General features: G+C 44.8%; 4 protein-coding genes and 1 pseudogene across 4 annotated transcripts; 3 read left to right on the top strand and 2 right to left on the bottom strand.

Moving 5' to 3' along the window:
• Positions 1-13163: 13163 nt before the first annotated feature.
• On the top strand, positions 13164-20439 carry LOC125519917 (protease Do-like 9). The gene is made up of 9 exons (XM_048684695.1): positions 13164-13839; positions 14641-14840; positions 14969-15149; positions 16716-16907; positions 17954-18186; positions 18923-19024; positions 19155-19205; positions 19749-19853; positions 19928-20439. Exons 1-9 carry the CDS (start codon positions 13215-13217, stop codon positions 20024-20026), a joined length of 1788 nt encoding a protein of 595 aa, XP_048540652.1. The 5' UTR covers positions 13164-13214; the 3' UTR covers positions 20027-20439.
• Positions 20440-23423: 2984 nt separating this feature from the next.
• LOC125522572 (rac-like GTP-binding protein 4) lies at positions 23424-28873 on the top strand. Its single transcript, XM_048687624.1, has 8 exons — positions 23424-23729; positions 24019-24106; positions 24261-24370; positions 24490-24553; positions 25486-25550; positions 25683-25748; positions 25844-25947; positions 28534-28873. The coding sequence occupies exons 1-8, from the start codon at positions 23625-23627 to the stop codon at positions 28571-28573; spliced, it is 642 nt and encodes a 213-aa protein (XP_048543581.1). The 5' UTR covers positions 23424-23624; the 3' UTR covers positions 28574-28873.
• On the bottom strand, positions 28816-31341 carry LOC125518575 (annotated as a pseudogene).
• A 4060-nt stretch (positions 31342-35401) lies between these two features.
• On the top strand, positions 35402-47727 carry LOC125518576 (probable glutathione S-transferase GSTF1). Its single transcript, XM_048683393.1, has 3 exons — positions 35402-35548; positions 46669-46762; positions 47058-47727. The coding sequence occupies exons 1-3, from the start codon at positions 35402-35404 to the stop codon at positions 47516-47518; spliced, it is 702 nt and encodes a 233-aa protein (XP_048539350.1). The 3' UTR covers positions 47519-47727.
• Positions 47728-47853: 126 nt separating this feature from the next.
• Positions 47854-49067, bottom strand: LOC125525263. The gene has a single exon (XM_048690262.1). The coding sequence runs from the start codon at positions 49054-49056 to the stop codon at positions 47896-47898; it is 1161 nt and encodes a 386-aa protein (XP_048546219.1). The 5' UTR covers positions 49057-49067; the 3' UTR covers positions 47854-47895.
• Positions 49068-71733: the final 22666 nt, after the last annotated feature.

Consider the following 71733-nt stretch of genomic DNA (forward strand, 5'->3'; position numbering starts at 1 on the left):
TCAAACAGGCAATTTCTTGGGTGCATCGGCAGTTGCATTTTGGGGCATCTTGGCCCTCTTCCATGTTAGAGACCTTGACATGTAGAGGGGCACTTGCTTTGGCGGCGGATTTTGAACTTGAGACATCTCTTTGTAACATGTGATTGTAAATCCGTGGTGAAGGAGATTTAGGAGCAATCAGGAGGCGGCAATGGAGCTACTATCCGGGGAGATAAATACTACTTCAATCCAAATTAATTAACGCAGCCTCCATACAACTAAGAATGGCAATGGGTAGGGTATGGGTAGGGTAGAGCAATACCATACCCATACCCGTTTAGTCAGTGGGTACAAAATTCTACCCATACCCGTCCCCATGGATATGAAACTATACTTATACCCATACCCGATGGGTACCCGTACCCATTGGGTACCCAACGGGTAGAACAAATAGTACACAAGTTGTTCACAACTTTACGCTCATTGATAGCACATTTGACAAAAAAATCAATTATCTCAGCTAAATAATAGGTAGATGAGTAAATGACCAATATCAAAATTTAGAAACCATAACATACTCTTAAGTGAATGGGAGTAGACGAGTCACATGAAAAATTAATGACTAATTGATGACAAACACTAGTAGAAAAAGGGTCAAATGTGCGACACATTAGTCCCGGTTTGTAACAGAACCGGCACTAATGTGTCCATTAGTGCCGGTTCCAACGGCTAGGCGGGAGGAGCTCTTTAGTACCGGTTCGTGGCAAACCTTTAGCACCAGTTCGTGCGACGAACCGGTACTAATGCGAGTGGTGGAAGGATGTTGCCAGAGTGGGGCCCCTCCAGCACCTTTAGTACCAGTTCGTGCCACGAACTGGTACTAAAGGTCGTCCTATATAAACCCTTCGTCCACCAGCACTCTGTTCTTCCCCCTTTCCCCTCTCCCTCTCCTCTGTTCTTCCCTTCTTCCTCTCGAGTTCATCACAAAATTTGCCCCAAATTTGTCAAGATTTGCAAGCCCCCATCCATTCAAATGATCACAAAGGTTAGCAACTTTGTCCTTTCATCTCTCATTGCTAGATTAGCTCTTGCATTGGTTTATATAGTGATTAATTGTGGGTTTTAGTAATTTGGGAGGAATTATATGTGGTAGTAGTTGATTTATATGCAAATTGAGGTCAAAATAACACTTAGTTTGCATATGTAGGTGTGGTTTACTTAGTGCCTTCTAAATCTCCGTCGTAACCACCGTCGATCGCCCGCACCGTCCCGTCGCCGGCACCACCTTGTGGTGAGCCTCTTGTTCATGAAATTTTATATAAAAAATTGATGTTTGTGTGATTTGGATATATAGTTACTCGTATAAGTATCTTACCCGTACGTTGTTTGTTATACATAGTGCCATGGTTTTGATATCCGTCCCCGTCGGCCCTCGCCCTTGTTATGATTCGGATGTGGTATATTCTCTTTTAAAACTATTTGTTGCATTTCTTGTTTATGACAAATTATGCCCATCAAGCTGACATAGATATTTGTATGTAGGAGGTAGTTGAACCGGAAATTCCAACCGACCCTATTGTCGAGAGGTTAAATTTAGTTGAAAGAGAAAATGAGGATTTGAAAGAAAAATTGAAAAGAATTGAGGGGGAGAAGATGGAATTGGAGTTGCATGTTGCCGATGTCGTCGATGATCACAAGATTAAGATGGAAAAAATGTGCTTGAAGATTAGAAAGATTAGAAAATATGTCATTCATAGTGAGGCTTGGTATCATTATGCTGTTGGATCAATTGTTACCTTAGTTGCGATCTTGATCGCATTTATTGTTGCATTTAAATTCTTTAGCTAGAGAGTTATTTATTTGTTGCATTTAAGTGTTGTATGAACTTTATGTATTGTATTAATTTGGTGTTTTCGGTGTTGTGTATTGAAGATGAGCCGGCAATGGATGTACGATGACCAATGCTCTCCCGAGTTCATTAATGGCGTGCATACTTTTCTGCTTGCGGCTGAGGCAAACAAGCGGGCGGATGGTTTTATGCCTTGTCCATGTGCTGGCTGTAAGAATGGTCACAATTACTCTACGTCAAGAACCATTCACGTCCACCTGTTTGAGTCCGGTTTCATGCCCCACTATAATGTTTGAACCAAGTATGGAGAAAGAGGGATTATGATGGAAGACAATGAAGAAGAAGAGGACGACGATAGCTATCCTGGCCATGGGTTCTCTGAATACGATGATACAACAATGAGGGGAGAAGCTGAGCCGGTAATGCGGGAAGAAGCTAAGCCGCCAATGCGGGAAGAAGCTGAAGAAGAGGCATCAGATGAGCCCATTGATGATCTAGGTCGGGCCATTGCCGATGCAAAGAGAAACTGCGCAAGTGATTTGGAGAAGAAGAAGTTACAACGCGTGTTAGAGGATCACACAAAATTGTTGTACCCGAATTACGTAGGTGACAAGAAAAAGCTGGGCACCACACTGGAATTGCTACAATGGAAGGCAAAGAATGGTGTATCTGACAAGGGATTTGGAAAGTTGCTAGTAATGATAAAGAATATGCTTCCAAAGGACAACGAATTGCCCAAGAGTACGTACGAAGCAAAGAAGGTTGTCTGCCCTCTAGGGTTAGAGGTGCAGAAGATACATGCATGCCCTAATGATTGCATCCTCTACCGCGGTGAGTACGAGGATTTGAACGCTTGCCCGATATGCGGTGCATTGCGCTATAAGATCAGCCGCGATGACCCTGGTGATATCGAGGGCGAGCGCCCCAGGAAGAAGATTCCTGCCAAGGTGATGTGATATGCTCCTATAATACCACGGTTGAAACGTTTGTTCCAAAACAAAGAGCATGCGAAGGCGATGCGATGGCACAGAGAAGACCGTAAGAAAGACGGAAAGTTGAGAGTACCCGCTGACGGGTCGCAGTGGAGAAAAATCGAAAGAAAGTACGGGAAGGAGTTTGTAGATGATGCAAGGAACGTATGGTTTGGTCTAAGCGCAGATGGCATTAATCCTTTTGGGGAGCAGAGCAGCAACCATAGCACCTGGCATGTGACTCTATGTTTGTATAACCTTCCTCCTTGGTTGTGCATGAAGCGGAAGTTCATTATGATGCCAGTGCTCATCCAAGGCCCTAAGCAACCCGGCAACGACATTGATGTGTACCTAAGGCCATTAGTTGAAGAACTCTTACAACTGTGGAATGGAACAGGTGTACATGCGTGGGATGAGCACATGGGGGAAGAATTTGACCTAAAGGCGTTGTTGTTCGTGACCATCAATGATTGGCCTGCTCTCAGTAACCTTTCAGGACAGACAAACAAGGGATACCGCGCATGCACGCACTGTTTGGACGATACCGACAGTATATATTTGGCTAATTGTAAGAAGAATGTGTACCTGGGACATCGTCGATTTCTTCCGAGAAGCATCCCGTAAGAAAGGAAGGCAAGCATTTCAAAGGTGAGGCGGATCACCGGACGAAGCCTCGCCACCGTACTGGTGCTGATGTACATGATATGGTCAACAATTTGAATGTGGTCTTTGGAAAGGGTCCTGGTGGACAACCTGTTCTGAATGACGCTGGCAGACGCGCACCCATGTGGAAGAAGAAATCTATATTTTGGGACCTGCCCTATTGGAAAGACCTAGAGGTCCGCTCCGCAATCGACGTGATGCACGTGATGAGGAATCTTTGTGTGACCCTGCTTGGCTTCTTGGGCGTGTATGGGAAGACAAAAGATACACCTGAGGCACGAGAGGACCAGCAATGTATGCACGAAAAAGACGGCATACATCAGGGTCATGCAAGCTATGCTCTTACCAAAGAAGAGAAGGAAATCTTCTTTGAATGCCTACTCAGTATTAAGGTACCGTCTGGCTTCTCGTCGAATATAAAGGGAATAATAAACATGGCAGAGAAAAGTTCCAGAACCTAAAGTCTCATGACTACCACGTGATTGTGACGCAACTGCTTCCTGTTGCATTGAGGGGGCTTCTACCGGAAAACGTTCGATTAGCCATTATGAAGCTATGTGCATTCCTCAATGCAATCTCTCAGAAGGTAATCGATCCAGAAATCATACCAAGGTTAGAGAATGATTTGGTGCAATGTCTTGTCAGTTTTGAGTTGGTGTTCCCACCATCCTTCTTCAACATCATGACGCACGTCCTAGTTCACCTATGCGAAGAGATTAACGTTTTGGGTCCTGTATTTCTACACAATATGTTCCCCTTTGAGAGGTTCATGTGAGTCTTAAAGAAATATGTTCATAACCGTGCTAGGCTAGAAGGAAGCATCTCCAAGGGCCATGAAAATGAGGAGGTCATTGAGTTTTGTATTGACTTTATTCCTGATCTTAAGCCGATTGGTGTTCCTGAATCGTGGCATAAGGGCAGACTGGATGGAAAAGTCACACTAGGAGGGGAACAAATAATATGTATGGACGGACATTCTATCACTGAAGCACACTACACAGTTCTACAGAATTCCGCCTTGGTGGCTCCGTATATGGATGAACACAAGAATTTGCTACGCTCCAAACACCCGGAGCGGTCTGATGACTGGATTACACGTGAACAAACCAGGAGTTTCGCCAGCTGGTTGCAGACACGTACCATGCATGACGCCTCTATTGAAGATGACATGTACTTGCTGTCCCAGTTACCATCTTCGAATATAATGACTTTCAAAGGGTACGGGATAAATGGTAATACATTTTACACGATCGCCCAAGATAAGAAGAGCACCAACCAAAACAGTGGTGCCTGCTTTGATGCAGAAACCAAGACGGGAAAGAAACATATTATGATTATATACAGGACATATGGGAACTTGACTATCGACGTGGTTTGAAGGTCCCTTTGTTTCGGTGCAAATGGGTCAATATGACACGAGGCGGGGTAACGGAAGACCCGCAGTACGAAATGACAATAGTGGATCTCAACAATCTTGCGTATGCAGACGAACCATTCGTCCTAGCCAATGATGTGGCACAGGTTTTCTATGTGAAGGACATGTCTACCAAGCCAAGAAAAAGAAAAGATAAGGAAGCGAATGCATCGTACGATGAGCCAAAGCGGCATATAGTTCTTTCTGAGAAGAGAAACATCATGGGAGTGGAAGACAAGACAGACATGTCAGGAGATTATGAAAAGTTTGATGAAATTGCTCCATTCACAGTGAATATTGACCCGAGCATCCCGTTAAATGATGAAGATTTTTCATGGTTACGGCGCAAAGGGACACACGCGAAGAAAAAGTTTCACACCCAAATATCTGGGATGTGATCGGCTTCACTATCATCACTTTCTTGTGTGTTTCACACCCAGGAGGGAATCTCTGTAATAGTTAGGGTAGTTATGTGTTTTGGCATTTGAAACGCGAAGAAATTTTATGTGCAAACAAATTTTTTCATGCCTTTATTGATTTTTTCAGCTAAAAAGACATTTCATTTTTTAAATAACCTAAGTATTACCAAATTGAATATAATGATAAAACACACTAATATTAAACATAATAAAAAAGAATCACTGAAAAATGTATTTTTAAAGTTAAGTTATTCACAAACTAGTGATTCACACAAATTTCAAATAATTCAAAATTTAAACTATTCAAATTTAAAAACTACCGGCACTAACTGAAAGTTTCTAAAAACTATCAAAAATATTCACAAAGAAACTCTCAATACAGCAAAAAAACAACTAAAAATAAATAAAACAAAATAAATAAAGCAGAAAAGAAAAAACTAAATGAAAAAAAGCCCACCTACCGGGCCATAACGGCCTTCATACGACTAGAAACCCAACCTGTTGTTGGGCCAGGATGCAGGCCCGCAAGCCCAATGGGCCCCACAGGGCAGAGTAGCAGAGGTAGGCCCAGAAGGCCTGTTTTAGAGAGGATCTCGAGACAGCAGCGGCGGCGGGGCTTATAAGCATGTGCGAGCGCCCTTCGGCTAGCGAGGTGGGACTAAACTTCTGCGCCCCTCACCTGGTAGCGCACCCCCTTTAGTACCGGGTCGTGGCATCAACCGGTACTAAAGGGGGGAGGGGTCTTTAGTACCGGTTGGAGCCACCAATCGGTACTAAAGGCTGTTTAGTACCGATTGGTGGCTCCAACCGGTACTAAAGGTGCCTTCTATATATACATCACTTCGAAAAATTTCATTCTCCCTCTGTTTCCCCATTGAAGCACCACCCGCCCCGATCGATCGACGTTGTCGCCGTCCCCGTCCCGCGCCGCCCCCGTCGCGCGCCGTTGCCGTCGCCGCCCCCGTCCCCGTCGCCGCCCCCGTCCCCGTCGCCGCCCTCGTCTCCGTCGCCGCCCCGGGCCCGTCCCCGTCACGCCGTCCCCGCGTCGCCGCCCCCGTCATGCCCCGGCCCATCGCCTCGCCGTCGTCGTCGCCCCGCTGTGAGCTCTCCCCCTCTAACCCCTCTCCCTCGCCCCCGGCGGCCACCATGGGCGCCGCCCCTCCCCGAGCCCATACACACACACAAGCATGATGAACACACACACACACATACACATTTCCTTAAGTTAATTAGTATATACGTATTTTGTATGTTTAATTAGTTTAGATTTTTTAGATTATTATTTTTTCACTAGTATATATGTATGAATGCATGTTAGATGGATATAATTAGTGTTTAATTAGTATGCGATTTTTTTATATAATGTTGTTTTTCTATTTTTAATGGATGTATAGAAGTTGTTTTTTCTGTTTTTAGTGTTAGATGCTTAATTAGTATGAAACAACATATAGAATTTTGCCATATGCAATGATAGCATAACTAGTGTTACATTTGCATACAATATTTGTTGTCGACGATGCCCGGCCCGCATCCTCGCCGTCGACCCGTTCGCGATGACGTCCTGCTTCAGAGGACCCATGTCCGGGACTGGGCTCCGCCGGGCTGGCACTAGGAGGTGCTACCTTCAGAGGCGCGACGCTTGGTGAGGAACCCGGCCCCGAGTCCCGCCGTCGACCCTCATCTTCTTTGGTGGCGTTCGCATGGGCCACTTTCGGTGCGGAGGGAGTCGGCCCCGCCGGAGGTGGTACGTCACCGTGTCAGGGAGGAGGACGAGCACGTCCATCGCTACATGGCTGCTATGGACGTCAGGTTCTCCAATACCTGACAGGTTCTTTGGGGAGATCACCCGAGCTATGATCCAGTGATGGTTCCTTCACTTTGGTTGTCCACCGCCTAGATTACTCTCTAGTATTCGATCTTTATTAGCTAGGTAGCTAGCTAGTGATGTATTCGATACATAATATTTGAGATGATTTATTCGAGATTATATATATTATTCGAGACGATGTATTCGAGATTATATCTATTATTCGAGACGACGTATTCGAGATTATATTCGATGATGCTTATTATGTACTATGATTGATTCAGTTTTTCCTTATTAACTGATTGCATCCATGCATTGTAATTTGAATATATTTCTTTTGGATTAGTTAAATAAAACCTATGGCGGACAATACCGGCAGAGAGGGAGAAGAGGCCCTGTTCAATATCATACGCAATCCTCGTGGGCCAGATGATGATCAGAATGAAGAAGATTATGACGGCTCCGAATATCTAAACAACACTGGGGAGGGTGATATGATATTCGATCGTGACGACCGAATTGATGAAGTCATGAACTATGAACATGATGAAGAAAATGTTGATCTTGAAACAACAAAGACCGGCGAGGTATATTTATATAAGCAGGCATCTAGTGATCATCACATGTTTAAATGACTTGAAGATATATATTAACAAATCGATCTTTCTTCTTTCAGCCATCCGGATCGGGCAAATCTTCAGGCAGCAGGACAGTACGAGGCCCGAACAAAAAGTTGAAGGAGGGATAAAGTACAATATCGAGGCCATCAAACCTAATGGCGAACCATTAGCGCCTAATAAGATTGCGGACAAGTTCATTCGTCAGTGCGGAGTTCTTGTGAAGGACCAACTCCCGATCTCCCTTCAAGAATGGAGAGAGCCAGCAAAGCCACGTCCAAGACTTACTTTTGTCGACGTCAGACAAAAACTTCTGCTTTGGGAAACGCTCATGGAACATTTCATCCTACCAGATCATTTCACAGATGCAGATGTGGAGAAAGTCAAGGACGCTGCTCTTAGGAAGATGGCGGTTGCATTCAACAACCACAAGAATCGTGTATGGGACAAGTACGTCAAGGAAGGAAGGAAGACTCCAGTATTCGAGGGAACACTAGAGAAGCAAAGTGCTCATTGGGACGATTTCGTGAAATTCAAGGATTCGGAATTATCTAAGGAACGGTCGAGAATAAACAAGGCCAATGCCGCAAAAAAGGATAAGTTCCATAAGCTGGGGCCAGGTGGCTATGCGGTGGGAATGCCTAAGTGGGATAAGTCTGAGAAAGAGATGGAGGATGCAGGTGTCACTCCAGAAACATTGAGCTGGCCCCCCAGGTGCAGGACTTGGTTCTATGCGCATGGGGGGGGGAGTTGGACCCGAAGACAGGCAAAGTTTCGAAGAAGGCATGTCTGGACGGAGCCGAAGATAACCTACTTGTTGCAATAGAAGAGGCTCGATCGGGGGTGTTCGAGCCCAACAGAGAGAACGACGAGCTTACGCGTGCCCTGGGAAATCCTGAACACCCGGGAAGAACACGAGGCAAGGGCGCTATTCCGTGGTATGAGGGGTTTTCGGACTAGAACGCCGACTACAGAACCCGTGCGAGAAAGAAGATTGCGGATGAGAAGAAGAGGAAGATGGAGGAGGAGCAGAGGAAGCTGGACTATGAACGCCTTCAAGGCCTAGAATCAGCGCACGCGGACTTGGCAGACAAATTCCAGCGGCAGCAGGAGCAGATCGACTCACTTAGCCAGCAAAGGGGGTCTCAGCAGCTGCAGCAGTTAGTGGATGATCCAGCATTGGATAGCACCGTCCCATCCATGCCGAGAAGCAGCGTGGGTTCCGCCCTGGGCGACGCATTACTGGATAGCTACCCAGTGGATGACATCATGGAGAACACTAACTGCGAGCTACACTTCAAAATGAAGAACATATCCATGAAGGTGGAGGACGCCGTTGCTTTTACAAATCCCCCCGAGGCAACCTTCCATTGCAACCCGATTCTAGCGGGCTATGCTCGTGTCTTGGTTGATGAGGTGGTGGACCAATATTCGGGGCTAGAGCTTGACATTCCTGGAGGTGACGAGGAGCACACACTTGGAGAGGCCAACCATCGTATCCTCCTATGGAGAAAGGATTGCATCATCTTTCGAATGCCACCGACACCGCATCATCCGACTCCTCGTCGAAGTCCGCCACTGAGTCAGCAGACTCCTGCTCCTCCAAGTCCACCAACGCGTCAGGCCACTCCTCCTCCAAGTCCGGCACAACTTTAGGCCACTCCTCCTCCTCCAAGTCCGGCAAAGTGTCAGGCCACTCCTCCTCCTCCTCCAACTCAGCCACGTCAGCCGTCTTCGCCGCCTCAGCAATCATGGAAGAGAGACGCCTCAGCTATGGTGCGTAGCGGTACAAGTCGAGGTAGTACTGGAGGTACAGGCGGAGGCAAGCGATTTCAATATGGTCCAAGCAGCCTCGCGCCTCTTCGGCAGAGGCCTTACGACAAGTCCAAGGAGGAAAACACAGCCATATCGAAGGCCGAGGTGGAAGCCCATTTTGCACCGAAACCGCCACCGCCGCCAAAGGAGAAAGTGTCTGAGGCAAAGATTGACCACTTCATTCGTATGGCTAGAGCACCAGCTCCCAAGCTTGTTGACACAGACTATGAGCGCCACCTCAGGAAGTTAAACCGAGCACGTCTACAGAAAGAGGCGAGCTCGAGCTCGAGCAAATCAGCTGGCAAAAGGAATGGTAAAACCGTTCCCCGGCTGGGAGAACAGGCGGCGCAATCAATCCCCCCGCTTGTTGTGCCAACAACACATGAGAGTAGGCGCGCCCAATATTATTGTGGGTAAACCGTTTACGTTTCCGAGCTGGGCGATGTGGTAATAACCGAGGAGCATATAAGGCAGGCTGAAATCCTCAAGATCACTGTTGGACAACTCCTCGACATCGAGCCCATGCCTCCGCTTAGAGAGGAGGAAATAAAATGGAAATATGTCCGGGGCCAACCTTTGGTCGAGCCAGACAAGGTGAAGAAGCTCCCAACGAGAATGTATGAATTGCATCAATGGTACATAGACATTACCAAGATTTCCAATCGAGAGTCCCTCACGGTGAATGTCAAGAAGGATCATTACTACCATGAGAAAGCTATGTCCGTTGAGTATTCAGAACTATTTCAGTTATACAATCAAGACGCACTCGACAAATCTATCGTCAGTTGCTATTGTCTGTAAGTGATTTCTTTCTGTAATTTAAGTCTCAAGCTAGCTGTAGTGATCATTTTGATCAATCATTACCTGTAATTATCCTCATCATATTCTTTTCTGTGGTATTATGCAGGATGAAGATATATGAAATGAAAAAAGGTGGACGCTATGGCATTGGGTTCATTGACCAAAATACCATTAATGAACACACATGGAAATTAGATCCATATTATGAAAAAAGGTGAGAGGAAAGCATGCTAGAGTTCTTCAAGCGCCTCAATACCAATGAAGATATACTACTTCCTTGCAACTTCGAGTGAGTCACACTGTCCTGTACTACAAATTCTGTTTTTGCCTACTAGCTAGCTATATGTTTTTGCTTACATATGCCCGCTTAATTAAGACATGCAAACGTGTGTGCATGCAGATTTCATTGGATCTTGTTAATCATTAAAGTTGATGAAGGAACAGTTGAAGTACTAGACTCACTACTTAAGAAAGCAAGTGACTACACCATCTTGTCTGGGATAGTCAAAAGGTAATTTTAATCATTATTAACTATATCTCGGCCTATTTAGTTCGTCATTTCCTGATATGAACTATTTAATAACCCCTTTATTCATTTTCTTTGTCGGCGGGCAGGGCTTGGGCAAAGTTCATCAGCGTCACTTCAGACCATTGGAAAAAAGCTGAAATGGTATCGACCCAAGGTAAGTAATTAAGTAGTACTAGCTAGCTAGCTGCCATCTCTTTAATTATTATGCTTGATTAATTATTATCTGATCAAATTCCGTTCTCGTAAAGGCCCTGAAGCAGGCGCCGAAGAATAATCTGTGTGTATACTACGTTTGCGAGAACATTCGCATGATGGCGTCCGAAAGGAGCAGATCTCAAAGACAGGAGTGGGTACGTTTGTCAGAACACTATTCACAATTTTTACACCATTATCGATATCTAGTCACACAACTAATACACATGCATATTGATCTCCTTCTTAACAGTTTAAAGAGGTGCGGGAGCAACTCCTACCAGAGGACCGCATAGAAGCACTTCAAGAGGAAATAGCGAGATTTTTGCTCGACCAGGTCATAGATCCCAAAGGAGAATAGTATTACCCGCTACCGCCCCATGAACCACTTCCAATTGTCATCGTGCTCCGAAGGCACCAGTTAGGCTAATGCCACTGGCTCCGAAGGCACCAATTAGGAGAAATTGTATATAGCTACCTAATTGTATACACATATACATGTGTGTATATATGTGTGAATTAATGGTGGTTGTGAGACATTCGATGATATATATATATATATATGATTGGTTCTACTAGAAATTCTATTTATATATATGCATAACGTGTACAATATGTAGCATCGTAAAATACCAACAAACGAAAAAGAATTAAATGGAAAACACAAAATTAAATGAAAAAGAAATCAAAACCCACCCCCAACCTTTTAATACCGGTTGGTGTCACCAACCGGTACTAAAGGGCTCCCTGTCCCCGGAGCTGACTCGTGCCACGTGGTTGCCCTTTAGCACCGGTTCATGCTGAACCGATACTAAAGGGGGGGGACTTTTAGTGCCCACACTTTAGTGCCGGTTACTGAACCGGCACTAAAGGGCCTTACGAACCGGTGCTATTGCCCGGTTCTGCACTAGTGAAAATAACATTAATTCACAAATGGGCAGGATATGGGTATACCCGCGGGTACAAGAGTATACCCGTACCCTACCACTTAACGGGTAGGGTATGAGTACTACTCATGGGTATAAAAGTGTGCCCATACCCTGCCCATGCGGATACGGTACCCACGGGTACCCATACCATGGGTAAAATTGCCATCCTTACATACAACAATGTACAGATGTTGTGATTTTTTTATAAGAAACTTTTGATCTATTCATCATGTCATTGCAGTGTAAAGAAAATAACAATAACAAAAATTTCGTCCATGTCAGTAGACCACCTAACAACGACTACAATCACTCGAGCGAGCCAAAGGCGCACTGCTACCATCACCTCTCCCTCACTAAAGTCGGGTCAAACTTGTTGTGATAGATAGTTAGAAAGTCATCGTGCTAAGGCCCCACAGAAGCAACACGATAAAACAACGACTGTCATCGATGAAGAGAAACATAGATCGTAAAGATCCAACCTGTAGACACATAAACGAAGACGAATAACGACCGGATCCAAACAGATCCACAACATCGATCGAATCCCGCAAGATTCGTCGTAGACACGTCTCCACATGCCATCCAACGAATCGGAACGGGGGTTAGGCGGGGAGAAACTTATTCCATCTTCAGAGAACCACCACCATCTCATCTTCCCAAGCAAGACACAAACTCTAAATGAACTCACAAAAACACCTAAAAACAAAGCAAGATCCATTCCCCCGGCAAGGGCCGGGGGCCACCACGACACCATGGCCCTAGGGGCTAAGGCCACTAGAGACAAGGTGGATCGGTGGCAACACCGGCGGTGGGGGTAGAGGAACCCTAGCTTTTTATGGGATGCGGCAGCTGTGAGATTGTACGGAGATTGTATCAATTAATTCGTTAGCAATTATCCAAAGCATAGAAGAATTTCTTTATTCAAAATTTCTTATCCGGTTCGTTTGGAGTCATATGATTAAAAATTAGCACTGGTATATGATTCTTTTCCTTATTATGACTCATTTGCACTATTTTTTGATGTACGAAAATTTCATCCACTCCAAGCTTTGGAAAGAAGAATTCTAGATTCTCAAAAAAAGAAAAGAATTATACACTTTGGGCTCGACCCCGAGACTCGAACCAGACCGAACCATGTAGTACCGACCGAGCCAAAGCCCGACCCGTTGCGCTCCCTTTTTGTACTACGTTTTGCCTCCCACCTCCATGAAACCCTAGGTCGTCAGACAATGGACAACCACGACGCTCCCAAGCGCAAGCGCGGCCGCAAGCCGAAGCCGCCGGCCGCCGCCGCCGCCCCCGACAACGGCACCCACGACTCCGCCCCCTCGCCCAAGCCCAAGCGCGGCCGCAAGCCCAAGCCGCCGCCCGCCGCCTCCCCTGACAACGACCACCCCTCGTCCCCCCTCGCCGCCGCCGCCGACACCCCGGAGCCAGGTTCCTCCTCCGGAACCCGCGGCCACCGCAAGTCCCGACGCGGCCGCCACGAGCTCCCGTCAGATGCCGACGCCGCCCTCCGCGCCCCCCCATCCCGCGCGCCCAAGGGGGCGGCCAACATGAAGGTGGAGGTCCCGGCGGTGGAGCCGTTGCGGTGGGAGCAGGTGGCGAAGGTGATGCCGTCCATGGACGCCGTGGTAAAGGTTTTCTGCGTGCACACGGAGCCGAACTTCTCAATGCCATGGCAGCGCAAGAGGCAGTACAGCTCCAGCAGCAGCGGCTTCATCATTGGGGGCCGCAGGGTGCTCACCAACGCCCATTCCGTCGAGCACTACACCCAAGTCAAGCTCAAGAAGCGCGGCTCAGACACCAAGTACCTCGCCACCGTCCTTGCCATCGGCAACGAATGCGACATTGGTATGCATGCCCATACCCGCCCCTTTTACCTGTTTTAGCCCGCGAAATGCTATGAACTTGACAAACCTATAAGAGTTCTCTGCTTGTGCTTGTGAATCATCTGTTATGATGGCATGTGGGTCTCTTGCACTGTCTAAGGAATGCCAATGTTTGTGGTATTAGGTCGTCTAATTTAGTACACCATTATGTGCTTTTGCAATTACAGAAATGCAGTATGCACCGCAGAGCTGGCAAAATTCGACTTTTGTGGAACAGGCAGATTATTTATGCTTTGTTCTCTGCAAATCGGAACATGCTTATGCCAGAAAAGGTGATCTTGTTTAATGTTGTGAACTCTGTATGTGTACTCTAAAAAGAAAGGTGGGAGAGAGCCACTGTTTTGGTGGATTTGGATCATAATATTGTTTTCAAACAGGGGTCAATCTAGACTAAACTGGCTGATGCTGTCATGTACTTGAGCAGTGCAATCCCATATGATTAGTTTTAGCAGCCAGGGATTTTGATTGTCATAAACATACTGGTGTTCTCAGAAACTGCTTGGATATGTGGATTATTGTGAGTATTTTCTTGAAAAATGGAGGGCATAATACAACAGAAGTAGTATGGAGACACATGGTGGGTAAGTAGGATGACTTTACAAACATTAAAGGGCAACAAGCTAGACTGGACTAAGCATTCATGCAGTCATTGTCAAATTTGCACCTTTTTCTAACAAACAAAGTTATCGATTAATGAACTCAAGGAGCAACTTTCTTACATGATCTGATAATCACAACCGACCTTTCCAATTTTCCATTTCAGCAATGTTAACCGTTGATGACGATGAATTCTGGAAAGGAGTTCTGCCGCTGGAGTTTGGATTGCTGCCAGCACTTCAGGATGCTGTCACTGTTGTTGGTTACCCTATTGGAGGAGATACAATTTCTGTGACAAGTGGTGTAGTATCTAGGATAGAAATACTCTCATATGTTCATGGTTCTACAGAACTTCTTGGACTACAGGTATATTTTTCCAGACAATGTGCATGCTTTAGTTGTCTTTCTTTTTCTGTATGTTGTTTTTGTAATCATGGAATTATAATTAGCCCTCTCTATGAACATCTGTAACCTTGGTTGTTACTTATGAACAGATAGATGCAGCTATAAATTCAGGAAACTCTGGCGGCCCTGCTTTTAATGATCAGGGAAAATGCGTTGGTATAGCTTTTCAATCTCTTAAACACGAAGATGCAGAAAACATAGGTTATGTTATACCCACCCCGGTTATTAAGCACTTCATTCAAGACTATGAGAAATCTGGAGAGTACACAGGTAATTCTTATTCTGTTGTTGCTTATATATGCTGTAAGTTCTGTAAACCATGTTTAAGGTGTATCTTGATGGTGCATGAATGAAAAGGGTTTATGCTGGAACATCTTATGCAGACATATATGTAAATATATTTTGATTTTTTTAATATTTGCAAAAGCAGTCTGTTTATTTTAATAACTTTGTCTTAGTCTCACTTTCTTCTGTGAGTTCTATCAGCTTCCATGTAATTATCATTGCAAAAGGACTGGTGTGATTGTTATCCTTATCAGTTATAAGTTCCTCATTCGACAGGCATGGTCTAGAATTTTCAGTGTTGACCATAAATTACAGAGGAACAAACTTTTATTCCAGGGAAACAGTGTCTTAACCGTATTATGGGATTCAAGTAAACTTTGAAGCCATATTTTGAACACTATGTAGTATGCACAATTGGTGTTTTTAACACTGTAGAATGTAACCTCTTGAGGTGTGAATGTGATGTAATTTATTCATTGTTGGTTAGCACTGTCAAATGTTTGCTAAAAACTGTTAGTTTCGCAAATAATTCACTAATACAGGGGGACATATGATTTTTTTTCCACTGGAAATGTCCCTCTTTTGTTTCGATACACTTCCTTTAGGCTCGTTTTTTAGTTTTGCGGTTGATGTCAGTCAAAGTGGCGAGATAGGTTTGTCCAACATTGAGATGCTAGTTTTTGACCCAAATGACTAAAGTAACCTAGCAGATGTGGCTGGGACTAGTGGAGACAGACCGAGTAGTGCCCTTTCCATTTTCATTTACATATTTTATTAGCCAAATACAGACGGGAATATGACATTGTTGGATGTTACATGATTAATTGATTATAAATAGAAATTGAACATTTATTTATCTAATGCATTCAGATGCGAGCATCCTATAAAATACTCTGCTTATAGGCAAGAATATAAAATTACCAACTAGATGAGGTAGAGCTTGTTTGGTTTGTTTTGTTCCCAATGAAGTGCCTGCTTGGCTAAACTGGTGTTACAAAACCTGGTGGTCAAATTGGCTTCACTGTTTTCAGCCACGTTTGGCTCCACAATGAACTTAAGAGCCAAAGTCGAAGGAGCTTACCGGAATCATAGGGAAGTCTGGTGAATGTTAGGTAAAACTTTGTCTGTCAGGGGCATGGAACTTAAGCAGCCCCTTAGTTCTTCCTTTGACATTGTTTGTGTTCACCTGGAAATTATTCTTATGCACTGCATGTCATCACAGGTGCTCCTGGTGCACATTGTACATGCATTGCCTGTATGAGTAGCTTAAAAGATATTTTAAATTCAATGCTGAACAGAGTGTTGTACCCTATACAGTCTAGTGTTTTTTTTTCTCTTATAACCTCGTCAATCTTTTGATGGATGAAGGGCTTGCTTTTGTTTTGATGGATGGAGGGCTTGCTTTTGTTTAAAAAAAACGTTCTGTGCTAATTAGGTCTCTTTTATTAATATCCAGGTTATAATTGGTAATCTGGTATGTGTTTTCAACATGTATAATCTTCTTTGTTTTGCATCCAACTGGCTTACCTTTTGCCTGCATTCTCCTGCCAGGTTTCCCTATACTTGGGATAGAATGGCAGAAAATGGAAAATCCTGATCTCCGTAAGGCAATGGGAATGAAATCTGACCAAAAGGGTGTTCGTATCAGAAGAATTGAACCAACTGCTCCTGAATCTGGATGCATGCAACCTTCTGATATTATTCTTAGCTTTGATGGTATTGACATCGCCAACGATGGCACAGGTTTGTTATAGCTTCTGTCATAGTTTATACATGTATCTACGTATTATCATGCATTGTTGATCACTTCATGTCACATATTCTATTTTATCTGCTTTAGACTTTAGTGGCTGTAACTTCCAGTTCTGGCTATAGGTTGTACTACTCATTTCAATGAAATACAAAGTGTTTGTTTTAAGTAGGGTCATCGAATGAAACTCTCTTATGACCATAAATAATGCCATTCCTTCTGTGCATATAACACTATATACGGTCTAAAACTTTGAGATGGGTCAATTTTGTGTTGAAAATGAATTCCACATCACTAGTATTAGCCATCTGATACCACTCATTACTACTTCCCCAGTTGATTTGCGTAAATATCACTAGTCTGATCACTGTTGTTTTATGCAAATACACCTGTCAGATAATATATAAGAAGTCCACCTTTTGGCCCCAAACTCGTCAAAAGTTCATTTTTAACACCCGGACTATAAGACTCCCAGATTTGCTACCTCAAACTCCGAAATCCTCCTGTTTTTCACCCTCAGGTGGTTTTGCAAGTGATATTGGCTGATGTGGATGCCATGTGTCCACCGCAGCACTGCCGTGCCATTCCCATGTCACGGTGTTTCTGTTATTGATCTTGTTGACCAATGTTTCTTCCATTCCTTGCATTTTTTGTGGAAGCTTTTTATCTGAATGGTGGAGTTTGTTTTAGACTGTTTTCTGTTGTAGTGTTTGTTTTATTTATGGTAGTGGCATGCATGTCACCGAAGATTACTTGTGAGACCAGCCAAGGGTGAAAAGCAGACGGTTTCAATAGTTTGAGGTTGCAATTCAAACAGTTTTAGATTTTATGGTAGAGAAGATATCTCTTGCCAAAGTTCAGGTTGGAAAGTAGTTTTTTCTGATGGATTTTTAAGCAGTAATAAGAATACCGGAGTAAGTATACTCGGACGTTTTCATTCGATTAAAATACACAATTGCATGTTTCCCAGATAAAGTCCTGCTTATTAGTCAAGGAAAATGCTTCCACTTGCTTACTTTTCTTTTTCTTGGTCACCCAGTTCCATTCAGGCATGGAGAGCGCATTGGCTTCAGTTACCTAGTTTCACAGAAGTATACTGGTGAGAAGGCACGTGTCAAAGTTCTCCGGAGTTCAAAAATTCATGAATTCAACATAAAGCTATCAATCCACAAAAAGCTCATTCCAGCTCATATAAAGGGCAGGCCACCGTCATACTACATTGTTGCAGGCTTTGTTTTTATGGTCGTATCTGTTCCATATCTTCGATCCGAGGTATGTCGTCTTTGCCCTCTCTCCTCTGCCCTAGGCATGAAATAGTAACCAAAATATTATATTCTTATTTGGTTGTCTCCGTAGATACACTTCAGGGGAAGTACTGCTTTACAGAAGATATCCTTAATTTTGGAATTTTGTTAAAAAAATCTTTGAAAGTTGCCATCTTGTTTTGTTTTGAGAACATAAAAATAATTATGTACATGTTTATTCTGTATGTGCACTAAGCTTTGACAACTGTTTGTGTCTTTTCCTAATGTAGCAAATTGCCATGTATGCTTGTCATGCTTGAACAATAAACATGATGTCATGGTTGCACCGACTACTCCCTCCGTCCGAAAATACTTGTTGGAGAAATGAATGTATCTAGATGTATTTTAGTTCATCCATTCTAGATACTCCCTCCGACAAGTATTTCTGGACGGAGGGAGTATTTTGTTTTTTCTCTGTATGCAATAAGTATTGTCACCAGAACGACATGTTGCTTGTCCCAAGTTGTTTTTAAGTGTTTGGCATGGTAGCCTGGAAGGACTATACTTTGATTTTGAATGCACACTGCTATATGTCTTGTTTTTAAGTGTTTGTCATGGTAACCTGGAAGCACTATACTTTGAATTTTGAATGCACACTGCTAATATGTCCATGTCACCCATAATTGTGCCTGAATCCTATTTCACTTAAAAAAATTATGGTAGCAATTTTGATTGTATAACTAACTAGAATGCTTGATGATCAGTATGGAAAAGATTACGAATTTGATGCCCCCGTCAAGTTGTTGGACAAGCATTTACATGCAATGGCGCAATCACCTGATGAGCAGCTTGTGGTGGTCTCACAGGTCTGTGAAGCCCTTTCTATTAACCACCGGCTATGAAAGTTTTCATGCTATGTGGCACAAGCCCATCCATCTTGCTTTGCGTTAAAGTTTGATAGAATTACCATTTGATACCAATTTTATGATCTTGTAGGTGCTTGTGGCAGATATCAATATTGGTTATGAAGAACTTGTCAATACTCAGGTAGTTATGGGTGATCTCCATGTGGATATTCCTAGTTTGAGTTTCAATTTTTCAAAGTTTTGTCTACATATGCAGTTCAAGAACTAAATTGGTGTGTCTGTACTCACATGAAGTATTATTGTCCTGCTGCACTAATTAATCCTTAGCATTCTTTCTATGCCAGTTTCTCTTGCATGCCAGTTAAACTCTTACTCTGAATATTTGTATAATTTTAACATGTAAGCATTAAGATTGGACATGAGAAAATGGTATGAACATGGTTGTTGTTGTCTCAAAAGCACCAACATATTTTTGGAAGTTCTGCTAGTATAACAAGAATTAGCAGCCAAGATAAGAGGAATGTTGTTCTTTCTGAAGTGGAATGATTGAACGCGTGTCTTTCAGAGGCAAAATTGTAGCATTGGTACTAAATTTAGTGAACCTTTAAGACATTCTTAGTTTACATACCATTCTCCAAGGCATGTAGTAAACTTAACACTCTTTTTTTAGCAGTGCATAATAATGTGCCCTTATTATCATCTGCCTTTTTTGTTATCAATATAGGTGCGTGCGTTCAATGGGAAACCAGTAAATAATTTGAAGCAGCTGGCGACCATGGTGGAAGATTGCAATGAGGAGTTCTTAAAATTTGACATGGATTACGACCAGGTAGTTAAATTGCCACCTATTTATAACGTTCTGTTGAATGTCAAGTTGGAAGTAACCGTCGGATGATTTGGCAGGTTGTCGTTCTCGAGACGAAAACAGCTAGGGCTGCTACTCAGGACATTCTAACAACACACTGCATACCTTCAGCGATGTCAGATGACCTGAAGGCCTGAGTAAAAGCACGGTGGTTGCCGATACAATCCCAGTTGGCACACAATCCCGGTTGGCTTATACAATGCCAAGTGCACGAGAAACCCCTCTGCAGCAATGAGTGCTGCTGAAGTTTTGGACGTGGAAGAGCATTATGGTTCAGCAAAAAAGGCGAATGGTGGCCAACATCGCTCGCATCCTCACTGGCTAAGGTTGAAAATGCACGCGGCACCGAGCAACCGAGAAACCTGTAGAATAGCAGCAATCGAAGTTTTGTTCTCATTTGATTTATTGAATGAATACCTGGAAACTCGTTGCATTTGCGTACCCGTATCCGTATCGTCATGTTTGCCGTGATGTATTCACTTTAAACCTCTGCAATCTTTTACTCAGCTAGCGATACTTTTTTATCGTACCAATTATTTGCTTTTCTGGAGTACTCATGTGTCTTTTTCTACCAAAGTTTTGTTTTGGTGGTTGTCGTGCCTGTTGCTTGTAAAGAGAGCCTGCCTTCGAGCACAAGTGACAGGTCTGGTGCAGTTTTGGACCCTCGTCGACGGCGATGCGTGTTTTTGACGAGCCTTTTTCCTTGGTCATCCCTTCCCGTGGAAGCAAATCCGCCGTACCTACTTGCCATGATTCTGGTAGGTGTCCTGTATGATTCCCATCCCTTTCGTTCCAGAGTTGCGTCGATCCAGTCTGTGCAAATGTTTGGCAGTGAACGAAATGCTTCATCACAACAGCTGGTATCCATACATACGGGACAGATATAGTGCAATTTTGTCCTGCAAAGAATCTGACCAAAAATAGCCCTTGGCCACTGTTTCCCTTTTCCATGACAATAGACAAATTTACTCCCTTTTTAGAACTCCGGCACAAAATAAATTGGATCCATTTTCTTTCATAAATGACCCACTTTGCATAACGTCTCGGGCTGAGGCGTCATATGCTAGATAAGGGCATCTTCAAGGGAGACCTGTAAACCTCTAACGTGGCGCCCTAGGTGCCCAGAGCGCCATGACCCCTAGCCCCGGGAGCCATGGCGCACCGGGTTAGGACATCATGCTATCTGTCATGGCGCTCTAGCTTTGGGTGTGATGCGAGTAGATCATTTTATTAACTACTTTTGAATTGGGTTATTTTCCACTATTTTTTTTTAAAAAAAGGTTAGGCTTGTCCATTTTCACCCCTTCCCTGCAGGAGTGCGTAGAAACTTTTGTTCCCAACACACGGGATATTAGGCTAACTTCACCGCGCGACCCATCCTGTCCGCACACGTCCGTTTGGGGTAAAATGAACGAACCAGACGGCCCAGCGCGTGAGTGCAAACGGACTTTTGTCCGTTTTCTGTTCACTTTTGACCCATCCCGGGCCCAAATTTACGCCGCTTTTGGGGTGAAACGGACAGCACGCGGACGCTCGGGCCGTCTGCGCGTGTCCTCCCCTGGCCGGCCGGTCAGTGGCACGGGGACGCCTTTTTCTATCCGTCCCCTCCCTCGCGCCGGCCGCACCCCCTCCACTCTTCCCCACTTTTTCCCTCGTCGCCGCTGCCATTGCAGCTGTGCCACTCGGACGCGCGGTCGCCCAGCCCCTTCCCCTCGGTGCCCCGAGCTACCCAACCACAGCCACCTGATTTGCGCGCCCGCCGACCGGATTTGCGGCGGATCCGGTCGGTCTTGAGCTCGCCCGGCTGTGGGAGGCCGCGCCGCGCCATGGACTGGCCAGGCACCGGGCCGGAAGGCCCTGGCAGGGCCGCAAGGCCACATGCAGGCAGTGGCTCGTCCTCTAGCCGCTCGGATCTACACCGTCGGTAGTCCGCCGGCAGATACCCGAATGGCGGTCGGCCGGGCTCAGTGCTAGCCCAAAAGCTCGTCGGTGTACCGTTGCCACTCATTAAGTGCGACCACTGCCCAAAGAAGGTCGTGCGCCGCGTGTCCACAACGCCGGAACATCCCGGATGGGTGTTCATCAAGTGCTTAAACGATGGGGTATGTGGTCTGTACTGTGTTCAAAAAAAAATGATGGGGTATGTGCTCTTTTGAGCTTCGGTTTGTGCTCTAGATTTGACTAGTTGTGCTAACTTCAAATTTTATTGTGTAGCATGGATGCAAGTTTTGATATTGGGAAGAAGAGTACATCGATATATTGATAGAACGCAATTTAGTAGATGTTCGTGCACTTTTAACTACATAGAGGCTGTAGATGAGACAAGTGCACTTGTTGCTAGATTAGAGGCTAGACACGAGACTAGATGCGAGGAAACAACCTCTACTTTTTTAGACTCGAAGAAGAAAGAAGCACGCAAGATCGAGCCTTCTCCGCAGATCAACAATGAATGCATCGAGAATGCACTAATCCAACTTACAGGAGCTGTTATGGAAGTTGGATATCTTCTAAAATGTATTCTTATGGTTCTTGTTTTTTTTGGTTTTACTTTTTTAGTCAAAATGTGATGATGTATTCCCATGTATCAAAAATGAATGATGAATTTTTTTAAGGCCTTGCAAAGAAAAAAGTACGCGGACATGATGCGGCCGGGATGCGTCCGCGCGTTGGGCCGTCTGCCACCGCATCTCAGAAACATTCCGGATACGACGCCATTGCCCTATTCAAACGGACATAATTCGGATAAAACGGACGTCGGGCCGCTCGGTGGAGTTGGCCTTAGGAGCTTCGACGGTGTGACTGAGAGGTGGTGGTGGCAGCACCGCGGCCTGCCACAGCACCATGCCCGTTTGATGGGCAGGGACATCACATGGCATGCCAAAGCAGGCGTACGTGCGCGCCGGCGGCATGTGACGCTGCTGCCAAACGCGCACCGCCACCGGCCACCGGCCACGACGGACGCACGTACCTGTCCTGCAGCCGTTGCCATGCATGCGGTTGCAGTCAAATTAGGCGCCGACCACGGCGGAGCTACGTGCAGCCTCACATGCAATGCGAGACATGGACACCATACTTGTGATTGAAAAACATCTATGGTTGGATTGCAAGATTTGCCCAAATATCAAAGATCTCCAGGCCGAGTTTATTTGACACGACATGAATGTCACGTCGCAGCTGTTTATTGAGTAAAAATTAAGTAGTATTTCTTCCGTAAACAAATATAAAAGCGTTTAGAGTAGTATTAAGAGGTACCGAGTGTGCTTCTCTATTAACCATGCCATGAATAGACGATCTTGAAAGAACTATTTCGTGAAAAAAAAAGACCCACACGAGGCAGCACAACTCATAATCAGTAACATAATCCAGCATCATAAAATGCTGCTACAACATCGGTAGACCCCATTCAGCAAGGCCACGAGAGGATCCGGGCCAGATCAAGTAGGCCACAGCATATGAAACAGAGCGCGGCACCAGCACGCAAACTTGCAAAAATAAAAAAGGAGACGAGAGAGAGAGAGAGAGAGGCGGTCTGAGAGGCTAGATAGAGAGAGTGGAGAAGGGTGTGACGGTGACCTCCCTCTTCAACCTCCCTTTGCCAAGAAGCCACCACGGCACGATACACAACCAAGAGCAAACCAACCACTCACTCACTTCTCAGCTCCCCCATTCCTCTGCTCTGCTAGACTCTGCTACCGCTTCAGTTGGTTCTCCTTCCATTTTGTCGAGTTAGCCGGCATGGCGTCCAGCGCCTCCCGGTTCATCAAGTGCGTGACGGTCGGCGACGGCGCCGTCGGCAAGACCTGCATGCTCATCTGCTACACCAGCAACAAGTTCCCCACCGTAATGCCCACACCCTCCCATCTCTCTCTCCGTCTTCCGGGTACAAATTTCGGGCTCTCTTGGGTTCCAGGAAACACCAGCTGCTGGGCTCAGGATTTCCCCCATTTGCATCCTGGTCCGGTTTGATGGATTCGCCCTTGCCCGTTCTTGAACCCGACCGAGGACCCTCGTCCAGTGTCTCTTGCCTACTTGTTTGTGTATACAATTTTGAAATCGCTGCTAAAATTTCACCTCCGGGAGTAAATATTTTGAACCTCTGTTTTGCTCGTGCTGGGCCTTTTTATTACAGGACTATGTGCCCACCGTGTTCGACAACTTCAGCGCGAACGTGGTGGTGGACGGCACCACCGTGAACCTGGGCCTCTGGGACACTGCAGGTTATTTACTTATCCATGCTGCCTGTTTTGTTTCGCTGCTCCACATTTGCAGTTTCCTTCCATGTCTTGTATATATAGTTATTACATCACTCTGTGAAAGCTGCCACAGGATTTTATTGGTGGTCTTATTGTGTGGAGCTCAATTTGTCCACAGGGCAGGAGGATTACAACAGACTGAGACCGCTGAGCTACCGGGGAGCCGACGTCTTCGTGCTCGCCTTCTCGCTCGTCAGCCGCGCCAGCTACGAGAACATCATGAAGAAGGTGCGTATCTATTATTCCACACTACTAGTAGTAGTTCTATACCATCTTGGATCGACGATGGTTTAGCTATTCATTCAGTTGGTTCGTTTTATCCCGTGCTTGTTTATTTTCTCTTTCAGTGGCTACCGGAGCTTCAGCACCATGCACCCAGCGTGCCGATAGTGCTGGTTGGTACAAAATATGGTGAGTTGTGTGACTGCTGTCAAGGGAAGCACTTTTTCCATTTGGCTGCATATTTGTCCGTGATGTTTGGTTTGTACGTTGCTGCCTTGTTGGTAGTGGCTAGGATCTTGTTTGTCTTTTCATTGTTGGAAATACTATGCTTGCCTTCCTTGTGATGTTTCCTGGACTATGGTCAGACTAGTTATTGCGGTATATGTTTAAATGCTACCAAAAGTAAAGGATAAATGGTACTAGTGCATGATTGGAGCAAATGAATATGTTACTCAGTTCGTTGCCAGGTTCAGCAATTAGTGGCCCAGATGATAGTTTCTTATGGATCACTTCTTGCTTGAGAAGAGGGATTGCTTTCTCCTTCCATCGCACTTTGCGAATGGGTTGGCGTAAGAAAATAGTATCTATTTTTTCAAATAAAAAAGAAGAAGAAAAAACTGTTGAAGTGATAGCTTCTAGGACTGTAATACGAAGCAAGGAAAACAATCTGGATTTCTGTTATCCATTTTTGCTCCTGCTGAGATTTTGAAAATCTTGGAATGCCGCCATTTGAATTCAAATCCAAAATTCGAGCAACTTCATAATATACCACCCAGATGAGTTGACTGTCAGGGCGTCAAGTCTCAAGTGGTTGCTCAAAGGATGAGTTTCCCCCCTACGCTGATTTCCTTTCCATATATGCCCGTCAAGCGGTAGCACTTAAAGATGCTTGTGCAGTGTTAATATTGTGACACATAGGCTGATTGATCAGGCAAGATAAACTCTTGTTAAACACCTGAACTTGTTTCCTGCAAATACTATGGAAATCACACAGAAACTATTTGTTGTTTTTAAAATACAGTACCTGCAATCATATATTGCAAGCCTTTTAATACATCTCATATAATTTTAGTTTTGACCATCATATAATTTTTGTCAATCATTATATTGCCTACATACAGATCTCCGCGAAGACAAACAATACTTACTTGACCACCCTGGCGTGGTGCCTGTTACTACAGCTCAGGTACTATCCCCGGTCCCCATACACCATGGTTACCTGAAGGCCGGAAAATGTTTACCGTTGGCCACTATGTGAAATGAGGATACTCCATCATCTCAATGTTTCTTTACTCTTCTTTCCACCCTTACCTCGTAGGGGGAGGAACTCCGCAAGCACATCGGCGCAACCTGTTACGTCGAATGCAGCTCAAAGACACAGCAGGTTAGTTTCTTGTGGTTGCTCTCTGAAGGCTTACATAAACCCCTGTTACATTTTGGATGCATCCTCTTTAAATTCTGGATTGGATTATTGTGCAGAATGTAAAAGCTGTGTTTGATGCTGCCATCAAGGTAGTGATCAAGCCTCCAACAAAGCAGAGGGAACGGAGGAAGAAGAAAGCACGACAAGGATGTGCATCATTGTGAGTAAATATAACTTTGCTGTTGTTGTTTGCTCGCTCCGCCTTTTTTATGACCGCGCTTATAAAGCTTTTGTTGCCTTTTTCTTAATACCGCTGAAAGATTTTTATTTTCAGTCAGCATGTATGATTGCTAATATTTTTAGAAAAACTAGATGATACCCCGCGCGTTGCTGCGAGATATTAGTATGCAAAATTGTTAAGATTCATGAGGTGCATTGTTGGAGTGTACATAAGATATGAAAAAGGAAATGGATTTTATCACTGTAGTAGGATCTTTGTGAGGTTGCGCAATCTACAATTGTAAAATGTATAAAGAGAAGGTTTTTTGCAAATGATTCTTTTTCATATATAGATGCTGACCCATAAGAAAATAATTTACTTGTCTGGCGATGATCCGAAGTTTATTGTACTACAAAATAATTCAATTTCATCCTCAAAAAATAATAATTCAATTTCATACATACAAATTATTTTGCTATGCATAATTTGTTGCAAAGAGACATCGCTCCAGATCTCAGAATATAAGTACCTCTAGAATAAACGACTGGTACAGTAAAATAAATTTACTGGCCAGAAAGACAACCTGTTCATCATACCGAAAAATACGCATGTCTGTATGCCGCTTCAATTTTTGCTTGCGGCAGTTTGACACCTATTTATGTTACTGTTAATGAGCTATTGGTTAGCTGATAGAAAAGAGAGATGAGCTTAATACATGATTGTACGACGAATATAACCATATATTGTAGGAATAAGACACTTGGTAGTGTGTCTGTTCAGATTTAGTGACGCGAGGAAAACTTTTGAAATTGCACACTTCTTGGATGTACGCATCACACTTAGAAATGGCAAAGGAAAAGAAAGTATATACTTGCAAGATGGATAGAGGACATATCAAGAAAAGAGAAACCAGAAATTGTTCATGTGGTTCTAATTAAATTGATAGATGAGAATCTATAAGATAAATATATAGATCAAAAAATAATTGAACTCCTTCAGTTCCAGCATTGCAAATAATGAACTGCTACATTAACTAAAAGACTTGCTTACTAACTACGGAAAAGTCTCAAAAGAATTATCAAATGGTTGTTCAGAAATAGATAGATATCATACCACAGCATTGAAGATTTCAGGGGACCTCATGAACCCAACTAACCTATTAAGATGCATACGCTTGTAGCAGTTTTCAGAAGCAGCCAGTGGGGTTGGATGCCATGACCTCATTGAACAGCGAAACCCTGTGAAGTACTTTTCCGGACATCAATTTTGCCAAATCTTGTAAACAGAAGGGTTCGGCAAGATAACCAAATGATGAAGCTCCAGATAAAAGAAGCATCAAATTAATCTAGTATCTAGTATATAACTTATATGGTAAATTCCTGGTACATGTTCAGTTGGTACCTCGTCAATCGTCCTGTTTACATGGTTCTTCCTTCACCTTCCAGCACTTGCTGACTGACATCTTTATCACAGCCAGGATGTCCCTCAAGGATCAGGCAACATATTTTTTAATGTTTCTGTTAAGTCCTCAACCAAAAAACACATCCGTTAATCTCCCCTTGCTCCAGGCTCCAGGAAGAAGTAAGGTGATCAATAAATCAGACGCGGGGCAGGAGCTAGAATCTCTTACATGGAATCATTCTGACCTATTCCTCCTAGGCGCCGAGTTGAACTCTGGGAGGCAAGACTGGCCAAGGACCCATAGTATATATAGCAAGTAAGAGTCGCCAAGCCACCCACAATGAATCGGGGAGCAGTTGCATCGATTATTTCTGCAATGGGAGGTGGAGGAGTAAGATTTGGTGGAGAACGTGCAGACTGCAGAGGGAGAGGTGTTTCATATAGGGGGGAGAGTAAATTCCGTGGAGAAGATGAGTAGCAGTCGTGGGGAAGATTCGGTCAGTTAAATATAGAACTGAAGGTGAGAAAATTAGGGCCGATTAATCCTGTCGTTTCATATGCATGTGTGGCTGCCGTTTCATTGTCGTGAGTGGAGAGCCTGTTGATCATGGCGGCAACAAACGGAAGAGAGAGCGACAGCGAGCGGACTTGCAGTAAGGAAAGATGGAAGTCTGATCGATCGACCCTAATGCAGTTACTGGCCAATTTATTGGACCGGGCAGCCCATTAAAAAAAATGCCTAGTTGTCAACGGCTGCAAACAAACGCATGACATGGCTGCATGTTAGACAAACGGACGTACGTGTGGCGACCTTGCTGAGTTGGAGTAGCTGTATGTTAAGATAAATTAGTTAGTGGGGATAAATTTCTTAGGTATATAGGATTCTGCAATTGCTAAATGCACTGCTCACTTTTTTAGGTTGTGCATGTTCACCCGCCATTTGGTAAAACTGATCCTTTATCGATACCTAACAGAAGTAGGACGAGTTCATAGAATAGACCACTCTTGAATGTCTAGTAAAGCCCTGTAGTGGACTCTGAACTCCCATGGTCTGGACCCATGCGCCCCATTTTAAAACTTATTTGTGAAATTAAGGAATAAGGAACACAATGCGAATCGGTTTCCTGAACATACCGTGCACAAAATCACTTGTAAAGACTGAAGCATTTTTCGTTACGGTTGCAGGGGTGTCCTGTCTAGAAGGAGACTGGCATGCTTCAAGTGATCAAAGGCCTTCCATGGTGATCAGGGAGTTATTTGCGGCAGCTTGTGTACTCCCTCTGTAAACTTGTTAAGACGTTTTTAGGTCACTAAAGTAGTGTCCTAAAACGCCTTATGAAAGTTTACAGAGGTGGTAGTTTTTTTATGTCATGTTTTGCACTTTGCAGTGTGTGTATATCTCATGTTTTGCAATCAGCCAATCAACTACTGGAGGTAGCTAGATTACTTTGGTGCATTGGTGCTTGTAACAAATTTAGGAATGTTTTGGTACAGCTTGAGCAATGCCGGGATCTTCCTTTCATCATTCCAAAAGAATCGCTTCCTTCTCGTGATACCGAATGTATCTTGTGATTCAGGAGTATAATTATGTTCTTTTTGCTGATACTACTACGTATCAACTTCGATCTGGGTTGGTGGCTCACAAAGTCACAATGCAACACACAGTGAACAAACAAATACAGGGTGGCCGTCTGGACGCATCATCATGGCCTTGGTCACGTCCATCACTCCCAAGAACCTCTGGCTCCCGCTCGCCTCCCTCGCCCTCCGCATCTCTTCTCTCTGCACTCGCCTCAGCTCCCACCCGGCTCCCTCCAAGGCGACCTCACCTTCCTCCGACGGCCGGCCGCGTCCTGTTGCGGTAGCCGCCGTCGAACCACGAGCCGTGCTCGAACTGGCTCGGCGTGTAGGTGCGCACGAGCGTGACGAGGCCGGGCTTGCACTCTCGGCACCGGGCGATGCCCTCGAGCGCCGCCCGGACGACGCGTCGGACTCCGTCGGTGACGCCGAAGTCCGTGAGGTTGGAGGCGGCGCCGCGGCAGCCGGCGCACCCGACGCGGCGGCCGTCTTCCAGGAAATAGTTGACGCGCAAGAACCAGTTACCGCCCGAGAGGACGGCGTAGTCCAGCTCCGGCGGGCGGCTCCGCCAGACGGCGTCGAGCCTGTCGAGGTGGATGTCGAAGGAGTCGGTGGGCTTCCCGTCGGTACCGACGGCCGGGTCGGCGTGCGCGAAGAACCGTGTCGTGAGCGCCATGAGCGCGAAGTCGTGCGCGGGGAAGTGCCATGCCCGGACATTGTCGGACGCGTCGGCGTGTACGTCCGTGGGAGCCTCGGCCTGCATGCATGACGATTAAGCCAACCAACTGAGACTCCACTGAACGTCGGTGAGATCTTGGAATGTTTATTGTCAATGAGTGCATGTGAATGCGTACCTGAGACAAGAGGCAGAGAAGAGACTCCATCTGGTTGCGCGCCAGCGACTCGCCGACCAAGGCGAGCCGCTTGCCGCGGACGACGCCGAGGAACCTCGCCGGTGCGAACCGCGGTAGCTCGCACCCGGCTGGTCGCCAACGCCAGTAGAAGTCGCGTGGATCCTTGCCGTATTTCTGGCAATTTTTGGAGTCGGGGATGGTTGGGAACGTCAGGTTACTGTAGATCGGGCCATGTGGTTCACTTATCCATCTGCCCGCCTACACGTCCCATTTCTTCCCGACTGTATTCCCACCACGCCTAAGAATGAACTAGAGGCTGACGCGCGCTTCGCCGCGCAGGATAAATTCTTGTGATCGGTTGTTTTGTTTGGATTTTAGCTGTGTTGGCTTGTATTTTAGTTATGTTCTAGCGGTATTTTCTTTCGTTCGCATATCTTGTGTTGTGTTGCTGTTAGAGACAAATTTGTGCTAAGAGAAGAGTGAAGTTGTTTGGTGTGTGTTTGTGGTGTATTTACATGTTTCGACCTTTGTGTCAGCTTTTGTTGGTTGTTTGAGCCTCTTGGGAGCTCCTATGCCATGCTAAAACCGTCAATTTGTTGCTATAACGCTCACATGGGCCACCCCATGAAGTTCTCGCTTGCTCAACTTGGCTCCCTTCTCCTCTCATCCGCTTAACTTCTTTTTCCGCTCGCCCAACTGCTAGCTCTGTAAAATTGGTTATCCTTTTTTATATTTGAAAGTGTTAATTTAATTAAAAGATGTTCAAGGATTTTAAAAATATTGTAAACCTAAAAACCATTGATTTTGGAAAACGTTCATCAATTTAAAATATATTCATGGATTTTAAAAAATATTCATAAATTGAAAATGTTTGCATATTTATTTAATAACTATTAATGAATCTGAACATAATGTGAATTAAAAATGTTGTTTAATGTTCACAAATTTGAATAAACACTCATGAATTAAAATGGGGGGAAAATAGTAGAAGGAATAAAACTAAATAGCACACAACTTTGCAGGCAGTGCACTCAGGGACCCCACAACCTCCAAAGCACCACAACGCTTCAAATCATGGGTGCTTAAGTAACTCTATAGATTTAAGGTGGTAAACTGATGACCAAAGCTTAATTACGCGTACATTTCTACTTTCTGGATTACCTACCTTGTCTTGGGTCGAACCGAGCGTTGTCCAATGGAGCCTCGACGTCGACGGCATGCCGACCAGGATCAGCAGAAGAGCCGGCAAAGCAATGAGGCAGATGGCAAGCGGCGCGGCTCTCTTCACCGTGACCCATGGCCTGTCCTTTTCCTGCTCAAGCTTGTTTGTGCAAAGACCAACAATGGTCTCTGGGCTCGTTGTTCCTTTAATGCTGCTGATTTGTGATTTCTTCTCAGCAGGGATGATGACCAGGAGATAATATATCTGGATAAATTTTAGGGAGGACGAGTGTAAACGGAGAAACACGGCAGTAAATGCATGCGTTCTATGTTTTCTCAGTGGAGTTGGAGAAGCGCCATGAGCCCATGACTTGCCCACCTTCCTTTTCCTTTGTACCATTAAGCGAAGCAACAATTAATTCCTCCTTATTCATTAGAAGTCTCCCGAACTGTAGTTTTTTTGCTTATTTTCAGGTAGAACACATGCTTAAACCGGGTCTTTAGTGAATGCCGCTTCTCTAAACAAACATGCTTGAAATGATGCTGCTTCCTCCAAAAAATTTATTAAGTGTATTTGCTTTTATGTGAATTTTTATTGTGTGTATTTCTTTTTTAGGTGAATTCTGAATTCTTAGGTGCATTTCCTTTTTTTTTTACCATAGTAGATATCAATTCTACCTCTTCAAAATTGGAAAGATCATTAATGTTTGCGATGAATATCTTGCTGAATTAGATGAATAAACAATCAACTAGGTATACAACTACAAACTTCTAAAGATGTTGTAGCACAACACAGAAGGGTCTTAAGACGTACAGGTAAAAGCAGATAGTTATGGGGTATCAGTTGCAACACCCACAAAATATAGTGTCAACCATGGAAATGACAAGTCAACACTAGTAGTGGACAAGAAGATGTGTGTAAGTAATTCAGCCTGCTCCATCATAACAAAGAGTTGTTAATTGCATTCTCATAAATAAATTTAAAGACCTGCTAAATGTTATAAAACACTGGACACCAATCCTGATGGTTGGGCATACGTATTGAGAAGCACATAAGCATTTTGCAAGGAGTTGAAAGGATAGCAGCATCAAAAAAATAATGTTGGAACAAATGGATCAAAAGCATTATCCATGAGGTATTCTAATGTACTTTCATAATCTGCAGTAGTATGGCGCCGTGGCGGGCTATGTATTTGTCAGGGGGCCATTGCCCCCTCCCCCCCCTCCCCGCGCGCGGGAGTTCAGAAAGACTTGTTGCTCCCATTCGAGTGACTCAAGACTAGCTACACACGAAGATGATTTTATTCTGCGTTGGTACAACTACTAAAATGTCATGTGAGATCTACATATCAGAGGAGGCATCATCATTATAAGTCAAGGCACGTTCAGTTTAGAGAAGAGTCCTAGTTCAACTTTGCCTCCGAGTCCTATGTGTAAGGCCAACTTCTATATGAGAAAGCTATCATCATTATACGTCAAGGCAGAAATTCTATTTTCATAATCTTGACCTCTCTGTTTCTCCCTGTCCTAATTCCGGTGCCCTGTCCCTTGCACCTCTCCTTCTATCACGGCACCGCCAACAGGATGCTGCAATGATGCTGATTTCGTATTGTGAATGTTGATGCACATGTTGGCGGACTGAGTAGCGCTAATGGCGGCAGACAACGTGCATCGCTTTGGTGCTCCGCCGTGACGGCACCAGACGACTGGTAATCGCATAGATGATTTCCTCTCTCAGACAAGAAAACTTAATTATGCAAATCATCCGTTTTTCTTGCTCTTGTCCCTTTGCCTGCTTCTTCTGTCCCTCAACTCGCATGAGGAGACGGGCATGAGAGAAGGGGGTGTGGAAGATGATTTCGATGATGAGCCATGCACAAGAGAAGAGAAGAGGAGGGGGGAGGGGTCGGCAACGACGGAGTCTGATCTTGATCCACAAGTAACGGTTGGGGCGGGGGCGGGCGGCGGGCGTAGTTAGATCCTGCTTGGGTCAGACTCCTCGGGAAGCAGCAACGACACAGAGCAATCCTCTCCTTTTAAAAAAATCTGTTTTTTTAATTTATTATTATTTTTTGACCCGGGCTAATCCCCTTTCCATTAAAAATATAACGGAAATACAGCCAGTTCCGAGTTCAAACAAGGGAAAGGGAAAAAGCGAGATCAAGCACTTCAGGGAAACCCGCTGTGAGCGCTCGCAATCGAAACGTCCACTACGAGGCGAAAACCCTGAAGCACCATCAACACGCCGTGAACCAAACTAAAGTTCAGATCACATTACAATCCCGCACCAAAGCATCATAGTTATGCAGAATATAAGAAACAAAGCTCCACAAAACGCTCTCCAAAGTCTTGGTGTCTCGACCCATGCACTCCAAAAGGTTTTCCAAAATGACTCAGCATCCCAGCAGCTGATCACTCCACGGCATCGCCCGCGTGTGCAGTCGCGCAGATTCTCATCATCTCTTTAGCATTCTCCTTCAGAATCATCGCACCACGCTCCAGCTCCACTCGCCTTTCGCCCTTCAGGAGACCTGCCCAATAAGATAAGTGCATACAAGCGTTGAAGACAATCTCGAAAGGAGACGACATTTTCTTGAATTCAAAGGTAGCCTGGTTTCTACGATTCCAAATGGCCCAACATATAGCCGCCAGCCCCATAGTGAAGCACCATTCCCCTTGAGGAAGAAAAGCATAGCACCAAGAATAAAATTGACATAGATTATTGGGACATAAATCAGTCCCAAACATCGCCCCAACCGTGCGCCAGGCAATCCTTGCCATTGGGCAAAGAAAGAACAGATGTAAATAGGTTTCTCTGCAATCACAGAAAGAACACCTGGGATTGCCGGCCCAGTTCCGATGCTTCATAACATCCCTAGTCAAAACGGCATCCTAGAAGAGTTGCCAAAGAAAAATCTGTATTTTGGTAGGTAATCTAGCCCTCCAAATCCATCTATAGTCACAACCAGTAAGATCTTTCTCCAGGTAAGAATACATGGATTTAGTGGTATATTTGCCGTTGGGCCCAACATCCCACACAATCTTATCTGGACCAGCCGAGGTGTCAATTCCATCAATAATTTTCTTAACCTCACTAAACTGACAGCTCAGGTCTGCATTCAGCCTGCATCTGAATATATCTTCACTAGCACGTTTGATAAATTGAGCAATAGTATCGTCTTGATAATTAGTGATACTGAACAGGGTCAGATAAGTGACACCCAAAGGCTGGTAAGTGCCAATGGGATCATGCCACAACCTGGCAACATTGCCATTATTGACAATCCCCTTCCTTCCAGCCATATACATCTTTTTTACTTCAAGCAGTGCTTTCCATACAGGGGAATCATGAAATTTCGCTTTCACAACAGCTAGTGAATTGTTCTTAAGGTATTTTGCCCTCACCACATCTTGCCACATCCCCTCCCCTGTATCTAACTTCCACCACCATTTTGCTAATAGTGAGATATTCTGTTTGTGAAGATCTTTCACACCCAGCCCACCCTTATTCTTAGATCGGCACACCCTGGTCCATTTAACCAGATAATAACGCTTTTTACCCCTCCCTCCACACCAAAAAAACTTACGATGATATTTATCGAGTCTCTCGATAAATGTCTTAGAAAGTAGGAACATTGACATATAATAATAAGCAATGCTCGAGAGGGATGAATTCAACAAAGTTAATCTCCCACCAGACGAGGCAGAATTACCAATCCATGAGTCACAACATTTAAGATATCGAATTGCTATATACTCCCAGTCAGAATTTCTCAAGGAAGAATAGCTAACCGTTACGCCCAGATATTTCATAGGAAAATGCCCTATTTGACACCCAAACAAATCAGCATACTTTTGGAGAGTCATATCATCCCCCCCCCCACACACAACACTTCACTTTTAAGAAAATTGATTTTCAAGCCAGACATAAGTTCAAACAAGTATAGCAGAAGTTTGAGATTAACAACTTTATCTATATCATCCTCAATGCAAAGAACAGTATCATCTGCGTACTGCAAGACAACAACTCCATTTGGAATGAGGTCTGCTGCCAGCCCTTTAAACAAATTATTTTTCTGGGCATTGAAAATCATTTTCGAAAGGCATTCAGCCGCTAGAACTCGTTTGAGATTAACATCTGACTATTTGTCTGTACTGTTCACCCAACCTCGTTTGAGCTCGAGCTCAGAAACACCGCGACGCGTTGCTCACTTCCGCCGACAGCAAATAGCACCTCGCCAGACCCCCTCCCTACCACAGCGCGCTGCCGTGCCTCCTGATTATGGACGTACCTATGCCGCCTACAGCCAGCTCATGGTCGTCTCCTCCTCTTCACCTCCCCCAGCTCATCGAAAGGGACGCCCACTCTTCCGCAGATTTTGCGACTGCTTGGCTGCCCACACATCGCAACCACCCTATCTTCATATTCTACCACCGGACAACATCACTTCCACAAGGAAATGGCGCCGAAGGTGTTCGGGCCGGCCACGTCGACGAACATGGCGAGGGTGCTCGTCTGCCTAGAGGAGGTGGGCGCCGAGTATGAGCTTGTCGACATCGACTTCCCCGGCAAGGGGCATAAGCGCCCTGAGCACCTCACCAGGAATGTAAGCATCCTTCTATTCAGTCATATTAGTTCGTCGGCTGCTAGACTTCAGAGTGCTGACAGGCTACTCAAATCGTGGTGCCCTCTTGCAGCCCTTTGGGCAGGTCTGAACTTTACAAGATGGCGATCTCGTCCTCATTGGAGGTGGCGGCTAGGTTTTTGTTTTCCCTTGTACGCAACATGGGCGGTGACTAGATGAATGAGATTTTAGTCTCATCGGCGACGGAGGAGTGTGTTGGTTCTCCTATTAAGTTCTTTTCATTATCTTGATCTTTTTTCCTAACAACCCAACATGAAACATATATTGGCGATTTTAATGGCAGGTTCAAATATATCTTTTAGAGTAGGTAGCTTCTGAGATAACTCCATATATTCTAATTCTAGCTCACATATCTTGGGTGTAACTTGTTATATAAACTCATTGCACGCGGCTTAATCAGCCTCTTCAATACCATGTTGCTTAAAATTTACCATCTTGACTTAGCCTTCCATTGTATAGTTAGGTGTAGGAGCATGCTGCAATTATTTCGATAGTTGGTGGGAGCACTTGTATGCACTAGATGATAAAACTCACATTGCACAAGAAAATATCAATTAATCTACAAAAAATTAATAGCATCCACATCATTTATGTTCATCACTCATTACTCAAAGCGACACTCTTTCAATAACTCAGTATAGAGTATACACACATTGTCAACTTATTACTAGATCCATTTTAACTTGCAAGACACATTTGACCACAAAAAACTTCAAAGGATCATGTCAATGTTAATATTATTGTCTAGAAGTTATATGAATATGTTTATCTAATCATACACTAGAAACCGCTATTGAAATATTTGTTAGATCGTACGCCAGAGATCTTTGCTGGATAGACTTATATACTATATAGATTAAGATTTTTTAAAATACTAAGAAGGAACTTCTGTTTTGAAATAAAGTTTAAACTAAGCACAATGTAGAAGTATTTTCAGTGATATATTAAAACCTTATATCATAGAACAATCAACTAGTACTTTGCAGCGTTGCTAGATATTTGGTTAAGTATGTCAAAAGAAGTAACATAAAATTATAATAATTAATACTATAATGCTAAAAGTAAGTTCTATAAGTATAAAAGTTTAGTATAAATTAGTACTAATGGGCGTTTAGTACGAAGTCGATGGATATCCAGGGCAAAGTCGATGACAATAAAGGGCGGGTGCTCTAGAATCGGCACGCCGACTTCATAACAGACCTCCTCCAACTCATGGGTAATCGGTAGCAGCCGTAGCTAAAAAAATATTGCTAATGATTAGACTCGACGACACAACATTTATGCACGCAATCCCGTCGTCCAAGTCGATTGACTTGGGTGCGACTCCATGGCTCCTCCTCCTCCTTTTATACTTATATATAAGTCAGGCGACTGTTTTTTGGCGGCAGTCTAGGTCAATTCCACATTTTCATTTATTTTTAATAACCAGTCGAATTCTGTGCAATTCGCCGCCTACTAGCTAACCCTTGCCGCTTTTCCTCTTCCACCGCCGTAGTTCAAAGTGGATCTCAGTGGCCCGATACCTTGCCCGCTGTCGTGGATCTAGACCGTAGGCTGCTCGGTTAGGGTTAGCTAGTAGGCAGCAAAAGCCCTGCGGATGAGACGGACGCCGACGGAAAGATGGAGTGGGACGTATCATATGTTGTTCCACGATGAAATTTTATGACACTCAAAACATTCTTCAATATCTGTTAGAAAAAATTTTTCAGAATTTTTTGAATTTATATATACCTAACCTCATTTGAGCTCGAGGTCATAAGCACCGCGTCGCGTTGCTCACTTCTGCCGACAGAAAGGAGAACCTCTCCACACCCGCACCGTGCCACTATGCGCCGCCGCGTGTCAGCCAGCTGTGGATGTCCCCATGGTTGTCTCCTTCTCTTTACCTCCCCCAGGTCCCACTCGTGCCACTGTCACCTAGATCCCAAGCCCCCACGGCTTGCTCCTCCTCCTGCCAACCTAGCCCAGGTTCAGACATCACTGTTTCCCCCAGCCCCCGCCAGACGGTTCTCCGTAGTCGACACTCGACACTGCTGCCCCTGCTTCCGATTTTTCCGCCCTGACCAAACCAAATGGTTGGTAACTAGAAAATTCGAGGTTAATTCGGCTGTTATTTTCAGATAACTGAATTTTGAGGGAGAAAAGGCAGCAACAGTGTTCGGCCGTCGTGGCTGTTGTTGCTGGAGGACCTACAAACCAGCTCATCGAAAGGGACGCCCACTCTTCCGTAGATCTTGGCTGCCCGCACATCGCAACCACCATATCTTCATATTCTGCCACCGGACAACATCACTTCCACAAGGAAATGGCGCCAATGAAGGTGTTCGTGTTGGAAATATGCCCTAGAGGCAATAATAAAAGCATTATTATTATATTTCCTTGTTCATGATAATTGTCTTTATTCATGCTATAATTGTGTTATCCGGAAATCGTAATACATGTGTGAATAATAGACACCAACATGTCCCTAGTAAGCCTCTAGTTGACTAGCTCGTTGATCAACAGATAGTCATGGTTTCCTGACTATGGACATTGGATGTCATTGATAACGAGATCACATCATTAGGAGAATGATGTGATGGATAAGACCCAATCCTAAACATAGCATAAGATCGTATAGTTCGTTTGCTCGAGTTTTCCAATGTCAAGTATCTTTTCCTTAGACCATGAGATCGTGTAACTCACGGATACCGTAGGAGTGCTTTGGGTGTACCAAATGTCACAACGTAACTGGGTGACTATAAAGGTATACTACGGGTATCTCCGAAAGTGTCTGTTGGGTTGACACGGATCAAGACTGGGATTTGTCACTCCGCATGACGGAGAGGTATCACTAGGCCCACTCGGTAATGCATCATCATAATGAGCTCAAAGTGACCAAGTGTCTGGTCACGGGATCATGCATTACGGTACGAGTAAAGTGACTTGCCGGTAACAAGATTGAACGAGGTATTGGGATACCGACGATCGAATCTCGGGCAAGTAACATACCGATTGACAAAGGGAATTGTATACGGGATTGATTGAATCCTTGACATCGTGGTTCATCCGATGAGATCATCGAGGAGCATGTGGGAGCCAACATGGGTATCCAGATCTCGCTGTTGGTTATTGACCGGAGAGCGGTCCCGGTCATGTCTACATGTCTCCCGAACCCGTAGGGTCTACACACTTAAGGTTCGGTGACGCTAGGGTTGTAGGGATATGTATATGCAGTAAGCCGAATGTTGTTAGGAGTCCCGGATGAGATCCCGGACGTCACGAGGAGTTCCGGAATGGTCCGGAGGTAAAGAATTATATATAGGAAGTGCTATTTCGGGCATCGGGACAAGTTTCGGGGTCACCGGTATTGTACCGGGACCACCGGAAGGGTCCCGGGGGTCCACCGGGTGGGGCCACCTGCCCCGGGGGGCCACATGGGCTGTAGGGGGTGCGCCTTGGCCTATATGGGCCAAGGGCACCAGCCCCAAGAGGCCCATGCGCCTAGGGTTCAAGAAGGGAGGAGTCCCAAAGGGGGAAGGCACCTCCTAGGTGCCTTGGGGAGGAGGGATTCCTCCCCTTGGCCGCACCCCCCTAGGAGATTGGATCTCCTAGGGCCGGCGCCCCCCCTTGGCCCTCCTATATATAGTGGGGAGATGGAGGACTTCTCATCCCACATCTTTGGTGCCTCCCTCTCCCTCCCCAACACCTCCTCCTCCATAGAGCTTGGCGAAGCCCTGCCGGAGTACTGCAGCTCCATCAACACCACGCCGTCGTGCTGCTGCTGGAGCCATCTTCCTCAACCTCTCCTTCCCCTTGCTGGATCAATAAGAAGGAGATGTTACGCTGACCGTACGTGTGTTGAACGCGGAGGTGCCGTCCGTTCGGTGCTAGGATCTCCGGTGATTTGGATCACGTCGAGTACGCCTTCCTCATCCCCGTTCTTTGAACGCTTCCGCGCGTGATCTACAAAGGTATGTAGATGCAATCCAATCACTCGTTGCTAGATGAACTCCTAGATGGATCTTGATGAAACCGTAGGAAATTTTTTGTTTTCTGCAACGTTCCCCAACAGTGGTATCAGAGCTAGGTCTATGCGTAGTTCTCTTGCACGAGTAGAACACAATTTGTTGTGGGCGTTGATATTGTCAACTTTCTTGCCGCTACTAGTCTTATCTTGCTTCAACGGTATTGTGGGATGAAGCGGCCCGGACCAACCTTACACGTACGCTTACGTGAGACCGGTTCCATCGACTAACATGCACAAGTTGCATAAGGTGGCTGGCGGGTGTCTGTCTCTCCTACTTTAGTTGGAGTGGATTCGATGAAAAGGGTCCTTATGAAGGGTAAATAGTTGACAAATCACGTTGTGGCTTTCACGTAGGTAAGAAAACGTTCTTGCTAGAACCCTGTTTCAGCCACGTAAAACTTGCAACAACAATTAGAGGACGTCTAACTTGTTTTTGCAGCAAGTGCTTTGTGATATGATATGGCCAAAGTTGTGATGATTGATGAATGATCTATATGTGATGTATGAGATGTTCATGCTATTGTAATAGGAATCACGACTTGCATGTCGATGAGTATGACAACCGGCAGGAGCCATAGGAGTTGTCTTTATTTTTTTGTATGACCTGCGTGTCATTGAGAAACGCCATGTAAATTACTTTACTTTATTGCTAAACGCGTTAGCCATAGTAGTAGAAGTAATAGTTGGCGAGCAACTTCATGGAGACACAATGATGGAGATCATGATGATGGAGATCATGGTGTCATGCCGGTGACAAGATGATCATGGAGCCCCAAGATGGAGATCAAAGGAGCTATGTGATATTGGCCATATCATGTCACTATTATTATTTGATTGCATGTGATGTTTATCATGTTTTGCATCTTGTTTACTTAGAACGACGGTAGTAAATAAGATGATCCCTCATAATAATTTCAAGAAAGTGTTCCCCCTAACTGTGCACCGTTGCGACAGTACGTTGTTTCGAAGCACCACGTGATGATCGGGTGTTAGATTCTAACGTTCACATACAACGGGTGTAAGACAGATTTACACATGCAAACACTTAGGTTGACTTGATGAGCCTAGCATGTACAGACATGGCCTCGGAACACAAAATACCGAAAGGTCGAGCATGAGTCGTATAGAAGATACGATCAACATGAAGATGTTCACCGATGTTGACTAGTCCATCTCACGTGATGATCGGACACGGCCTAGTTAACTCGGATCATGTTATACTTAGATTACTAGAGGAATGTCTATCTAAGTGGGAGTTCATTGTATAATTTGATTAGATGAACTTATTTATCATGAACTTAGTCTAAAATCTTTACAATATGTCTTGTAGATCAAATGGCCAACGTAGTCCTCAACTTCAACGCGTTCCTAGAGAAAACCAAGCTGAAAGACGATGGCAGCAACTATACGGACTGGGTCCGGAACCTGAGGATCATCCTCATAGCTGCCAAGAAAGATTATGTCCTACAAGCACCGCTAGGTGACGCACCCGTCCCACAGAACCAAGACGTTATGAACGCTTGGCAGACACGTGTTGATGACTACTCCCTCGTTCAGTGCGGCATGCTTTACAGCTTAGAGCCGGGGCTCCAAAAGCGTTTTGAGAGACATGGAGCATATGAGATGTTCGAAGAGCTGAAAATGGTTTTTCAAGCTCATGCCCGAGTCGAGAGATATGAAGTCTCCGACAAATTCTTCAGCTGTAAGATGGAGGAAAACAGTTCTGTCAGTGAGCACATACTCACTATGTCTGGGTTACATAACCGCTTGACTCAGCTGGGAGTTAATCTCCCGGATGACGCGGTCATTGACAGAATCCTCCAGTCGCTTCCACCGAGCTACAAGAGCTTTGTGATGAATTTCAATATGCAGGGGATGGAAAAGACCATTCCCGAATTATTTGCAATGCTGAAATCAGCAGAGGTAGAAGTCAAAAAGGAACATCAAGTGTTGATGGTGAATAAAACCACTAAGTTCAAGAAAGGCAAGGGTAAGAAGAACTTTAAGAAGGACGGCAAGGGAGTTGCCGCGCCCGGTAAGCAAGTTGCCGGGAAGAAGCCAAAGAATGGACCCAAGCCCGAGACCGAGTGCTTTTATTGCAAGGGAAGTGGTCACTGGAAGCGGAACTGCCCCAAGTACTTAGCGGACAAGAAGGCCGGCAAAACGAAAGGTATATGTGATATACATGTAATTGATGTGTACCTTACCAGTATTCGTAGTAGCTCCTGGGTATTTTATACCGGTGCGGTTGCTCACATTTGTAACTCAAAACAGGAGCTGCGGAATAAGCGGAGACTGGCGAAGGACGAGGTGACGATGCGAGTCGGGAATGGTTCCAAGGTCAATGTGATCACCGTCGGCACGCTACCTCTACATTTACCTTCGGGATTAGTTTTAAACCTTAATAATTGTTATTTAGTGCCAGCTTTGAGCATGAACATTGTATCAGGATCTCGTTTAATTCGAGATGGCTACTCATTTAAATCCGAGAATAATGGTTGTTCTATTTATATGAGAGATATGTTTTATGGTCATGCTCCGATGGTGAATGGTTTATTCTTAATGATTCTCGAGCGTAATACTACACATGTTCATAGTGTGAGTACCAAAAGATGTAAGATTGATTATGATAGTCCCACATATTTGTGGCACTGCCGCCTTGGTCACATAGGTGTCAAACGCATGAAGAAGCTCCATGCTGATGGACTTTTAGAGTCTCTTGATTACGAATCATTTGACACGTGCGAACCATGCCTCATGGGTAAAATGACCAAGACTCCGTTCTCAGGAACAATGGAGCGAGCAACCAACTTATTGGAAATCATACATACTGATATGTGCGGTCCAATGAGTGTTGAGGCTCGCGGTGGCTATCGTTATGTTCTCACCCTCACTGATGACTTGAGTAGATATGGGTATGTCTACTTAATGAAACACAAGTCTGAAACCTTTGAAAAGTTCAAGGAATTTCAGAGTGAGGTTGAGAATCAACGTGACAGGAAAATCAAGTTCCTGCGATCAGATCGCGGAGGAGAATACTTGAGTCACGAGTTTGGCACGCACTTAAGAAAATGTGGAATAGTTTCACAACTCACGCCGCCTGGAACACCTCAGCGTAATGGTGTGTCCGAACGTCGTAATCGCACTCTATTAGATATGGTGCGATCTATGATGTCTCTTGCCGATTTACCGCTTTCTTTTTGGGGCTATGCTTTAGAGACTGCCGCATTCACTTTAAATAGGGCTCCGTCGAAATCCGTTGAGACGACACCGTATGAATTATGGTTTGGGAAGAAACCTAAGCTGTCATTTCTAAAAGTTTGGGGATGCGATGCTTATGTCAAGAAACTTCAACCTGAAAAGCTCGAACCCAAGTCGGAAAAATGCGTCTTCATAGGATACCCTAAAGAAACTATTGGGTATACCTTCTACCTCAGATCCGAAGGCAAGATCTTTGTTGCCAAGAATGGATCCTTTCTAGAGAAGGAGTTTCTCTCGAAAGAAGTAAGTGGGAGGAAAGTAGACCTTGATGAAGTATTACCTCTTGAACCAGAAAATGGCGCAACTCAAGAAAATGTTCCTGAGGTGCCTGCACTGACTAGAGAGGAAGTTAATGATAATGATCAAGATACTTCTGATCAAGCTCCTACTGAAATTCGAAGGTCCACAAGGACACGTTCCGCACCAGAGTGGTACGGCAACCCTGTCTTGGAAATCATGTTGTTAGACAACGGTGAACCTTCGAACTATGAAGAAGCGATGGCGGGCCCGGATTCCGACAAATGGCTAGAAGCCATGAAATCCGAGATAGGATCCATGTATGAAAACGAAGTATGGACTTTGACTGACTTGCCCGTTGAGCGGCGACCCATAGAAAATAAATGGATCTTTAAGAAGAAGACAGACGCGGATGGTAATGTGACCATCTATAAAGCTCGGCTTGTCGCTAAGGGTTATCGACAAGTTCAAGGGGTTGACTACGATGAGACTTTCTCACCGGTAGCGAAGCTAAAGTCCGTCCGAATCATGTTAGCGATTGCCGCATTCTATGATTATGAAATATGGCAAATGGACGTCAAAACGGCATTCCTTAATGGTTTCCTTAAGGAAGAATTGTATATGATGCAGCCGGAAGGTTTTGTCGATCCTAAAAATGCTGACAAGGTGTGCAAGCTCCAACGCTCGATTTATGGGCTGGTGCAAGCATCTCGGAGTTGGAACATTCGCTTTGATGAGATAATCAAAGCGTTTGGGTTTACGCAGACTTATGGAGAAGCCTGTGTTTACAAGAAAGTGAGTGGGAGCTCTGTAGCATTTCTCATATTATATGTAGATGACATACTTTTGATGGGAAATGATATAGAACTCTTGGACAGCATTAAGGCCTACTTGAATAAAAGTTTTTCAATGAAGGACCTTGGAGAAGCTGCTTATATATTAGGCATCAAGATCTACAGAGATAGATCAAGACGCCTCATAGGTCTTTCACAAAGCACATACCTTGATAAGATATTGAAGAAGTTCAATATGGATCAGTCTAAGAAGGGGTTCTTGCCTGTGTTGCAAGGTGTGAAATTGAGCTCAGCTCAATGTCCGACCACGGCAGAAGATATAGAAGAGATGAGTGTCATCCCCTATGCCTCAGCCATAGGTTCTATTATGTATGCCATGCTGTGTACCAGACCTGATGTAAAACTTGCCGTAAGTTTGGTAGGAAGGTACCAAAGTAATCCCGGCAAGGAACACTGGACAGCGGTCAAGAATATCCTGAAGTACCTGAAAAGGACTAAGGAAATGTTTCTCGTCTATGGAGGTGACGAAGAGCTCGTCGTAAAGGGTTACGTCGACGCTAGCTTCGACACAGATCTGGATGACTCAAAGTCACAAACCGGATACGTGTATATTTTGAATGGTGGGGCAGTAAGCTGGTGCAGTTGCAAGCAGAGCATCGTGGCGGGATCTACATGTGAAGCGGAGTACATGGCAGCCTCGGAGGCAGCACATGAAGCAATTTGGGTGAAGGAGTTCATCACCGACCTAGGAGTCATACCCAATGCGTCGGGGCCGATCAAGCTCTTCTGTGACAACACTGGAGCTATTGCTCTTGCCAAGGAGCCCAGGTTTCACAACAAGACAAGGCACATCAAGCGTCGCTTCAACTCCATTCGTGAAAATGTTCAAGATGGAGACATAGATATTTGTAAAGTACATACGGACCTGAATGTAGCAGATCCGTTGACTAAACCTCTCCCTAGAGCAAAACATGATCAACACCAGAATTCTATGGGTGTTCGATTCATCACAATATAACTAGATTATTGACTCTAGTGCAAGTGGGAGACTGTTGGAAATATGCCCTAGAGGCAATAATAAAAGCATTATTATTATATTTCCTTGTTCATGATAATTGTCTTTATTCATGCTATAATTGTGTTATCCGGAAATCGTAATACATGTGTGAATAATAGACACCAACATGTCCCTAGTAAGCCTCTAGTTGACTAGCTCGTTGATCAACAGATAGTCATGGTTTCCTGACTATGGACATTGGATGTCATTGATAACGAGATCACATCATTAGGAGAATGATGTGATGGACAAGACCCAATCCTAAACATAGCATAAGATCGTATAGTTCATTTGCTCGAGTTTTCCAATGTCAAGTATCTTTTCCTTAGACCATGAGATCATGTAACTCATGGATACCGTAGGAGTGCTTTGGGTGTACCAAACGTCACAACGTAACTGGGTGACTATAAAGGTATACTACGGGTATCTCCGAAAGTGTCTGTTGGGTTGACACGGATCAAGACTGGGATTTGTCACTCCGCATGACGGAGAGGTATCACTGGGCCCACTCGGTAATGCATCATCATAATGAGCTCAAAGTGACCAAGTGTCTGGTCACGGGATCATGCATTACGGTACGAGTAAAGTGACTTGCCGGTAACGAGATTGAACGAGGTATTGGGATACCGACGATCGAATCTCGGGCAAGTAACATACCGATTGACAAAGGGAATTGTATACGGGATTGATTGAATCCTCGACATCGTGGTTCATCCGATGAGATCATCGAGGAGCATGTGGGAGCCAACATGGGTATCCAGATCCCGCTGTTGGTTATTGACCGGAGAGCGGTCTCGGTCATGTCTACATGTCTCCCGAACCCGTAGGGTCTACAGACTTAAGGTTCGGTGACGCTAGGGTTGTAGGGATATGTATATGCAGTAAGCCGAATGTTGTTCGGAGTCTCGGGTGAGATCCCGGACGTCACGAGGAGTTCTGGAATGGTACGGAGGTAAAGAATTATATATAGGAAGTGCTATTTCGGGCATCGGGACAAGTTTCGGGGTCACCGGTATTGTACCGGGACCACCGGAAGGGTTCCGGGGGTCCACCGGGTGGGGCCACCTGCCCCGGGGGGCCACATGGGCTGTAGGGGGTGCGCCTTGGCCTATATGGGCCAAGGGCACCAGCCCCAAGAGGCCCATGCGCCTAGGGTTCAAGAAGGGAGGAGTCCCAAAGGGGGAAGGCACCTCCTAGGTGCCTTGGGGAGGAGGGATTCCTCCCCTTGGCTGCACCCCCCTAGGAGATTGGATCTCCTAGGGCCGGCGCCCCCCCTTGGCCCTCCTATATATAGTGGGGAGATGGAGGACTTCTCATCCCACATCTTTGGTGCCTCCCTCTCCCTCTCCAACACCTCCTCCTCCTCCATAGAGCTTGGCGAAGCCCTGCCGGAGTACTGCAGCTCCATCAACACCACGTCGTCGTGCTGCTGCTGGAGCCATCTTCCTCAACCTCTCCTTCCCCTTGCTGGATCAAGAAGAAGGAGACGTTATACTGACCGTACGTGTGTTGAACGCGGAGGTGCCGTCCGTTCGGTGCTAGGATCTCCGGTGATTTGGATCACGTCGAGTACGCCTTCCTCATCCCCGTTCTTTGAACGCTTCCGCGCGTGATCTACAAAGGTATGTAGATGCAATCCAATCACTCGTTGCTAGATGAACTCCTAGATGGATCTTGGTGAAACCGTAGAATTTTTTTTGTTTTCTGCAACGTTCCCCAACAGTTCGGGCCGGCCGCGTCAACGAATATGGTGAGGGTGCTCGTCTGCCTAGAGGAGGTGGGCACCGAGTACGAGCTTGTCGACATCGACTTCCACGGCAAGGGGCATAAGCCCCTGAGCACCTCGCCGGGAATGTAAGCAAGATAAACACCTCAATTGGTCTCCTTCTATTAGGTTATATTAGTTCGTCGGCTGCAAATCAAGATTCCTATAATACAACTTGCTCGAGTTAATCGAACAAGTGCAATCAAGATTCCTATAATACAACTTGCTTGAGTTGTCTAGTTAAATTTCTTTGGACCTTCATATATCTTGCTTGAGCTAATCGAACAAGTGCAATCTTGGTTTCATATTCGTCATGACTCATGTTACTAATTTGTTCATCTTTTCAGAGTCATGCGCCATTGCTAAATACGTGCTTCGCAAATACAAGTCGGAGCAAGTGGACTTGTTGAGGGAGAGCAATCTGAAGGAAGCTGCCATGGTAGACATATGGACGGAGGTCGAAGGACACCAATACCACCCGGTCCTCTCACCGATCGTGCTGGAGTGCTTTATATACCCGACCTTACGCGGTCTTCCCACGAATCAAAGGAATGTGGATGAAAGCTTGGAGAAGGCGAAGAAGGTTCTAGAAATCTACGAAGCCCGCCCGTCCAAACACAAGTATTTAGCGGGTGATTTTGTCAGCTTTGCAGATCTAAACCATTTCGCGTGTACTTTCTACCTCATGGATGCGACGCCATATGCGTCTCTGTTCGACTTGTACCCACACGTGAAAGCTTGGTGGGAGGATATGATGTCCAGGCCGTCCATGAAGAAGCTCGGTGCAGGTATGACCACGAGGGTTTAGCTACAAGCAATTGCACGAATCATATGCTGCTTCTGGTTTGAATTTCTTCTCCTTTGCTTTGTGGCAACATCGAATGATTTGAAGGATCACTTGTGTAATCCCGCGCGCACCTCGGCTCTCACTCAATCTTCACAAGCTATGCTTTGTAGTATGACTCGGTTTGCGTTCCACTTTGTTTCTTAGTGTTCAAATCCATGCTATGAAATTCAGTAAAAGGATTGATGCGTGTATCGAATGTGTAAAATATTACAAGTGCACAACATGGATTGTGTACGTCTTTGTATACTTTGTATGACTTGAATCTCAACACATGAAAAATGCGAAGGGCATAAGTTGATTTATTTGGCATTCCAAATGACCAAAATGATGCCAATACCTCATAGGGCCTGCTTCCCAAGGAAGGGCCTTCTGGGACAGAACCAGGAATACGCCAGCCAGCCAGTGCTTTTGCCGCCGCCCTCCAGGTGCTCTTGTGGGTGGGGAATCCGTTCCAAATCGTTTGACCCCAAATCAAACACAACCACCCACTGCTCATGCTTGTATGTATCATGCTCCACAAAGTAGACACAATTTCTTCTGATGGCCGGGAACTCGTTTGCAGAGAGCGCGAGCGTGTCACCCCGGCCCAGGAAGAGCGAGTAGTCGCCGAGATCCGACACCTTGTGCTCCCGGAGGTCGAGGCGGTCGGCATCCCAATCCGGGCGGTGCACTTCCGCAAGTATCACGGCCTGGCGTGGTCCGCGATACACGATGACGAGCAGCATCTGGTTGTTGCAGGCCACAGCATGCGGTATCGGATTCCCAGGGTAGCGTGGATACCGCGCTTGCAAAGGAGCGTAGAGGCAGATGCGGCGCAGACGATTGGGAGGATGGTGTTGGAGGTCGAAAATGTCGAGGGACATGTTGATGCTGGAGACGTAGAATCTGCCGTTGTGGAAGGCCGCGCCTTCGATCCTGCCGTTAGGGTACTCGAGCTGCATCACCCAGCCCGCGTCTCCGGGGCGCCAGAAGAAGAGCCTCTGCCCGATCTGTGCGCCGGGGATCTTTTGGCTCGCGATCGCCATCCAGCGGCAGCCCGGCGAGGCGAGCGGGTCTCCGGAGAGGAACACTTGGGCGACGGTTGCGAGAGTGGGCAGAGGGATCTCGGCTTTGGAGAGGGGCTCCCAGAGGATGAGCCTGGTGGGGGATCGCAGGTGGTCCGTGAGAGCGAGCCAGCCACAGGGCGTGCCGCAGCAGTAGGGGAGGCCGGCCGGGGCCGGTGCCCGGGGGTCCATCCTTGGGTCGCTGCCGCCGCGGGGCAGCCACAAGGAGTGTTCGCCGACGGGGTTGACCGCGCTAAAAGGATCTCGGTGGCGGTCGTGGGCGGCGACGACCCACGGGCGGAGGGCCGCGAGCGGGGCGGTGGACGCGCGCCAGTGGGCGCATACCTGGCGGATGTGGATTTGGTCCGTGTCGGCCCGCAGACGGTCGGAGACTTCCTTGAGGAGCTCTGCCGGCAGGGAGATCCAGCCGCCGCCGCCGGCGGCCATGTGATGCATCGTCAGCCTCACTCCCATCTTCCTACTCATTTGATTGATGAGATGAGACGGACAACCGACTCAGGCTTTTCCTCTATATATAATCAACTAGCGCCTGTCTTTTTATCAGGGGAGGGAGCGGCGCCTCTACGAAACCCAGTCACCAACGAACTCGGGATAGGCCGTGGCCGTAAGATCCTCTACGAAACCTAGTCTTTTCTTCTCTTTTCGCGCAAGATAGGCTGTACATTAAGAAGAAGGAAAAATCTTGTTTTTGCCACTTTAGGTTTTGTCCATTTTGTTTATGCCACTTTAGAATTTGATATTTTACTTTTGTCACTCTTAACTTTTGACAATATATCATTTTTGTCATTCAGTGGCAAAAGCAAAAAATTTAGAGTGGTAATTGTGATATATTATCAAAAGCTAAGAGCGGCAAAAGTGAAATAAAAAATTATCATTTTTGCCATGAAATGGCATTTGTGATGTATTGTTAAAAGCAAAGAGCGGCAACAGTGATATGTCAAATTCTAGAGTGGCATAAGCAAAATTGATAAAAACTAGAGTGGCAAAAACAAAGTTTTCTCCAAGGAGAAGGGCATTTCGGAGCTTGACCTCCACGGAGGCCGGATTTTCTAAACAAAAATCATACCTTTTGGTTTAAAAAAACCTGAAAAAATTGTACAAGTACACAAGGATGTAATATGTATGTCTTTAGAATTTCAGAATGAAATACCTTGAGATGCGATCTGTGCAAAAAGAACAAATTCACGACTTTTGAGATGAATAATATCATGTGTTGAAAAGACATATATTTATACTTTTTTGCACGACCCTTATTTTAACGTATTTAGTCCAGAAAATTTACGCACATGTGTGTTATGCCTCCATTATATGTCTGAATTTTTTTCAGAATGTTTTGAATCTAAAAATAAGTTTTTTTCTTGAGTTTTGAACTTTTCAAAAACCAGCCTCCATGGAGGCCGAGCTCCAAAAACAATTTTTGTGAAGTAAGGAAAAACTAACATTTAATTGGATTTAATGAAGGAAATATGCCCTAGAGGCAATAATAAAGTTGTTATTTATATTTCCTTATATCATAATAAATGTTTATTATTCATGCTAGAATTGTATTAACCAGAAACTTAGTACATGTGTGAATACATAGACAAATAAAGTGTCACTAGTATGCCTCTACTTGACTAGCTCGTTAATCAAAAGATGGTTAAGTTTCCTAACCATAGACATGAGTTGTCATTTGATAAACGGGATCACACATTAGAGAATGATGTGATTGACTTGACCCATCCGTTAGCTTAGCACTATGATCGTTTAGTTTATTGCTATTGCATTCTTCATGACTTATACATGTTCCTATGATTATGAGATTATGTAACTCCCGAATACCGGAGGAACACTTAATGTGCTATCAAACGTCACAACGTAACTGGGTGACTATAGAGATGCTCTACAGGTATCTCCAATAGTGTTTGTTGAGTTGGCATAGATCGAGATTAGGATTTGTCACTCCGTGTATCAGGGAGGTATCTCTGGGCCCTCTCGGTAATGCACAACACTATAAGCCTTGCAAGCAATGTGACTAATGAGTTAGTTGCGGGATGTTGCATTATGGAACGAGTAAAGAGACTTGTCGGTAACGAGATTGAACTAGGTATTCAGATACCGACGATCGAATCTCGGGCAAGTAACATACCGATGACAAAGGGAACAACGTATGTTGTTATGTGATAACCCACAAGTATAGGGGATCCCAACAGTTTTCGATAAGTAAGAGTGTCGAACCCAACGAGGAGCTAAAGGTAGAACAAATATTCTCTCAAGTCCTATTGACCACCGATACAACTCTACGCACACTTGCCGTTCGCTTTACCTAGAACAAGTATGAAACTAGAAGTACTTTGTAGGTGTTTTCGGAAAGGCTTGCAAGAAAGTAAAGAGCACGAAAATAAAACTAGGGGCTGTTAAGGTAAAGAAGCAACTAAAGTAAATATAGCGAGTGTGGAAAAGTGGTGGTAGGAGTTGCGAAATTGTCCCTTAAGTAATTGACTACTTTACTAGACCGATAGCAAGTATTATGTGGGAGAGGCCACTGCTAGCATGTCATCCCTGACTTGAAATTCTATGCACTTATGATTGGAACTATTAGCAAGCATCCGCAACTACTAATGTTCATTAAGGTAAAACCCAACCATAGCATTAAGATATATTGATCCCCCTTCAATCCCGTAGGTATCAATTTCTATGCTAGGTTGAAACTTCTGTCACTCTTGCCCTCCAATACATAGTCCTATCAACATACAACTAACCGTAGGGTGTGATTGTTGGGGAACGTAGTAATTTCAAAAAATTTCCTACGCACACGCAAGATCATGATGATGCATAGCAACGAGAGGGGAGAGTGTTGTCTACGTACCCTCGTAGACCGGAAGCGGAAGCGTTATGACAACGCGGTTGATGTAGTCGTACGTCTTCACGGCCCGACCGATCAAGCACCGAAACTACGGCACCTCCGAGTTCTAGCACACGTTCAGCTCGATGACGATCCCCGGACTCCGATTCAGCAAAGTGTCAGGGAAGAGTTCCGTCAGCACGACGGCGTGGTGACGATCTTGATGTTCAACTGTCACAGGGCTTCGCCTAAGCACCACTACAATATTATCGAGGAGTATGGTGTAAGGGGGCACCGCACACGGCTAAGAAAACGATCACGAGGATCAACTTGTGTGTCTAGGGGTGCCCCCTGCCCCCGTATATAAAGGAGCAAGGGGAGGAGGCCGGCCGGCCCTAGGGCGCGCCAAGGAGGAGGAGTCCTCCTCCTAGTAGGAGTAGGACTCCCCTCTTTCCTACTCCTACTAGGAGGGGGAAAGGAAGGGGGAGAGGGAGAAGGAAAGGGGGGCGCCGCCCCCCTCTCCTAGTCCAATTCGGACCAGAGGGGGAGGGGGCGCGCGGCCCACCCTGGCTGCCCCTTCTCTCTCCACTAGGGCCCATAAGGCCCATTACTTCTCCCGGGGGGGGGGGGGTGTTCCGGTAACCCTCTAACACTCCGGTTTTCTCCGAAATCACCCGGAACACTTTTGGTGTCTGAATATAGCCGTCCAATATATCAATCTTTATGTCTCGACCATTTCGAGACTCCTCGTCATGTCCGTGATCACATCCGGGACTCCGAACTAACTTCGGTACATCAAAACTCATAAACTCATAATATAAATGTCATCGAAACCTTAAGCGTGCGGACCCTACGGGTTCGAGAACAATGTAGACATGACCGAGACATGTCTCTGGTCAATAACCAATAGCGGAACCTGGATGCTCATATTGGCTCCCACATATTCTACGAAGATCTTTATCGATCAGACCGCATAACAACATACGTTGTTCCCTTTGTCATTGGTATGTTACTTGCCCGAGATTCGATCGTCGGTATCTCAATACCTAGTTCAATCTCGTTACCGGCAAGTCTCTTTACTCGTTTCGTAATACATCATGTCGCAACTAACTCATTAGATGCAATGCTTGCAAGGCTTATGTGATGTGCATTACCGAGAGGGCCCAGAGATACCTCTCCGACAATCGGAGTGACAAATCCTAATCTCGAAATACGCCAACCCAACATGTACCTTTGGAGACACCTGTAGAGCTCCTTTATAATCACCCAGTTACATTGTGACGTTTGGTAGCACACAAAGTGTTCCTCCGGCAAACGGGAGTTGCATAATCTCATAGTCATAGGAACATGTATAAGGCATGAAGAAAGCAATAGCAACATACTAAACGATCGGGTGCTAAGCTAATGGAATGGGTCATGTCAATCACATCATTCTCCTAATGATGTGATCCCGTTAATCAAATGACAACACATGTCTACGGTTAGGAAACATAACCATCTTTGATTAACGAGCTAGTCAAGTAGAGGCATACTAGTGACACTTTGTTTGTCTATGTATTCACACATGTATTATGTTTCCGGTTAATACAATTCTAGCATGAATAATAAACATTTATCATGAAATAAGGAAATAAATTGTCACGACCGGGTTTTCCGGGTATAAATTTCCAGAAAAAGACCATCGTGCTCATCAGCCCCAGGATTACTGTTAGCTGATGAGGCTCCAACTTGATACAGAAATTCCAAGCAAAATACAAAATATGTAATACAAGACCATTTTGGCCTGTGAGTACAACAATTGGGTTTCTAGTGGTTGATGGCGGAAGCGGTTTGAGAGACATCAGTGTCTATGGGACTCCATTTCCCACAGGAACAGCTGACCAGGTCAACTCCTATCTTCACGAGGCTGCTACCATCGTTGCTTAGGTTCCGGGGCTGTCATCGCGTCGCTCCTCTCTGTGCAAGAAAATCTGGCCAAGACAATAGCCAGGGACAAGCCAGTGAGTACTTTGAATGTACTCGCAAACATTAAGAACACAGGTATAATATAATTGATAATCATGCACTGAAAAATTCCATGATCACATCGTCAGTCATAAATAAAACATCTTTTATGCATGCAAGCAGGTTATTTTCATGCAACATGAATAAGCAGTAATAGAGTGGGAATAAAATGCCGCAGTCGGGCGTCTGAGCGACACCACACAAAGGGCTTTAAAAGAAATGCCACAGTCGGGCGTCTGAGCGACACCACATAAAGGGCTTTAAAAGAAATGCCACAGTCGGGCGTCTGAGCGACACCACATAAAGGGCTTTAAAAGAAATGCCACAGTCGGGCGTCTGAGCGACACCACATAAAGGGCTTTAAAAGATAAATAATCACAATGAATATCCAGGAGGTAGAACCGTCCCAGGGATACTCGATAATACAAATAATGCAACGGGTTAGTCCATCACAAAATAATAATCATGGTCCTCACAAGTAACCAGTCGGTATCCAAGTTTGGTTTAACAATATCTCCTCCGAAGACCGACACTAAGACCAACACTTGACCCATCCCAGACTGTAATCCTTAACCATGGACACGACTATTCGAATAGATTGAATCTCTGCAGAGGGTGTACTCTTTACCCATGAGTAACGGATTCCTTTAGTCCATCGGGACTAATTCCGTCTACGGCCTTTTTGTTGAAAACACGCCTAACTTGCACACACCAGCTTAACTCATCGGTGTCTGGAATTACCCACGACACTTGTCAAGCAAACTCTAAGTGGGGAGGCTACAACCTCGCGTAGCATGGGATCAAATTTATATCGCGCGCTCTAAGGGGTGGCCTCCCCTCTTGGTCCCAACCGGAAACACCCATGCCCCCAGACCAGGTGGCCTGCCTACCGGCTACAACCGGTATCTTCCACCATGGCCTCTCTGTACGGTGTGTGCTTGAAAGGGGTTGACGACTTACTGAACCGTACCCTACCTGCGGCAGGGACGAGTGGTAGTACAAGGCAAGTATGGGGGTTACTGGAACAAGACTCGGTCTATAGTCGACTCAGGAGGTTTATAAATTCCCTGCATGACATGTATATCAAATATATTTCAACCGACGAAATCACCACCCATTGTACCTTACTATGCCATACCGGACATAACCGTCCCGACGGGGACCGGCGACAAGCTCACTCCTACCCAAGGCAGAGGCTTTCCCGGATTCCTTTCTGGCATGCATGCAAGGCACATGAGGATGATTGCCATCACAAGTATATTCATTTCCAACCGCAAGGAAATCACTAATATGCATCCATGCAAATGACCATATCACATGAAATAACAAGTTCTCCAAAATAAGGTGGTGTTATAAACGTGTCAACTAACACACCAAAAATATTATTCCGGGGTTCAGAATGCTTGCCTTAAAGGTGTGGAGAGGTGGGGTGTTCTCCAAAACTTTTGAAAGTTTTCTTCCTTTCTCCAAAAATCCTATTTTCAAAAATATGCAAATAACACATATTTCAAAAACAGTACAAAAAAGTTGTTTGGAAAATTTTCAAATAAATCTTAAAATAAACTAGGCAGAATTTGAGAGATGTAGGAAAAAGAATCAATTCATTTGGAGTTATATTCAAAGAGTTATAGATAGTCAAAGTTCTGGTCAAATCTGTTATTTAAATAAAACAGAAAAGAAAACGCTTCGAACGGGATTACGCTTTCGCACAGAGAAGACGTACTTGAGCCTTTACGCCTCCACTTATCCGGCGTGGCTGGCGCGTGAGTCACTGACAGTGGGCCCAGGGGACCCACTGGTCAGGTTTGACTAGTTGACTTCCCTCCTCTTCCTTTGCCCCGAGAGGAGGCGGAACTCCGGCGATGCTCACCGGTGAACGGCGGCACCGTTCGGGAAACGGAGGTCACCTGTGGGCTCAGGGGATCGAGGCGGCCACTCCGGTAGTCGTTATGGTCTCGGGGGTGGACGGAGCTGCCGGCGGCGAGCTTCGCGGCGGAGGGGGCTTCGGGAGCAGAGTGTGTTTGGGGCTGCGGTGGTTCCCGATCAAAATCGAGTAGGGGGATGGTTTCACGGGAGGAAGAGAGAGTTCCTGGTGAAGAGAACGGAGAGTGGGAGGCCCTGGTGGTGCCGAAATGGCCGGGGCAGTAGCGGCGGCTGCGGTTGCCGGAGGTGGGGAAGGAGACCTCCCCGGATCGATTGGCTGCCAATGGGGGTCCTCGGGAGATGGCTTGGGACTGCCTGCGTGCGGAGATGAGCTCGGGGCTCCTTAAATGGGTGAGCCAAGGCGGTTCCGCGGCGGCCGTGGATAAGGTCGCCGGTGACCGCCATTCTGTAGATTGCAGGCAACGTGGCGTGGCTGGGGATGACGGCAGGAGCTAGCGGACGAGTGGGCACTGCTCCAGGGGCGAGCTGGCGAGCGGGAGTGGCTCGGGCGGCGCCGACCAGTGCAGAGGCTGTCGGGCGGCTGCGGCGGCTAGCTCTTGGCCTGCCGGGGCGTGGCGAGGGGCAGCTTGGCGTGAAGCGGTGAGGAGGGACGTGCGTGGCGTGGTTCTGCAGTGGGGGCAAGCTAGGGGCGCGACGCGTTGGCTCGGGCGCGGCACGTGCAAAACGCGTGCTCTTCTCACGCTCCGGGCGTGCACGGGACGTGCTCGATGTAATGCCAGAGCATGCTACAGAGCTTGGGTGAGGCTGGCACTTAACAGACCCAGGTTAGGAGTAACTGGGAGTCTAGTAGACATGTTAGTTTGATCAGAGGTGCAAGGTCACAGTGTAATGACAAATGTCATGTCAAAAATGTTTATGCACGCAAGGTGTTTGAGAAAATGCCACAGGCACCTAGGCATTTCTTTGAGTGGCCAAAACTTCCAGAGTGGGGTCTCTTTAGACGAATAAGAGGGTGGTGAGGTTAGTTTGTGAAAATCACAAACTTGTTAGTGCAAGTTTTGCAAAACTACAATTTTGGACAGGAAATAAATGACATTATTTCATGAACCAAAAATATTCAAATGGGTGCATGCTCCTGGACTTAGGGGTTTGGTAGGGAGGACTATATGCAGGAGAAAGCACAAGGTCATTGGAGCAAAAATAAATAGGGTTGCAGTAGAAATCACAAGGCTGGACCAGAATGGAAAAGAGGTTGATTCACTCAAAACTTGCAAATAACATCATTGGGTTTTTGCATAATGTTGAATCATATGCTACTACCAACATCCCATAATTTTGGTGGAGGCTAGAAAGAAATATTTTAATGGGTTGTAGTGCAAATTTGCACTCTGGACCAGAGAAGAAAAATTGATGCAGAGCTCAAAATATTACATGAATAAAATATATTTTTGTATAAAAGTGATTTAAAAACATCACATGACATCTCCAAATTTTGGTTGGAATTTTAGGTGAATTTATCAAATGGTTGTAGTTCAATTATGGCCATATAACCTTGAAAAACCATTTTTCAAGAAAATAAAGATTAAGCAAATTAATTATGTAATTAGTTATACTGATAAAAGAAAAGTTTTTCTTGAGAGGTTAAACAAGTCCAATAACATATTTGAAAGATTTTCACTTTAGGGAACAACTCCATGATAATAAGAAAGGAAATGTTTCAAAAAAATAATTCAAAAGGGAGTCCAAAAAAAAATCAAAGTTTTAATTCCTGGCAAAATTTTTTAATTTAATAAAACAAGGCCAAAATTTTGGGGTGTCACATAAATAATAACTTTATTATTTCCTCTAGGGCATATTTCTTTCAGTGATCCACGCGCGCAATCATATGATGGGCACCAAAGGACAACAACATAACCACAAGCAAATTAAATCAATCATAACAATTCATCAACCACCGATAGGACAACGAAAATCTACCCAAACATCATAGGATGGCAACACATCATTGGATAATAATATGAAGCATAAAGCACCATGTTCAAGTAGAGGGTACAGCTGGTTGCGGGAGAGTGGACCGCTGTAGATAGAGGGGGGAAGGTGATGGAGATGTTGGTGAAGATGGCGAATGTGTTGGTGTAGATCGCGGTGATGATGATGGCCCCCGGTGGCACTCCGGTGCCACCGGAATCGAGGGGGAGAGAGCCCCCCTCCTTCTTATTCTTCCTTGACCTCCTCCCTAGATGGGAGAAGGGTTTCCCCTCTGGTCTATGGCCTCCATGGCACGGGAGGGGCGAGAGCCCCTCCGAGATTGGATCTGTCTCTGTGTCTCTCTGTTTCTGCGTTCTGTTCTGGCTCTGTTTCACCGTTTCGTATATATATATATGGAGATCCGTAACTCCGATTGGCTTGAAACCTTCGCCGTGATTTTTTTCCGAATATTAGCTTTCTTGCGGCAAAAGAAGAGCGTCAACCGCCTTACGATGGGCTCACGAGGGTAGGGGGCGCGCCCTAGGGGGGGCCCTGCCTCGTGACCACCTCGGGCACTGGTTCACGTTGATTTTTCTTCTGAATTTTCCATATTTTCCAAAAATAAGCTCCGTCCGTTTTTATCCCGTTTGGACTCCGTTTGATATGGATATTCTGCGAAACCAAAAACATGCGACAGACAGGAACTGGCACTGGGCACTGGATTAATATGTTACTCCCAAAAATAATATAAAAAGTTGCCAAAAAGTATATGAAAGTTGAATAATATTGGCATGGAACAATCAAAAATTATAGATATGATGGATACGTATCAGCATCCCCAAGCTTAATTCCTGCTCGTCCTCAAGTAGGTAAATGATAAAAAGATAATTTTTGATGTGGAATGCTACCTAGCATAATCTTGATCATGTAATCTAATCATGGCATGAATATTAAGACACGAGTGATTCAAAGCAATAGTCTATCATTTTACATAAAAACAATAATACTTCAAGCCCACTAATAAAGCAATCATGTCTTTTCAAAATAACATGGCCAAAGAAAGTCTGGCTATGCTCCATCTTCACCACATAAAATATTCACATCATGCACAACCCCGATGACAAGCCAAGCAATTGTTTCATACTTTTGACGTTCTCAAACCTTTTCAACTTTCACGCAATACATGAGCGTGAGCCATGGACATAACACTATAGGTGGAATAGAATATGATGGTGGAGAAGACAAAAAGGAGAATATAGTCTCACATCAACTAGGCGTATCAACGGGCTATGGAGATGCCCATCAATAGATATCAGTGTGAGTGAGTAGGGATTGCCATGCAAAGGATGCACTAGAGCTATAAGTATATGAAAGCTCAAACTGAAAACTAAGTGGGTGTGCATGCAACTTGCTTGCTCATGAATACCTCGGGCGTTTGAGGAAGCCCATCATCGGAATATACAAGCCAAGTTCTATAATGAAAATTCCCACTAGTATATGAAAGTGAAAGCATAAGATACTCTCTCTATGAAGAACATGGTGCTACTCTGAAGCACAAGTGTGGTAAAAGGATATTAACATTGCCCCTTCTCTCTTTTTCTCTCATTTTTTTGTTTTTGTTTTTTATTTTTATTTTTTGGTGGGCTTCTTTGGCCTCTTTTTTTATTTGGGCTTCTTTGGCCTCTTTTATTTTTTTGTAAAGTCCGGAGTCTCATCCCAACTTATGGAGGAATCATAGTCTCCATCATCCTTTCCTCACTGCGGCAATGCTCTAATAATGATGATCATCACACTTTTATTTACTTACAACTCAATATTACAACTCAATGTCTAGAACAAAGTTATGACTCTATATGAATGCCTCCGGCGATGTACCGGGATGTGAAATGATCTAGCTTAGCAATGACATCAAAAAACGGACAAGCCATGAAAACATCATGCTAGCTATCTTACGATCATGCAAAGCAATATGACGATAAATGCTCAAGTCATGTATATGATGATGATGGAATTTGCATGGCAATATATCTCGGAATGTCTATGGAAATGCCATGATAGGTAGGTATGGTGGCTGTTTTGAGGAAGTTATATGGTGGGTTTATGGTACCGGCGAAAGTTGCGCGGTACTAGAGAGGCTAGCAATGACGGAAGGGTGAGAGTGCGTATAATCCATGGACTCAACATTAGTCATAAAGAACTCACATACTTATTGCAAAAATCTATTAGTCATCGAAACAAAGTACTACGCGCATGCTCCTAGGGGGATAGATTGGTAGGAAAAGACCATCGCTCGTCCCCGACCGCCACTCATAAGGAAGACAATCAATAAATAAATCATGCTCCGACTTCGTTACATAATGGTTCACCATACGTGCATGCTACGGGAATCACAAACCTCAACACAAGTATTTCTACAATTCACAACCACCCACTAGCATGACTCTAATATCACCACCTTTATATCGCAAAACTATTGCAAGGAATCAAACATATCATATCCAGCGATCTACAAGTTTATGTAGGATTTTATGACTAACCATGTGAATGACCAGTTCCTGTCATCTCTCTAAATAGATATAAGTGAAGCAAGAGAGTTTAATTATTTCTACAAAAGATATTCCCACGCTCTAACAAATATAAGTGAAGAAAAAGAGCATTCTACAAATGGCGGTTGTCTAAGTAAAGAGAAATAGGCAATCCAAACTTCAAATGATATAAGTGAAGCACAAGAAGCATTCTGTAAAGCCATACTCAAAAGATATAAGTGAAGTGCAAAAAGCATTCTATAAATCAACCAAGGACCATCTAATACCAGCATGGTGCATAAAAAGAAAAAATAAAAACCTAAATGCAAAAGACGCTCCAAGACTTGCACATATCGCATGAACGAAACGAATCCGAAAATATACCGATATTTGTTGAAGAAAGAGGGGATGCCTCCCTAGCATCCCCAAGCTTAGACGCTTGAGTCTCCTTGAATATTTACTTGGGTTGTCTCGGGCATCCCCAAGCTTGAGCTCTTGCCTCTCTTCCTTCTTCTCACATCGAGACCTTCTCAATCATCGAACACTTCATCCATACAAAACTTCAACAGAAAACTCGATAAGATCCTTAGTATAATAAAGCAAATCACTACTCTAAGTACTGTTGCAAACCAATTCATATTTTGTTTTTGCATTGTCTCTACTGTAATATAACTTTTTCATGGCTTAATCCACTGATATAAATTGATAGTTTCATCAAAACAAGCAAACTATGCATCAAAAACAGAATCTGTCTAAAACAGAACAGTCTGTAGTAATCTGAACATTGACCATACTTATGATACTTGAAAAATTCTAACAAAATTAGGAAAAATAAACAATTTGTATAGGAAGACAGTGCAAAAAGAATCAGAACCATTTGACGTTCCAGCTAAAAATGTAAAATCGCGCACTACAGCCAAAGTTTCTGTCCTGCACCGTACAAACCATCAAGCAAATGTAAACATCCTAAAGGCAAACCTTGGCACATTATTTTTATAATACAATGGAATTGTACAAGGGGATAATTATTTTTGTTGAAAATTTTCTGTAATCAAGATTCACAAAGTTGCCGTGAGCATGAACAAAGTTCAAGGAGCTCTCCCACTTCAACAGTGCTTGTCTTTCTCACTTTCACTTTCCTTTTTGAAAAGTTTTGGGTTCCCCTCTTTATTTTTGTTGTTTTTAAACTATATGAAAGCACTCAACAGAAATAAATGACTCTCTAAAACTTCTGGGTTGTCTCCCTGGCAGCGCTTTCTTTAAAGCCATTAAGCTAGGCATATAGTGCTCAAGTAGTGAATCCACCCGGATCCCAAGGTATATCAAAACCAATTTTAATTAAAAATGATTTGTAATTTAGTAGTGAGAACAAAGCAACATATATCAAGCAATGACGAAGTCTAACTCTCTTCCTATGCATCGGCATGTCATAAAAGAACAATTCATGCACACCTAGTAAAGGCCAATGCATAGTATAAACAGTTTCTTGCAATTTTATTGTATTGGAAACATAGAGAGGTGGAGATATAGTTCCTCTCTCATAATAATTGCAAGTAGGAGCAGCAAGCACGTGCATATTATATTCATCAAAATCATCATGTGTAACGGTAAAAGGCAACCCATCAATATAATCCTTAATAAGTGCAAACTTCTCTGATATAGTATAATCGGGAGAGTTCAAAAAGATAATAGGACTATCATGCGTGGGTGCAATAGCAACAATTTCATGTTTAACATAAGGAACTATAGCAAGTTCATCTCCATAAGCATAATTCGTATTGGCATCTTGGCCATAAGCATAGCAAGCATCATCAAAAAGGGATATTTCAAAAGAATCATAGGGATCATAACAGTCATCATAGCAATCATCCTTCGGTAAGCACGAAGGGGAATTAAACAATGTATGAGTTGAAGAGTTACTCTCATTAGAAGGTGGGCACGGGTAGCTAATCCGCTCTTCCTCCTTTTGTTCTTCGCTCTCCTCATCATCTTTTTCATCCAATGAGCTCACAGTTTCATCAATTTCTTCTTCCATAGACTCCTGCAAAATATTAGTCTCTTCTTGGACAACGGAGTAGTACTCAATATATGGTTCAACATAGGCATTATAAGCATAATTATCATAGCAATATTTAAATATAGCAAATTTTTCAGATTTGTAAAGAGTAGCATCATACTTTTCAATCAAAGAAGCAATTTCGTAAGCACCCTTAAAAGCAACAAATTCTTCAATTTGTTGAACATCATAGTAACTATAAACACCCTTAGCATAAGAGGATACGATTCCATTATCACTAAACAAACATTGGCAGGGAAGGTGTTTCTTAGAGTCTTCAGAACAACAAGTATAATCATATATTTCACATAAATTCCAAGCATAGCATTGCAAACGATGAATTTGATCTAGTAAAGTTTTCCCTTTTTCAGATATTCGGTGTCGCACATAACAAGCATGCTCATCTAAAGATTTGCCCTCAACTAAGCTAGTTGGGGTTTCGGCATGAGCACAAAGGGATCAAAGATGATCCAAGTAATAAGCTTCAGCAGTGTGATAGATTTTGAGTGGTTCTTCAACCATTGGTTCAGTAGGTACAACTAATTTTTTTGGTATTTTGCGTTACCTACCCATAACTAAAGATAGAAAACAACTAAGAACAGCAAATAAAAATTACTTAGTGATAAAGAAAATAAGCACACACGAGAATATTCACCGCACACTATTGCTCCCCGACAACGGTGCCAGAAAAAGGTCTTGATAACCCACAAGTATAGGGGATCGCAACAGTTTTCGATAAGTAAGAGTGTCGAACCCAACGAGGAGCTAAAGGTAGAACAAATATTCCCTCAAGTTCTATCGACCATCAATACAACTCTACGCACGCTTGACGTTCGCTTTACCTAGAACAAGTATGTAACTAGAAGTACTTTGTAGGTGTTTTCGGAAAGGTTTGCAAGAAAGTAAAGAGCACGAAAATAAAACTAGGGGCTGTTAAGGTAAAGAAGCAACTAAAGTAAATATAGCGAGTGTGGAAAAGTGGTGGTAGGAGTTGGGAAATTGTCCCTTAAGTAATCGACTACTTTACTAGACCGATAGCAAGTATTATGTGGGAGAGGCCACTGCTAGCATGTCATCCCTGACTTGGAATTCTATGCACTTATGATTGGAACTATTAGCAAGCATCCGCAACTACTAATGTTCATTAAGGTAAAACCCAACAATAGCATTAAGATATATTGGCCCCCCTTCAATCCTGTATGTATCAATTTCTATGCTAGGTTGAAGCTTCTGTCACTCTTGCCCTCCAATACATAGTCCTATCAACATACAACTAACCCTAGGGTGTGATCCACGCGCGCAATCATAAGATGCGCACCAAAGGACAACAACATAACCACAAGCAAATTAAATCAATCATAGCAATTCATCAACCACCGATAGGACAACGAAAATCTACTCAGACATCATAGGATGGCAACACATCATTGGATAGTAATATGAAGCATAAAGCACCATGTTCAAGTAGAGGGTACAGCGGGTTGCGGGAGAGTGGACTGCTGTAGATAGAGGGGGGAAGGTGATGGAGATGTTGGTGAAGATGGCGAAGGTGTTGGTGTAGATCGCGGTGATGATGGCCCCCGGTGGCACCGGAAGCGAGGGGGAGAGAGCCCCCCTCCTTATTCTTCTTCCTTGACCTCCTCCCTAGATGGGAGAAGGGTTTCCCCTCTGGTCCATGGCCTCCATGGCACGGGAGGGGCGAGAGCCCCTCCGAGATTGGATCTGTCTCTCTGTCTCTCTCTGTTTCTGCGTTCTATTCTGGCTCTGTTTCACCGTTTCATATATATATGGAGATCCGTAACTCCGATTGGCCTGAAACCTTCGCCGTGATTTTTTTTCCGAATATTAGCTTTCTTGCGGCAAAAGAAGAGCGTCAACCGCCTTACGGTGGGCTCACGAGGGCAGGGGGCGCGCCCTGGGGGGGGGCCCTGCCTCGTGACCACCTCGGGCATTGGTTCGCGTTGATTTTTCTTTCGAACTTTCCGTATTTTCCAAAAATAAGCTCCGTCCGTTTTATCCCGTTTGGACTCCGTTTGATATGGATATTCCGCGAAACCAAAAACATGCAACAGACAAGAACTGGCACTGGGCACTGGATCAATATGTTAGTCCCAAAAATAATATAAAAAGTTGCCAAAAATTATATGAAAGTTGAATAATATTGGCATGGAACAATCAAAAATTATAGATACGACGGAGACGTATCATTATGCGGTTTGACCAATAAAGATCTTCGCAGAATATGTAGGAACCAATATGAGCATCCAGGTTCCGCTATTGGTTATTGACCGAAAGTGAGTCTCGGTCATGTCTACATAGTTCTCTAACCCGTATGGTTCGCACAGTTAACGTTCGATAACGATCGGTATTATGAGTTTATGTCTTTTGATGTACCGAAGATAGTTCGGAGACCCGGATGTGATCACGGACATGCCGAGTAGTCTCGAAATGGTCGAGACATAAAGATTGATATAGTGGAAGGCTATGTTTGGACACCGGAATGATTTCGGATTAGTTCGGGCAATTACCAGAGTACCGGGGGGTTACCGGAAGCCCCCGGGGAGTCAATGGGCCTTAACGGGCCATGGTGGGAGAGAGAAGGAGGCGTCCAAGTGGGGAGCGGGCCCCCAAGCCCAATCCGAATTGGGGAGGGGGCCGGCCCCCTTTCCTTCTCTCCTCCTTTTTCCTTCTTCTCCTACTCCAACTAGGGAAGGGGGGGGGGGGAAACCTACTCCTACTAGGAGTAGGAATCCCCCTTGGGGCACGCCATAGAGAGGGCCGGCCCTCCCCTCCTCCACTCCTTTATATACGGGGGAGGGGGCACCCCATAGACACACTAGTTGACAGTTTTCTTAGCCGTGTGCGGTGCCCCTCTCCACAGATTTCCACCTCGGTCATATTGTTGTAGTGCTTAGGCGAAGCCGTGCGTCGGTAACTTCATCATCACCGTCATCATGCCGTCATGCCGACGAAACTCTCCCTCAGCCTTAGCTGGATCAAGAGTACGAGGGACGCACCGAGCTGAACGTGTGCAGATCGTGGAGGTGCCGTGCATTCGGTACTTGATCGGTTGGACCGCGAAGACGTTCGACTACATCAACCGCGTTACTTAACGCTTCCGCTTTCGGTCTATGAGGGTACGCGGACACACTCTCCCCTCTCGTTGCTATGCATCACCTAGATGGATCTTGCGTGTGCGTAGGAAGTTTTTTGAAATACTGTGTTTCCCAACAGTGGCATCCGAGCCAGGTCTATGCGTAGATGTTATATGCATGAGTAGAACAGAATGGAGTTGTGGGCGTGGGTATATACATATTGCTTGCCGTCACTAATTGATTCTTGATTCAGCGGTATTGTTTGATGAAGCGGCTCAGACCGACATTACGCGTACGCTTACACAAGACTAGTTCTACCGACGTGCTTCGCACACAGGTGGCTAGTGGGTCTCCGTTTCTCCAACTTTAGTTGAATCGGATTCAATGAACATGGTTTTTTCTGAAGATCAAAAAGCAATCACTATACTATGTTGTGTTTTTAATGCGTAGGTAAGAATGGTTCTTGCTAGAAGCCCGTAGCAGCCACGTAAAACTTGCAACAACAAAGTAGAGGACGTCTAACTCGTTTTTGCAGGGCATGTTGTGATGTGATATGGTCAAGACGTGATTATATAAATTATTGTATGGGATGATCATGTTTTGTAACACTATTATCGGCAACTAGCAGGAGCCATATGGTTGTCGCTTTATTGTATGAAATGCAATCGCCATGTAATTGCTTTACTTTATCACTAAGCGGTAGCGATAGTCATAGAAGCAATAGTTGGCGAGATGACAACGATGCTTCGATGGAGATCAAGGTGTCATGCCGGTGACAATGGTGATCATGACGGTGCTTTGGAGATGGAGATCAAAAGGCACAAGATGATGATGGCCATATCATATCACTTATTTGATTGCATGTGATGTTTATCCTTTATGCATCTTATTTTGCTTAGTACGACGGTAGCATTATAAGATGATCTCTCACTAAATTTCAAGGTACAAGTGTTCTCCCTGAGTATGCACCATTGCTACAGTTCATCGTGCCGAGACACCACGTGATGATCGGGTGTGATAAGCTGGACGTTCACATACAATGGGTGCAAGCCAGTTTTGCACAAGCAGAATACTCGGGTTAAACTTGACGAGCCTAGCATATGCAGAGATGGCCTCGGAACACTGAGACCGAAAGGTCGAGCGTGAATCATATAGTAGATATGATTAACATGGTGATGTTCACCATTGAAAACTACTCCATCTCACGTGATGATCGGACATGGTTTAGTTGATATGGATCACGTGATCACTTAGATGATTAGAGGGATGTCTATCTAAGTGGGAGTTCTTAAGTAATATGATTAAATTGAACTTTAATTTATCATGAACTTAGTACCTAATAGTATTTTGCATGTCTATGTTGTTGTAGATAAATGGCCCATGTTGTTGTTTCGTTGAATTTTAATGCGTTCCTAGAGAAAGCTAAATTGAAAGATGATGGTAGCAATTACACGGACTAGGTCCCTAACTTGAGGATTATCCTCATTGCTGCACAGAAGAATTACGTTTTGGAAGCACCTCTGGGTGACAAGCCTGCTGTAGATGCTGCTGACGACGTTAAGAACGTCTGGCAAAGCAAAGTTGATGACTAATCGATAGTTCAGTGTGCCATGCTTTACGGCTTAGAACTGGGACTTCAACGACGTTTTGAACGTCATGGAGCATATGAGATGTTCCCGGAGTTGAAGTTAATATTTCAAGCAATTGCCCGGATTGAGAGATATGAAGTCTCCAATAAGTTCTACAACTGCAAAATGGAGGAGAATAGTTCTGTCAGTGAACATATACTCAGAATGTCTAGGTACCACAACCACTTGACTCGGCTGGGAGTTAATCTTCCTGATGATAGTTTCATTGACAGAGTTCTTCAATCACTGCCACCAAGCTACAAGAGCTTCGTGATGAACTATAATATGCAAGGGATGGATAAGACAATTCCTGAGCTCTTCGCAATGCTAAAGGCTACGGAGGTAGAAATGAAGAAGGAGCATCAAATGTTGATGGTCAACAAGACCACCAGTTTCAAGAAGAAGGGCAAAGGGAAGAAGGGGAACTTCAAGAAAAACAGCAAGCAAGTTGCTGCTCAAGTGAAGAAGCCCAATTCTGGACCAAAGCCTGAGACTGAGTGCTTCTACTGCAAAGGGATTGGTCACTGGAAGTGGAACTGCCCCAAGTATTTGGCGGATAAGAAGGATGGCAAAGTGAAAGGTATATTTGATATACATGTTATTGATGTGTACTTACTAATGCTCGCAGTAGCACCTGCGTATCTGATACTGGTTCTGTTGCTAATATTTGCAACTCGAAACAGGGGATACAGATTAAGCAAAGATTGGCTAAGGACGAGGTGACGATGTGCGTGGGAAATGGTTCCAAAGTCGGTGTGATCGCCGTCGGCACGCTACCTCTACATCTACCTTCTGGATTAGTTTTAGACCTGAATAATTGTTATTTGGTGCCAACGGTAAGCATGAACATTATATCTGGATCTTGTTTGATGCGAGACTATTGTTCATTTAAATCATAGAATAATGGTTGTTCTATTTATATGAGTAATATCTTTTATGGTCATGCACCCTTGATGAGTGGTCTATTTTTACTAAATCTTGATAGTAGTGATACACATATTCATAGTATTGAAGCCAAAATATACAAGTTCAATAATGATAGTGCAACTTATTTGTGGCACTGCCGTTTGGGTCATATTCGTGTAAAGCACATGAAGAAACTCCATGCTGATGGACTTTTGGAATCACTTGATTATGAATCACTTGATGCTTGCGAACCATGCCTCATGGGCAAGATGACTAAGACTGCGTTCTCCGGAACAATGGAACGAGCAACAGACTTATTGGAAATAATACATACTGATGTATGCGGTCCGATGAGTGTTGATGCTCATGGCGGGTATCATTATTTTCTGACCTTCACAGATGATTTGAGCAGATATGGGCATATCTACTTGATGAAACATAAGTCCGAAACATTTGAAAAGTTCAAAGAATTTCAGAGTGAAGTGGAAAATCATCGTAACAAGGAAATAAAGTTTCTACGATCTGATTGTGGAGGAGAATATTTGAGTTATGAGTTAGGTCTTCATTTAAAACAATGCGGAATAGTTTCGCAACTCACGCCACCTGGAACACCACAGCGTAATGGTGTGTCCGAACGTCATAACCGCACTTCATTAGATATGGTGCAATCTATGATGTCTCTTACTGATTTATCGCTATTGTTTTGGGGTTATGCTTTAGAGACGGCTGCATTCACGTTAAATAGGGCACCATCGAAATCCGTTGAGACGACACCTTATAAACTGTGGTTTGGCAAGAAACCCAAGTTGTCGTTTCTTAAAGTTTGGGGCTGCGATGCTTATGTGAAAAAGCTTCAACCTGATAATCTCGAACCCAAATTAGAGAAATGTGTCTTCATAGAATACCCAAAAGAGACTGTTGGGTACACCTTCGATTACAGATCCGAAGGCAAGATATTCGTTGCTAAGAATGGATCCTTTCTAGAGAAGGAGTTTCTCTCAAAAGAAGTGAGTGGGAGGAAAGTAGAACTTGATGAGGTAATTGTACCTGCTCCCTTATTGGAAAGTAGTTCATCACAGAAATTAGTTCCAGTGATTCCTACACCAATTAGTGAGGAAGCTAATGATACGTCCATTTTGCATCATGCTTTTATGTCGATATTTATTGCATTATGGGCAGTTGTTACACATTATGTCACAATACTTATGCCCATTCTCTCTTATTTTACAAGGTTTGCATGAAGAGGGGGAATACCGGCACCTGGAATTCTGAGCTGGAAAAGGAGCAAATATTAGATACCTATTCTGCAAATTTCCAAAAGTCCTGAAACTTCACGGGAGCATGTTTTAGAATATATAAAAAATATTGAGCGAAAGAAGTACCAGAGGGGGGCCACCCACCGTTCACGAGGGTGGGGGGCGTGTCCTACCCCCTGGACACGCCCCCTGCCTCGTGGGCCCCCTGCAGCCCTCTGATGCCCATATTTGGCTATATGGAGTCTTTCGTCGAGGAAAAAAATCATAAGCTAGCTCACGGGACAAAACTCCGCCGCCACGAGGCGGAACCTTGGCGGAACCAATCTAGGGCTCTGGCGGAGCTGTTCTGTCGGGGAAACTTCCCTCTGAGAGGGGGAAATCATCACCATCGATCCTCTCATCAGGAGGGGGTCAATCTCCACCAACATCTTCACCAACACCATCTCATCTCAAACCCTAGTTCATCTCTTGTATCCAATCTTTGTCCCAAAGCCTCAGATTGGTACCTGTGGGTTGCTAGTAGTGTTGATTACTGCTACTTCTTGAGCACTGCGTTGGATTTCCCCGAAGAGGAAAGGATGATGCAGCAAAGTTGTGTAAGTATTTCCCTCAGTTTTTGAGAACCAAGGTATCAATCCAGTAGGAGGTTGCGCGCGCGTCCCCTAGTACATGCACAAAGCAAATAACTCCTCGCAACCAACGCGATAAGGGGTTGTCAATCCCTTCACGGTCACTTACGAGAGTGAGATCTGATAGATATGATAAGATAATATTTTTGGTACTTTTGTGATAAAGATGCAAAGTAAAATAAAAGCAAAGTAAAAAGCAAATGATATAACTAAGTATTGGAAGATTAATATGATGAAGATAGACCTGGGGGCCATAGGTTTCACTAGTGGCTTCTCTCAAGAGCATAAGTATTTTACGGTGGGTGAACGAATTACTATTGAGCAATTGACAGAACTGAGCATAGTTATGAGAATATCTAGGTATGATCATGTATATAGGCATCATGTCCGAGACAAGTAGACCGACTCCTGCCTGCATCTACTACTATTACTCCACTCATCGACCGCTATCCAGCATGCATCTAGAGTATTAAGTTCATGAAAACAGAGTAACGCCTTAAGCAAGATGACATGATGTAGAGGGATAAATTCATGCAATATGATAAAAAACCCATCTTGTTATCCTCGATGGCAACAATACAATACGTGCCTTGCTGCCCCTACTGTCACTGGGAAAGGACACCGCAAGATTGAACCCAAAGCTAAGCACTTCTCCCATTGCAAGAAAGATCAATCTAGTAGGCGAAACCAAGTTGATAATTTGAAGAGACTTGCAAAGATAACCAATCATACATAAAAGAATTCAGAGAAGATTCAAATATTGTTCATGGATAGACTTGATCATAAACCCACAATTCATCGGTGTCAACAAACACACCGTAGAAAGAAGATTACATCGAATAGATCTCCACAAGAGAGGGGGAGAACATTGTATTGAGATCTAAAAAGAGAGAAGAAGACATCTAGCTAATAACTATGGACCCGAAGGTCTAAGGTAAACTACTCACTCTTCATCGGAGAGGCTATGGTGTTGATGTAGAAGCCCTCCGTGATGGATACCCCCTCCGGTGGAGCTCCGGAGCAGGCCCCAAGATGGGATCTCGTGGATAGAGGAAGTTACGGTGGTGGAATTAGCGTTTTGGCTCCGTATTTGATCGTTTGGGGGTACGTAGGTATATATAGGAGGAATGTGACGCCCGGATAATTACGCTACAGTAATTCCCTGTTAATGATGCCATGTCACCACAATTACTGTTGTTGATCTCGCGTTAGTTCAAAACCGATTCAAATTAAAAATTCGAAATCAAGCAAACAATAGAAGCTTTCCAATATTAAAACTAAAATGTTCAATAAATAGTAGATAAATCAGAGGCTAGGATAAAATTGTAAACAACATTATTGAAATTTGATAAGTCATTTAAACAACCTCAATCCGTGGTTGAATACATTATTTAATAACCTTTTAATTAATCTATATCTAATATGAAATAGTATTTCACCCAAACTAGTTTTTGGTGCTAGGATCTAATGCACTGCAATTTATGAGCTAGCTCCCATATTTTATAAAAATCAATTAGGTGCTAAACATATTTTTGGAAAAACAGAAAAGGATAAATAAAAAGAAAAGAAAACAAAGAACCCCCCACCCCTGGGCCACGGCCAAGTTGGCCTAGCGACCCGGCCGACCCAGCCGCTCCCTCTCTGGCGTACTTAGGCCTCCCCCACCAAACCCTAGCCCACACCCCACTACCCTGATCCCCTCTCTCTCTCTCTCGCTCGGTTCCTCTCCCCCACGAACTGATCTGGATCGGGCAACTGCCCCGACCCCATCTTCCGACATAGCCAGCGCCCCGACCCCGTCGCCGGACTTCCCCACCGCTGCACCCGCCTCTGCCACCACTGCCGCGGCGACACCCTCGCCCATCGGTGCCGCGCCAACCCGACTGGGTCCGCCGCTGCTCCTCGCGGCGCCGACGAGCACGCATGCGCCCAAGGGCCGCCACCTTCGCCCCGCAACTTCTTCACCGTCCTCGCGCCACACCTGCAGCACCACCGTCGCCGTCCGGATCACTCGCCGTCCTCTCCATCCTCGACCTTGTCCACGCCGTCGCTGGACTCCGCTGCCTCAACCTCCATCGAGCCCGCTGCCCTGGACCCTACTCCCCGCTGTGAGCCGCCGCCTTTTCCCTCCTTCTCTCCCCGCGTCGGCCGCGCACTTGCCTTCCCAGGCTCGCCTCGTCACCGCGCACCCCGGTCTCCACCGCCGTGCACGCCCGCGCCATCTCCGGTCGCGCCCGATGCGCGCTCATCGTGCCCCCATCCGCGCACCGCCCCGGCGCCGCACTGCTCCCGCTGCCCCACCGCGCCGCTACCGGCCACGCGCGCCCCATGCATGCC

Source organism: Triticum urartu, chromosome 7, assembly GCF_003073215.2.
Source record: "Triticum urartu cultivar G1812 chromosome 7, Tu2.1, whole genome shotgun sequence".
Lineage (NCBI taxonomy): Eukaryota > Viridiplantae > Streptophyta > Magnoliopsida > Poales > Poaceae > Triticum > Triticum urartu.

What these genes read in the sequence shown, in the direction of transcription:
- LOC125519917 (XM_048684695.1), top strand. Translation starts at nt 13,215, where the DNA reads ATGGACAACCACGACGCTCCCAAGCGCAAGCGCGGCCGCAAGCCGAAG. An exon ending in TTCCATATCTTCGATCCGAG is followed by an intron (nt 18,187 to 18,922) that starts GTATGTCGTCTT and finishes CTTGATGATCAG; the next exon opens with TATGGAAAAGATTACGAATT. An exon ending in AAGAACTTGTCAATACTCAG is followed by an intron (nt 19,206 to 19,748) that starts GTAGTTATGGGT and finishes TTATCAATATAG; the next exon opens with GTGCGTGCGTTCAATGGGAA.
- LOC125522572 (XM_048687624.1), top strand. Translation starts at nt 23,625, where the DNA reads ATGGCGTCCAGCGCCTCCCGGTTCATCAAGTGCGTGACGGTCGGCGAC. An exon ending in GGGCCTCTGGGACACTGCAG is followed by an intron (nt 24,107 to 24,260) that starts GTTATTTACTTA and finishes ATTTGTCCACAG; the next exon opens with GGCAGGAGGATTACAACAGA. An exon ending in CGACAAGGATGTGCATCATT is followed by an intron (nt 25,948 to 28,533) that starts GTGAGTAAATAT and finishes TTACGGTTGCAG; the next exon opens with GGGTGTCCTGTCTAGAAGGA.
- LOC125518576 (XM_048683393.1), top strand. Translation starts at nt 35,402, where the DNA reads ATGGCGCCGAAGGTGTTCGGGCCGGCCACGTCGACGAACATGGCGAGG. An exon ending in CTGAGCACCTCACCAGGAAT is followed by an intron (nt 35,549 to 46,668) that starts GTAAGCATCCTT and finishes GTTCCCCAACAG; the next exon opens with TTCGGGCCGGCCGCGTCAAC. An exon ending in TGTCGACATCGACTTCCACG is followed by an intron (nt 46,763 to 47,057) that starts GCAAGGGGCATA and finishes TCATCTTTTCAG; the next exon opens with AGTCATGCGCCATTGCTAAA.
- LOC125525263 (XM_048690262.1), bottom strand. Translation starts at nt 49,056, where the DNA reads ATGCATCACATGGCCGCCGGCGGCGGCGGCTGGATCTCCCTGCCGGCA.